Source organism: Pseudorasbora parva, chromosome 5, assembly GCF_024679245.1.
Source record: "Pseudorasbora parva isolate DD20220531a chromosome 5, ASM2467924v1, whole genome shotgun sequence".
Taxonomy (NCBI): domain Eukaryota; kingdom Metazoa; phylum Chordata; class Actinopteri; order Cypriniformes; family Gobionidae; genus Pseudorasbora; species Pseudorasbora parva.
This window is the reverse complement of record NC_090176.1, coordinates 33,937,745-33,998,692: the sequence shown is the minus strand read 5'-3', so window position 1 is coordinate 33,998,692 and position 60,948 is coordinate 33,937,745. Positions and strand designations below refer to the sequence as shown.

General features: G+C 37.5%; 2 protein-coding genes and 2 long non-coding RNA genes across 9 annotated transcripts; 2 read left to right on the top strand and 2 right to left on the bottom strand.

Moving 5' to 3' along the window:
- The first annotated feature begins 4,001 nt into the window (after nt 1-4,001).
- Nucleotides 4,002-11,767, top strand: LOC137075440 (uncharacterized). Of its 4 annotated transcripts, none has more exons than XR_010905039.1 (7): nt 4,002-4,201; nt 5,033-5,137; nt 6,622-6,669; nt 7,691-7,757; nt 8,411-8,490; nt 9,713-9,772; nt 10,048-11,767. It is a non-coding gene; the product is annotated as an uncharacterized lncRNA (long non-coding RNA). The 4 variants fall into 4 exon arrangements; XR_010905038.1 differs by lacking the exon at nt 7,691-7,757 and adding an exon at nt 6,934-7,051; XR_010905040.1 differs by lacking the exon at nt 7,691-7,757 and adding an exon at nt 4,601-4,679.
- A 4-nt stretch (nt 11,768-11,771) lies between these two features.
- On the top strand, nt 11,772-24,354 carry si:dkey-229b18.3 (uncharacterized). Of its 2 annotated transcripts, XM_067443960.1 has the most exons (7): nt 11,772-12,282; nt 17,706-17,779; nt 17,877-18,111; nt 18,467-20,679; nt 20,870-21,079; nt 23,254-23,356; nt 23,459-24,354. In XM_067443960.1, exons 1-6 carry the CDS (start codon nt 11,961-11,963, stop codon nt 23,353-23,355), a joined length of 3,156 nt encoding a protein of 1,051 aa, XP_067300061.1. In that variant the 5' UTR covers nt 11,772-11,960; the 3' UTR covers nt 23,356; nt 23,459-24,354. The 2 variants fall into 2 exon arrangements, with proteins under 2 accessions (XP_067300061.1, XP_067300060.1); XM_067443959.1 differs by having other exon boundaries at nt 23,254-24,354.
- A 55-nt stretch (nt 24,355-24,409) lies between these two features.
- Nucleotides 24,410-38,522, bottom strand: acp6 (acid phosphatase 6, lysophosphatidic). 2 transcript variants are annotated; one of them, XM_067443963.1, is made up of 11 exons: nt 38,475-38,522; nt 36,859-37,027; nt 36,534-36,662; nt 30,878-31,008; nt 30,388-30,467; nt 30,185-30,272; nt 28,142-28,274; nt 27,953-28,053; nt 27,752-27,844; nt 26,661-26,826; nt 24,410-24,952 (listed from the first exon to the last, which is right to left on the bottom strand). In XM_067443963.1, exons 2-11 carry the CDS (start codon nt 37,018-37,020, stop codon nt 24,818-24,820), a joined length of 1,218 nt encoding a protein of 405 aa, XP_067300064.1. In that variant the 5' UTR covers nt 37,021-37,027; nt 38,475-38,522; the 3' UTR covers nt 24,410-24,817. The 2 variants fall into 2 exon arrangements, with proteins under 2 accessions (XP_067300064.1, XP_067300063.1); XM_067443962.1 differs by lacking the exon at nt 38,475-38,522 and adding an exon at nt 38,179-38,468.
- Nucleotides 38,523-51,931: 13,409 nt separating this feature from the next.
- Nucleotides 51,932-52,632, bottom strand: LOC137076105 (uncharacterized). The gene is made up of 3 exons (XR_010905200.1): nt 52,475-52,632; nt 52,261-52,398; nt 51,932-52,153 (listed from the first exon to the last, which is right to left on the bottom strand). It is a non-coding gene; the product is annotated as an uncharacterized lncRNA (long non-coding RNA).
- Between the last annotated feature and the right edge of the window lie 8,316 nt (nt 52,633-60,948).

Sequence of the window (60,948 nt, the reverse complement as noted above, 5' to 3'; positions counted from 1 at the left end):
GACCAGGCCACCTAGTTCCATTGCTCTGTGGTCCAGTTCTGATGCTTACGTTACACTCTTGGTGCTTACCATGGTGGACAGAAGCAATTTGAGCTACAGTAGCTTGTCTGTTTGATCAGACCAAAGGGGCCAGGCTTCACTGCATCAGTGAGCCTTGGCTGCACGATCCTGTCGCTGGTTCACCGTTGTTCCTTCCTTGGACAACTTTTGTTAGATACTGACAACTGCAGACATCTAGCCATCAAAATTTGGCCCTTTTCAACCTCACTCAAATCCTAATGTATCCCATTTCCCATTTGTCCTGCTTCTTACACATCCACTTTGAGTTTTTTTTTTTTTTTTCACTTGCTGTGACTTGATAAAGAGATAATCAGTGTATTCACTTTTGGAGTCATGTTTAGGGTATCAATATTAAATCGTTCTCAACTAATGTATGATTGAACAGTGTCATTCGGTGTCATCAGTGTCAACATTGGACATTCACAAAATGAGAAATTATTTTTATAATGTAATTTGACAGTGTACTCTTAAACCTTGCTAGTATTAGATGAGCAACTGAATCTATCATGAAAGATCATGTCATCCACAACAGTATGTTGGAAACCTCATGTATGGCAGAGCCAACAGCCAACTGAACCATGTCATGTGGTTAGTTGAGTCATCCTGTGTCGTTATCAACAAGCAGAGGAGTGTACATGTAACATAAACATGGCAAAGCACATTACATGCAGGCATTAATGTTCTTCCTGTGGCAGATTTATGTGGCACTTTCATGGCGCCTTGCATTGTGGATCTAGTAGAATTTTTTTCCCCTTTCATATTGCCTATGATTAGAGAAAAGACAAAAAATTAGTGTGACAACCTAGTTGATGATGTTTCAGCATATACCAGCAATGTTCCTGCAAAAATTACAGGCTGTCCTGTAATGACATGTGACTTTGTGAAAGCTATTGTTGTTTCGATTATGAATCTTCTTTACCAGTAATCCTACACTGATTGACAATCAATTACCATTGCAATACATTAGCTGTCTATGTCTTCTTTCAGTAACTCCAAGTACTGTCATTTTCTGTGACAGTTGCTATTGGCATCAGGTTCAGTTTATTTGTTTACTGAATTTTATCCCTTATGTTTTTTTTCAAAGAGGTTTCACTGTATTATTTTTATTAATTTATATATTTGTTTGATTGTTACTTGCTATAGAAGAAACCTTTACTTGAATCAAATTACCACAATTTAAACTTCACTTCACTATACCATTTCCCAAAATGAAACATACACTTACAAAAATTTAGGGAAATAAGAAGTTTCAGCATATCATGCAGACAATTTGTTGAATAAGGCTAGTTTTGTGTAAGGGAAGGATCACTGGTCAGACAAACAGTCAAAACACAATAATATTCCAGTGTGTTGTTTCTCAGGCCCAATACAATAACATAAATGTGAGGTAGGCTAACGTTTAAAATAAAAGTAGGTGTATTCAAACAACAATTGTGTTTGTGTCCTCAAAAATAACATGTACACCTTTAAAAATAGGCCGCTGCTCTGACAATATTTGTTTTTTTTACTACATTTTTCCTGTGCATTAATTTGGCTAAATATACGAAAATTACAATAGATTTGAAAAACCATTCATTGTACGATGCATGAATAATAGCTCACCTTAACTACGACATAATCTATAGACCAATAATAACTCAAGCAGAGAAATAGCCTAAGAGAATGTAGCTTCACATATCTATGAAGGGTTAAAATGAAAACGAGTCGAAGGGAAACAATATTTTCGCACTGTTGTCCTTTTTCATATTGATAAACTTGACACTAAGTAAGGTAACGCTGACGTCAACAACCTATCTTCATGTAGGGAAAAAGTAGGGAAAACAGCCCGGTGAGTGACCGTCTCAATGACCAATGGCGTTGAACGCAGTCGATGTTCTTTAAAGAATCCACCAATGTGAGTCAAGGAAGGGAGGGGGTGAGGCAGTTGGGCGTCGAAGCGAAGTTAGGTTGACGAATGGCAACCAACAGAGGACTACGAGTTAAAAATTGGATTATTTGATCATCTGACTGGCTTTAACGTTACATGAACGGACGCGGAGCACGTTAAGGGGAAACCGCGGATGATATAGATGATTTTGGAGGGCCGCCGTTCCGTTCTGGTGTGTTTCGGGAAGACCCCCGCGTCTCACGCATAGGTCGCGCGACAGATTAGCTGCGGCGTGCTGAAACCGAGTTCAAGAAATCACAAGTTGCACGCGCGAGAGGAAGACCCTTCCGCGAGATTGTTATTGCTGCCCGCCGAGAAATTTGGACGTTCGGATCTCCTGTTATGACGTAGTTGGCGTTTCGTGACACATTGTTAGTTCAATTGCAGTTAACGTTAACGTTATATCTGATGAAAGAGGCCCTAAAGTACCTGCCTAAATAACAATAATTTAATATTAATGAGTGGCAGCCAACTGCACATTTGACAGACTGAGACATTTTTCAGTCGATTGGTTGTGTTTAGTTCAGTTTTCCGGGACAACCTATTGAAAAACTTCCCATCCATGTTTACGAAATTATTTTGAATTATATTTAGTGGTAAGGATTATTTATGGCTTTTGATGGTGGAAGTTACTCATCTGTCTTGAATTCAGTGTCTCATGGAGTTGCATTATTTTTAACGTTTGATAGGAATATGTCACATCTTGCGCACCAAAGATGATGGACTTTATTGTAAACTACTTCAGCTACTAGTCCAGTGCTTCTTAACAAAAATAACCTGGATGTCAAATTTAAGAGAGACTGTCTATATGATATTATTGATTACGCTTGCTACCCAGATAGCAAACAGACGTCGTTTCAACGTTGATTTTTGGTTGTAAAGGTCAGTATCAGTCGTCAATCAAATTTCAACGTTGAATCAACGTTCACTATTTGGTCGGTACATCAGAACGTTATTACGTCGAAAATATAACGTTGATTCCACGTTGAAATGAGGTTGACTTTCCAACGATATACGGCTGACGGATATGGTCAAAATAACGTCTAATATATGTTGAAACTTGGTTAGAGGAATCAGACCATCGCCTGAACTGAATTCTTATGGAAATAGGATAGCCTATGTCTTTTAATTCATTATGAAAAAAATATTTAAGTAATCTCCACAAGTTTATAGAAGTGGTTGATATTTAAATGGAAAGTCTTTGAAGTTTGCCAGATTTTTTTTTTTTTTTTTGTCGTCGGATGCCGACGAATTAAAATTACTAAATGAAAGCAGTAAAAAGAATGAAAGATTGGTGCGTAAGCACAGGTCAAAAACACATGAAGAACGATAATCCCACACAGAAATAATATTTAGGCTACAATACATGAAACAATTAAATATATTGAAATAGCCTATATTTGAAAATGCATAGAAAATAAAGCTTAAAGAGGATATTTCATTTTATGTGTAAATATGTGTACATAGGCTATCTGAAAATATATTCATGCACCATATAGTTTCAAGTGAGTTTTTGCATGTTTACTATTTCTAAAGCTAGGCTATATTATATTATAGCCTATATATATATATAATTCATTGGTAAATATTTTTTATCTGTTGGTATTTGTTTGCTAGAATCCATGATACCATGTAGGCCAACAACATTAGAGAAAATAAATGCAGAGTAATTACATTTTAAACATTAGGTACGTTTTTATCCCTGTGTGCACCAAACCCATCTTGAGTTTAAAATAATTACTAAAATAATTAATTAATTAAAATAATTACCCATCAAAGAACGTTTGAAAAGTGACACTACTGACTTCAGAAGGGACTTTCTGTGGTCAGATGCGGGGGGGGGGGGGGGGGGGGGGGAGATAAGCATCTTGACAGCAAACACTTTTGATTTGTATGATTGAAGCTATTTCATGTCTACTATATAGGGTTTAAAGAATCTGAAAGCACTAAAGACTGGATCACAAAAGCGTTTTTTAATAATTACATATTTAATGAGATGTTAAATGATGTCATTGTTTAACTCTATGTTAACTGTATGTTTATTTGTGCAAATGTTGCTTGATTGTGACGTGTTTAATGTGCGTGCGCGTTAATATATTCGAGTTGCGTTCAAACCGTTCAAACACTGGAGCGGCTCGGAGTTGCCATGGAAACTGGGAACCGTCAACTGACAAGCAGCAAAACTCCGTCTCTCGCTGTTTTCACTGGTTTCAGGTGAGTTTATAGTCTCTAAAATCACACAAATAATACATAAAACTGTTCCTGACACGTTTCTTACCTGTAATTGACACGCTTCTGTTGAATATTTACTTTATAGAAATGGTTACGTGTCTTCGAAAACTTCAGTTAGCATTAGCCGTTTTCAGAAGAGCTAACATAACAGGCTATCGATTGAGCTCTTGCTTATGAAAGTTTGGGCTTTTAATCACATCTTTATGTGTAGAAAACATTTTTTGATAGTTATGCAAAGGTTTAGCTGGTAATTAGTAAGCTAATTTATTTAACCTAAAAGTATGCGATGTAACACTAATCGGTGACGTCACTTACACGTAGCCGAAAATCAGATGAAAACTCATTGTAAACAAATATTGATATCATAAAAAAATATTACAGGACTGAAAAAACCCTCTACAACCTAGGAGGAAGCTCCCAAGGTTTCAACATTTCTCAATGGAGCTTTTGACAGAATAAGGTGAACAGAGGAAGTTCATAATTTAATATGTATTGCATTAATTTCACAATATATCTCACCTATATCACCATGAATCTGTAGTTTTCTTTCACAAAATTATATATATATATATATATATATATATATATATATATATATATATATATATATATATATATGAACAATACTGAATGATCAAACCTTAAAATATAAAATCTGTTATCTTAAGAAATGTATTTATATTATTTGCTTTATGTTCTTCCTCTTTTCTACATTTTAACCTCTGCAAGCTAGAGCTTGGTTCATTGTAATAAACCTGGCATTATATATGAAATATGTTTGACTCTTTGACAAATTGCATTTTATGTTCCTAGATCCTCCCATGCTGATGGCCTGCAGCATCCCAGCAGAGTTGAGCACAATCTCCAAGGCTATAAAACCATATGATGTTTGAGTAAGCTCAAGCTCAAAAGTTTGGGGTCTGTAAGATTTTTTATGTTTTTTGAAATAAGTCTCACATTTAAAATCATTAACCCCAGGTTGTTTAATATTAATAATAATAATAAATTTTATGTGTAATGCTCTTTATATTAAACAAAATCTCAAGAAAAAGTGAGATTGTCATTGAAAAGCCCGTAATCTAAATAATCAGCTAAATGAAGAAGGCAACAAATATAATTAGGGATGCACTGTTATGAAAATTTTGGCTGATACTGAGAACTTTATATTTGAAAGCCAATAACCGATATATGAGCCGAACATAATTTTTGTTAGCATTAGTTAACCAACAATGAATTAACAATACTTCTACAGGATTTATCAATCTTAGTTCATGTTAATCTCAACATTTTCAGATCCAAAGTTGTGTGTTAAGATTAAGTAATACACTGTAAATGGACTGTTAATAAACAAACATTTTATTAGTAACATTAACAAAAGTTATTGCTCTCTGTTCGTGTTAATGCATTAGCAAATGAGACCTTATTTGTGAAATGTTACCAACAATTATATTGCCTAACAAAAAAAAAAAAAGCCTAAATAATATTGCAAACAAGTCTTAGGAAATATATTATTACAACTTGTATTCGAACAAAATCACACACAGGTGAATACCTAAAACTCCTGTGGATGCTCTTCCCTGAAATTGGTACAATAAAGGGCTGCAGGTTATTAACTCAACAAAATGCGTCCTATATGAGATCAATAAGATGTTGTCTACATAAACTTAATATTACGACACATGCTTAAAATGACGCAAATGCACAAGCGATCTTTACTCCTGGTCAGAATGCGTTGGTGACGCGCTCTTCCCACAACAGCACTGAAACACAACTAAACCCAGAGAATTCACAACGTTTTATTACAAAAAAAAATCCTCAATACAGTGTTATGTATATGACAGTCCCAGTAGTTATTAATGCTAAGCATTTCTGTTTGAACTGCGCACGTTGAAGCTAGACCGATAAAATAAGGCACTTTATAATTACATACACAGATTAAATATAATATTACAACTTACAATGGCACAAAAGGCTGCGAATGCACAAGCGAACTTGACAGTGCTTGTCATGAAGGTGTAACTCCGTGGACTCGCTCTTCCCTCAACAAACGCGCTGTAACACAACAATCTTGCTGCAAATGTTGCACAAAAATGTAGTTTCCTGTTTGAAGTGATTCCAATCATATTTCGAGCAATTCAAGCCCATCATGGCGGACAGCGCTCCTGTGTCTCAGCTTAAGGAAATAAGACATTATCTATCGGCTTGAATATATCGGTCACATTTTCTTATCGGATCAATAAGAATAATATACAAAAATGCTCATATATCGTCCGATAACGATATGTTGCTGATATATCATGCATCCCTAAATATAATGTTATAGTTGTAGTTATGATAATTAATTTAACTGTTATGATAGCAGGATGTCATGTTCGTTAATATATTTTATTTTATTTCTCTAGGTTTGTTTTGAGTTATGTTTGCCATACTGCACAGTGTTCCACTCAAAGGTATTTATTTATTTATTTGTATGTATGTATTTTTACTAGAGAGGCACCGATTTTGTAATTTTGTGACCCACCGATACCAATTTTTGACAATTTTCTTTTAATAATTAAAACCATATACCAACAAAAACTACTTTTCTAACACTGACTATCACAGCAAGCCTAGTTGCTGTAAAGGTCTTGAAGTATCTGTGTTTATTACATGGCTCTGTGAAATAGTTGATTCTGATTGGTCAATCGCTCATTCCAGCGGTATGTTATTTCCAGATAACACACACCGCTCATCCGGGTACTGCGAGTTATCTTGACCGGTTCTACTTCTGTGCTTAACGCTGGCGCCATCTTGTGGCTTAAACAGCCGTGGGTTACAATGGAAGACTTCAAGGCAGGTTTCCTTTATAAAGTTTTAAATATGGATATTTTTCTGACACAAACGCATCGATTGGAATCAGAAGGCTCTATTAACCCATCGGAGTCGTGTGGAGCACGTTATTTGACGGACAGCTGCATTTAATGGACTTCAGAAACAGCTCCAACTACTGCTGGGATTAACGTTAGCCTGGACTTTTTAAATATAACTCCGATTGTATTTGTCTGAAAGAAGAATGTCATAAACACCTACGATAACTTGAGGGTTAGTAAATCATAGGCTTGGTTTCATTTTTGGCTGAACTAACCCTTTCAGCATTCATTTTCAACATTTAGCAACAATAGATAAAGGCTTAAAGCAGGTTGGAACTGTTTTTCTTCGCGGAAGCTTTGCGTAAGAGCAAATACAATATTTAATCTCGAGACAATATTTTGTGTCTAATAATTATTTATTTGATACTAGTAGCCGTGTAATAAGTGGGATAATGTCCACCCAGCCGGTTGTTATCGCAGAATAAACCCCTTCAGAGTGATGCTCCGCTTCGCCTCGGGGTCCTGATCACTCTGTCGGGGTTTATTCTGCGATAACAACTGGCCTGGGTGTACATTATCCATTACTTAATATATGACTAGTTGTTTTTTTCAAATTAATCAGTACAATCTCAGAACGGCTTTGGAGATGAAGTTCATCTGTTCATGTCGTCACAAGCTACTAGGGCTGGGTATTGACACAAATTTCACAATTCGATTTGATTTCGATTCACAAGCTTTCGATTCGATTTTCAATTTGATTCAATACAAATTGATTCTTTTCGATATATATCAGGTTTGTACAATACATGGCAAATTTTCTCAAGGAAAACTAATCTCTGAACTAATGCTGTAAACTATGGGAGTCAGTTGATACTACATTAGCATACTAAATTAACTGATTTGTATTCAAACACTTAAATTACACAAAATTTTGTTTTAAATAATAATGTTATAATATTAACTTTACAATTACATAATCATATTTCTACTCTAATTAGTATGTATATATATATATATATATATATATATATATATATATATATATATAAAAACATTTAAATGGTGTCTGTCAAAAAACTTGCCAGATTTATTCATACATACATTAAATATAGAAGAATATTAAAAATGACAAAGAATAACCCATGTAATGTGGTGCATATAATTAGCAAAATGCTCCTCTCTAGAGTAAATCTTTCTAGCAGACTAACGAGTTTATGGACACTGGATACGTTTTTTCTGTAAATGTGACGTTACATGACATTGTTTACAATCCGTTACTGACATGTTTCTCAAGTGATACGGATTTCATTAAGTTGTCCTGTATCTTTTAACACACTTTCAGATGCTCATCCATGTTTATTTGGCACTGGTTCTCTTGAGCTGAGCTGCGGCAGAGCGATCTCACATCACAACACCAAAACGGTATTTATGTTTTAAAAAACATTTTCAAACTGAGACTTTGTAAAGTCTTAAAGCACATACATTTATTGCGATTTATTGGATGGGAGGCGCACTACAATGTTTATTTCATTCATTAACTGAAAACAGGGATTTAAGAATGAATATTGTTTTGTAAAAGGGAGACTCGGATTGAAATCAATATTTTTTTACCCAGCCCTACAAGCTACCTTGCTTATGATAATATAAATATAGTATTTACTCAGCATAAGTGCATATGGCTGTGTCTCTATGTAATAATAATAATTATGCCTAGATAATTGCTTATTTTTCACTTGTTTTGTAGTAGAGATTCTTTTCTAATTAATATATGATTTTTTTATAATCCTAGATTTTTTTTTTGCAGTTCTTTTAATACAGTTATATTGTAAAACTAAAATCCCTATTTTCAGTTTGCGTGCTAGATTTGTGGCTGCATTTGAAGTTCTTTTTCGCTAATATATAAGAAAAATAAATAATATTACTGTCATATGCATGTCAGATAATAAAAATACTGTACTAAATACAGTAGTTTACTGTATGTATTTGTTCATGTTCTATTAAGGGTTAAGTCTGAAGCACACCATAAAATAATTCTAGCAACTCATACAGAGCTAGTAGTATCAGATCAGTACTCGGTATCGGCCGATACCCTGAGCCCAGGTATCGGAGTCAAGAAGGAAAAAGGTTATCGGAACATCTCTAACTACCTATCTACTGCATGGAGGTTGTAAGATGGCTTCAAGAAGATTTCTGAACTGAAAATATGGACTTGAGGAGGATAAACTACTAAAATAACTTATTTATTTGTATTTTTAGATATAATGTGAGGATTAGAAGAGGTGTTTTATACAGTATTTGTCAGGATGGTTGTTATTTTGTAAGATTAGTGAGAGGCTGTACCTCCCATTTTTGTGTCTTGTGTACTATAACTTTAGAACAGGTGCTGCTGGCACTCCTTTGACTTGATTAAAAAGTTTTTCACTTTCTACTCTCATTAGCTCATGATATAATTTTTATAGCATTTATATACTACTACTACTATTACTTCTGCTACTACTACTAATACTATTATTATTATGTTAATATTATTAAGCAAAGTTATTAACAAAGATCTTTAAAAAAATAAAAATAATGACCTAATTAGAAAATGACTTACTATGAAAATACAGTTTTACTTATATCTGTCTTTCCTTTTACTTTACAGCACATCACTGACTTTGTAACACGGATTCAAGATTTCCACCATTCCATTTATCCAAATGAGGTTAGTAAATGCGTGGAGTTTTTTTTATTCTATATGAAAATTAAAAGAAATGTGACAAGGTCACTGGTCTTCACATAAAATGCCATGTTAAAGCAATATTCAGATGGGTGAGTTGAGAAATCATTCCTTTTGGGGAATATCATACCACAAATATTGTATATTGAGCTAAATTGAAATTGAACCTGGAAATTATCATTTGTGATACTGTATACCAGAGAAGATGCTTTATAAAGGGTATGTATGATGGATTTAGAACTGTTCTATTTTTATTGCAGGTTTTCAGGGATACCCAGTTAAAGGCATCAAGACCCCAGATGTTGGCCTGGACAGATGTACCAACAGTCCACCACACCGACCTCTGCTTTTGCATAGATGGCTGATTTACTACCATGTTCTGTGCTATATTATTATGTGTGTGTTGCTATTATTACAGCAAAACTGAGCACCGGTGACAGTGAAATGTGTAGTTTTAAAGAATAGTCACACATCACTAAATGTAAATCATACAGAAATACGCATGACTGGCCAAAATTTTACTGATCTACAAACGTTTGAGCCTGAGTTTCTTAATTTGTAGAATTGGATTTGTGCACTTGCAATGAAGATTTTAAAAAGGTTGTTTTGTGTTTGGGAATGAGAAAGGAAAAAAAACTACTAAGCTTGCAACTCTTAAAACTTTTTCTTGATGATTTAATGGAAATATTGTCTACAAATTCCACTGTCACAGTTGTTCAGTTTTGCTACACTAATACTAGATATCGGTATAGTCAATATTCAGATCTCTTTTTTCCCCAAGCACATTTAACAATGCCAATTACATCAAACATCTTAACTATAAACAATATACCGGTACTCATCAAACCTGCACCTATTTGATCAAAAATACAGTAAAAACTGTAATACTATGAAATATTACTACAAGTTAAAATAATTGTTTTCTATTTTAATTGACTTCTGTAAATCCTGTGATCAAAGCTGAATTTTCAGCATCATTACTTCAGTGACACATGATCCTTCAGAAATCATTTTGTCTCATAATAGTTTAATCAATAGTCTCAGTCACAGTTAGAAAAGAAGCAGTGATAGTGAATTGTGACAATGTTCTGCCTAAAATCTCCTTTGTGCCCTAATAAAAATAATATAGGCTATTTGGTGCAAAAGAACATGACCAGTTTTATTCCTGAGTAAATATCGCATTTGTGTAAATTGGTATATAATTAAAATTGGTATATAATTAACTTTGATATTTCTGTGTATTTGAGTGTTAATGCCTTTTCTATACTGTAAACCCATACGAAAGGAAAATATATTTACCAATATATTACTTGAAATATATTATAATATATTGTAAATACATGGAATAATATATTGATGGTATTATACAATATATTATATATTCCTGTAATATATTGCAAAATATACAAATGATTGCCGCTTTCATATATTGCAATATTTTGGAGAATATAAATATTAAATCCTATGTGAATATATTGCCTAATGTATTATGATATTTTCCAATATACTGCAACATATTTTTGTTTCATAAGGGAATGTTTTTTATACAGAAGGTTTGTATACTCTATGTAGGCTATTTGTAACTGTATTTGGTAAATATTAAAGCAATGTTAACTGAATGTGATGTGTGTATTTATCTATTAGTATTAAGTATTTAAGATTTTAAAACAAGTAGAAAATGACTGTTATACAGTTGCTTCACCTAACTGAAATCAGCATCAATATTAGGTATAAACCATTAGATCGATTTTAAGTTGATTCTATAACGTTGTTTCACCCAACTGAAAATCAACATCGTTTCAACGTTAGGTAAGCAAACCAATTACGTCGATTTTATGTTAGTTTTGAATGGCGTGTCTGACGTTGGTTCAACATTACTTCGATGAGCAAAACGATGCCGGATCGACGTCGGAGATCAACGTCGTTTCGATGTCACGAGAAACGTCGTTTCTATGTTGATTCAATGTCAGTTTGCTATCTGGGTACTTAAATGTCCGTTCTGAGGATTTGCTGGTAAAACTTCATTGACACTTCTCAGAGCATCATTGGTGTCAGAAACGCCTCAATGTCGGTGGATGAAGCCATGTTTAAAAGTTCTGCTTTTTACACATAGGAGAAAGGATTACAAACAAGCTGCACTGAAAGTGAAAGTGTATTGAGAAACAAACAAAAAATGGCAAGTGAATGCACATACAGTGCTCAGTATGACACTGATGACACCTTTCGCACTACTAAACTCTCAGCGGACGAGCAGCGGGAACGCGCGGGGTATGTGAACGGCGGCCGCGCGTCCCTCTCGTCTTCTGCCTTCGAGGTCATCGGCGGCTCGCTTTACCGCAGAAAGTTGGAGAAGGGGTTCGTCCAGTACCGGGAGGTGCTAGCTGAAGACAAGCGACTTCAGTCCATAGCTACCTTTCACGAGAAGAGACCCGGCAAGTCGCACCACACCCTGGAGGACACATACAGACTGGTGGCCGAGCACTATTGGTGGGAAGGTTTGTCATTTTTCTCTTATTGTATTATTTTTTACTAACGATACATTTTATGTAACAGTTAAGTGTCTGTTTTATATTTGTACTTTGCCTCAAACAATCACGAAAGTTTATACATTTGTAAATTATTATTTTATTCAGTTAATTATAATATTATTAAACATATTTAAGCATAAATATTATGCATAGTCATGAGAGGTGTCGATTTCCTGCGAGACATGCAACAGCGACGCAACAATATTTATGCAAATGAGCAGTGCAACTACCAAGTCCAACGTGACAGTTGAAATGGTCACCACAAAATTGACAGGTCTTTTCTTTTTATTATCTTGTGCTTATTATAAATGATTTATCACTGCACGCCATTATTGTTTTTAATACTCATGTGCCCTCGTTAAAACCCAATTTAAAAAATAGCACATTTATACATAGACATTTCCTTTAAAGACAAATATTTTCCCAATAATTATTCCTTATTTTTTTTCCTTCTATTCTCTTTTCCTTTAATGTCTTTTGTGTGACAATACCCACCACCAACACATAAACACATAAACACACACACACACACACACACACACACACACACACACACACACACACACACACACACACACACACACACACACACACATTTAGAACAATATCCAAAGAGCACAGTTATACACCTTTACATATGAATAGAAAAATGAATATTTACATATTTATCTCTAGCTCTAATGATGACCCATATAGCCTAATAAGTAATTAAAACAATGTTATTTCAAATAATAATAATATTAAATAACTAACTAAATAAGTAATTCAATTAAACGGTAGGGAGGGTATAAAAAGAGTAGCATATGTCCTATACTTAAAACTATATGTTGTGTTTTTATAATATTTAAAAACAAATTTTTTTGTCTTTATTAAAAAAAATCCTCCATTACCTGAATTAATTCTATCACCAACTGTTTTATTTTTTTTGCAAGTATAAAATATATGAGTGTAATGAGCTTTAAGTTCACCACAACTTCTCCAACATCCTAAAGATAAATTATTATATTTAGAAGATATTTATGGTGTTATAAAATATTGCATATTAACTTTTCCAAGCCAGTATGGAGATTGCAAGGTTCTTACATTTTCTTTTAAACTTTGTTTTCAGTCTCTTCTGTTATTTTATTGTCTAGTTCAATTTACTATTTTATTTTTATATTATGTAAACCTGTATCCTTAATTCCTCTGAATATATTTATTTGTCTATCAAATTATCTACCAATTAATTTTACTAATGTAAATCATAAAGTGCTACAGAGGGTGAATATCGTCTATCGAATAAACTTTTTATTTTAATTTCATCCTTTAAATAACTTCTTATTTGAAGAGATTTGTAAAAGAGTATTCTAGACAATTAATATTTTCCCCATGCTCTCAAATGTCTCCATCTTGTCTCCATTAATGTGATAAAATCTTTACTAGCCCTCGTTATCTTTAATCAAAATAAGTTCCCCTCCCTCTTGCAGTGACATCTCTTTTCTGATTACACGTTTACTGGAACAAAGGCGGGACAACCTGAAACTCACACTAGATCACAGCAATTAGCAAAATACAATGATCCAATCAATTCCCAATGGACAAAATCAAGGTCTGCCCTTCATCTTTATGTTCATTAAGCTGTTTCACTCAGATATGTCACAATAGGGAAGAAAAGACTATTACAACTCTTTCATGTAGACTTTAAATGTTGTCATTGTGAACTAGGCTTTAAGCTTAATTTTATTTGTTTGTAACCTGACAGTAAATTACTTTTAATTTTTGAACGGGTTGGGCACTCTTCATAGCAAATTGCCTGCTTACTAAAATTGCAGTAAACATGGGCGTAGGCCTATTTATTATTTATCATCCTATCTATAGCTGTCTTTGCACTTGTAAAGTGTCATAGAGATGGCATAAAATTATTTAGAATTTATTTACAATCACAGGGAATGATTCATCAAGCAATTAAAAGTCACATTGTTGAGAAAATGTTGCCTTTCATACTCTGACAGAAAACAAGACATGCATTGATTTTGATGACAGTGGCAAAAATGAAGGTGGCTCTGATGTATCTCATGTACACAGAAACTGATTCGAGGAGTTGCGGAGTGTAGTTGGCTTGTTTTAGAATGACTTCTAGGCTGCATTGTTTCTTAAAGGTGAATTTGGAGGTGGCAAAGATCTCCCTCAGGGCCACCTTATCTCAAGACTTGGTATGATGTTTATAATTCTTAAACTGCTTTTGGAATGTCAAATCTCATTTATGCTTGGTATTAGATGATAGCTTCTTAAGCAGTTAGGCTGGTAACTGAAAGGTTGTTGAGTTCGATATGGGTTGATTGATCACTTAAGACAATTAACCGTGGGTTATTCCAGGAGCACTGAATCTGTAATTTGTGTATTAAAATCTTTGGCTAAATGACTATTTAGTCAATTAATAAATGGACATCATTGATAGAGAGGTTAAATACACAGACTAAAATAATCCTCATAACTGCTTGATAGTACCGAACTTAAGATCATTGGTTGAGCTCTGCATTTACAGCCAAAAGCCAAGTAAACTTTAGATTGTTTTAGCAAATGATTTTCATCCAACGGTTTGTATATTGCTGACAATAATTATTCCTGACAGTATTCAGATCAATCTACTGTATAAATGGTACAATCTACCATTTATTTCAATCCCCATGTAATAGAGTTTAGTGTCTTGTGATTTGTCAGCTGACCAGTCATATACAAGTTCATATAGCCTAGAATCTCTTATAGGGTTCAAACTCACAAACTTTAATGTAGCTCTTTGACCCCTTAGGATACCGATCTAGCCTAGAAATCTAGACGCACCAAATCTAATTTGCAGCCAGGGTCGTCTAGCAACTCTCCGAGAACTCTAGTTGGCTCACGAGCTGGAAAAACCAACTCTGGTCAGGCCAATCACATATAGAGTCGGTGGGCAGACTTAACATAATGACGGCAGAGTTGCTGCGGTTCCGCAGGCTACTTGTAAACAAGGAAGCTTGCGAACAGCGGCTTTGGCCTTGAAAAACAAAGAACAGTACTAAAATCATTCTTAAGAAGGGAAGATGTGTTCGGAGTTTGGCTGACCCAGATGCGGCAAAAGTTTAATCTGTCAACTAGCTCTGCTTCACCTTCGTTGCTCTGGTTGGTTGTAGCGCTATCCTATTGCGTGCAGAGGGAATTTGAAAGACAACACTTTATTCCGCCTCTCGGATTGAGCCCTGTCAATGGTGAGTTCCGGGACCCAACATCTTGATGTGGGTCTGGCTTGTACCAATACCAATCCACAGTCCCCTGAGAACTGTTTGGAGTATTACAAATTTGTTGCTTCACTAAGTCCAGACTTATTGTGATGGGAGAAATAATCTAAGCTTTTGGTGTACTGCTTCATGTTTTGCACCATGCTGAATTCTGAATTCCACTGATTGCAGTGATTTCTCAATACAGCTTATTGAGGCTGCTGAACAGCTGGGTAGTTTGCCCTGTGCCACAAACACTTTAGTTTGCCAAATTAATCTGTTACAAACTAGGCAACCGCTAAGCCTAATGAGGATAATATGCCCTTAACTAATTCAAAGTCGTGGATCAAATTTGAAATTGCTGATGATTTGTTGTTTTTTATTTTTTTAGGTCATTAGCAATGTAAAACTGAGAGTGGAAATGTAAATGTATCTGATAAGTTTTTATTGTGGTTTGGAAAATTAGATTTTATAGTAACATCATTTTTCTTTTCACAATTCATTCTAATATTGTTTAAAGATGGTTTGAGGTACATTAAGGGTACATTAGGGGTACATTTGAGGTACATTAAGAGGTGTGTGTGTGTGTGTGTGTGTATTGCGGTGCACATGCGCGAACTGTATCAATAACAGTGCATACGTTAGCCCAGCACTAACGTGAATGACTGATGTAACATTCAAATTCGCAAAACAAATCTTTGTCTATCCTTTATCTTTACTCAAAGTAGTAAGAATTACAGACAGTCTGCATTAATAGACACAGTTTTAGGTAATACTGCAGACCACAGGTGATTTAAAGTAGTATTTCAGAAAGATGGCAATAACGTGAGTTAGCCAGAGACCTACACAATATGAAACGCAATAAACACATTGTAGAGTACAGCGTCTTCTTGACATGACGCTATCCAGCAACCACTGCAGTGTTTGAGGTGGTTTCAATTCTCCCTAGTTTCTGCTCGCTCAATAAGTGGACGGGCAATATGCTAATGTTTCGTCACAACGAATTGGCTTGCGATTCCTTTAAAAAACTATTAGTTTAATATACTTAGTTGACTCTTACCTTGAACCCACCAACACTTACACTAAGGAACATATAGGAACAAACGGAACAACGCAAAAAGAACTTGCTCTGAAGTTATAGTTCATCCTAACATGACTATAATTACATTGAAGTATATTGCATTATTATAATCCATATCTAAAATGATATAATGAAATTATTAAATAATACAATGTAATCTTAAATACATTAGATTATATACAGTACATATACATACAAAGAGTAAGAAAAACTGCATTATAGCTTCAGCTGCAAGGTTTCTCTGAATAATACAGATATATGCAATGGGAGCTCTGTAATCTGGGTCTTTAGGTGTTTATTGTGAGAACTGGTGAGAATGGCACACTGGGACTGTTTGAGGATCCAGGCGAGAGCATGTCTGGGAACAGCAGCAAGTTTGATATGAGTGCCGAAAGGCTGTAAAGAAAGCGTGTACGGAAAGCCCTTATGTGGAGATGCATTTGGTGTGTTTAATGCAAATTACTAACCTTGGACATTCATTTAGAATACTCCAAATTCACTAACATCAAAACAAGTTTAAGAACATTCTTGTGTGAGTACTAACGTTTTATGAATCAGGTGGAGATTTTTCGGGAGAAGTTCTCCTGTGCGTACAAATACGAAAAAATCCACGCAATTATTAGTGTATGAGACCCACTAACTTTATATACGGTGCACCTTTAGATTTAAAACTTCGCAGGATGTTTTTATCACTTAGAACTATGTTACACACACTACAAGAATGGTGATTTACAAAAATCCGCAATAGGGCACATTGGCCAGTTTCTCAGTTTACTGGAGTTGACAAGTGCTATACTCCTAAGAGATGATTATGACCGAGATGGTGTCTTTTCATTGCCAAGCAAGAAATTCACCTGTTGTGACTTGAGATTCCTACACTAGCTGCTCAGTTGCATAGTTAGCAGTTTATGTGATTTACTCTATATAATGTGAAAGTGAAAGAGAATGGGTAATGCCCACACAGAACTAGCTTCTTGTGGAGAAGGAGTGGTCTGAGAGCACCGACTTTCTTTTTTGCATAGACAAATCCTTTTCTGTATAGTTTTTTTAAAATGTGTATTGTTTTTTCCTTTTAGGAATGTATTTTCAGGTCAGAGACTATGTCTTTGGCTGTGAGGAATGTCAACACAGTCAGTCTGAGAGATCAGAGGTAAGGCTGGCTTTTTAAATATATTTATCCACATCTCAGTCAGGATTACTGTTGACTTTGACTTTATTTCTTACTTTCATTTTTTCTCTGTCTCTAGTGTTCCGATGTGGGACTTATCTCCAGGATGGTGGAATCACATAGTCATCAAGTCTTAACTAAACTCAATAGCCAACGGGAAGCAGGGCTCTTCTGTGATATCACGCTGAAAACTGGTGATGGGCAGTCTTTTGTTGCCCACAAAGCAGTCCTTGCTGCTGTGAGCGAGTACTTCCAGGAGTTATTTACTGAAATGGACTCAGCCACTGATCCCCAGTCACATGTTGACCTCACAGGTATGGGTGCACTACATAGGCTATTCAAGTTAAACTAGTTTAAAAATCTAATAATTTAAAAGGGCATTATTGAAATTGAGCATATTTTACTCATTAAGGTGAACCATTGTGATCTTCTCTGATAATGCATTTGTTTGTTTAAAGTTTACTTGTTACATTGTGTCCCACAGTCATAGGAAACAATATATTTTAATACAATTTTCTGTACTAAATATTTTAAATTTATTAATATACTGCATTTCAGCAGCAGATCCTTAACCTTTAGACTGTCATTATCTTATTTTAACACACATCCTTCAGGCCATTAATCAGTTATCATTTTTATTTTATGCTTATTTTATGGTTTCTCATATAGGTTTCAGTGAGCAGAGCCTGCTTGCTTTACTAGAGTTTTCTTACACTTCCACCCTCAATCTGAATCTGGATATCTTGACGGAGGTTTGTGCCATGGCCCGCCATCTACGCATGTGGCCTGCCCTTGAGGCTTGTTCTGCTATCAAAAGGGAGCGAGAGACTTGTCAGTTACATTCCAGAATGCACAGTACTCCTGGTGAACCAAAAAATTCAGTGCCTGGACCTTTCAGGAGAGACCACTCCTCAGCTTCAGGAGGTAAAGTGGGAGTCAAAAGGAAGAGAGAGGATGAGGAAGGAGAAGGCTCTGAGTCTTCCTGGAACATCCAAGCACAGTACAGTGAGCAGATTGTTGATAAACTGACAGATGAATCTGAAAACGAAACTTCAAATCCTCCGTTCCCATCCAGTTTTCAGGTTGAGGAAAATGGATTTCCATGCAGCCCAAATCGCAGAATGAAGCTCATGGACTTCAAATCTCCATCCTGCAAGAAAAAAACACCCTCCCGCCACACATCTTCGGTCATCTCAACATCTCCTTGCACCTCTACTCGTTCTTCCTCTCCATCACGACGTCTGCTTCGTTCTTCACCTGGCGCTGCACTTGCTCTGCGCAGACTTCTGCCCAAAATTGACCTCTCCACTAAGAGAAAGAGGAAGTCCTCTTCCTACCGGACATACAAGCCCCAGCATGAATTCTCAGTGACTCCATCTCAATCTCAGGCAACATCATTGACCCATGATACCTCAGTAAAGGTAAAGGAGGAGTATGTGGAAGAGAAGGTTTATAACAAAATCTCTCAGGATGAGGTGCACAGCCCCCGTGCTCAGGAGAAATACCGTCTTCTTAGCTTCCTTGGCTTGCAGAGGAAATCCTTGGTGCCCGGTCCAGAAGAACTGTCTGGTTGGGGGCAGAAAAAACGACTTAGGAAGTTAAAAGTCAGTGATTATTCGCTCACAGCTCGGCGAAAACCTCGTGCACAAGGCGTCCCATTGGGATTCGGAACCAGTTTAGGGGTGCTTGCTGCAGTTAGTCCTTCTTTGTCTCTCTGTGACATGAGCAGAATGGACTTGCTGAACAGACCAGTGAAAGTAGAACTCCAAGAATCTTGGAACCAAGAAAGGTCCAAAAGGAAAAGGCATGATCCTGTGCAGCCAATTGCAAGAGCTACACGTAGCAGATCATTGCTGCACACAGACTCCAGTGCAATTGATCGAACGCTCAGACGTCACCACAAAAATCAAGATAAAGCACCTTCCCAACCTGCACGAAAAGGTAAAGTACCAGCACACAATGCCTCTCCCTCTTCAAAAAGCACTATGCTCAGGATAAAACAAGAATCTTCGGACAGTGCCATCTTGCAACCCATTCACCGTCGCAATACTGTCTGCAGCCCCCAGGCAACTTCTCCTAAAGCACCAGGACGTAGGGGTCGCCCACCAGCAGATCGCACCGTAAGGGTAGCCACAACAAATTTGCAGAACACAAAGCGACACAAACCTGGGCATCCCCCAACAGTCAAACCTAAGAGTTCAAAACAAATAGCAAGCAAAACAAACAACCATGCTAAAGGAATGCTACAAGCAAAACACATCAGAACTGAAAGAGGAACACAGGTGAAGGAGAACAGAAAAATTAAGGAACATTTGAAAAAAAAGGACAGTCCTGAAGTTCAGTATGGCGTCATGAATTGGGATGCTTCCAACCATCAGCATCTTCACAGCCATCCCCTTTACAAAACGATAAAGGAAGAGCCAGCTGAACCATTGCCCCTAACCCAGCCGTTCCCAATCAGCGATCCCTCGGACCTAGGCAAGCGTCAGAGCAAACCACCCGTCAAACTTTTGGATCAAGGCTTCCTCTTTGGGTTCTGTCGGCAGCCAAGTGGCATCAAACGGGAGGAGGAGAGCATGGATATCTACCTGACTCGGTCAGTCTCTCATGGAAGTAGTTCCCATTGCGATTCATCACCTGGTATGGGCAGAAGAGATCGGGTCAGGTCCAGGATTATGCCAGATCGGACCGGTCTAAATGGGCCTCACTGGGCAGGACTTGGCAACAGGCACTCGCCCTTTTCCCAAAGGATTGCTATTGGAGTAAAGACCGAGCGGAATGAAACCAGTGTGTCCCAAGGGTCACAGGTTAGCCGAGTTTCTAGACACCCCCAAGTCAACAAGAGGAGCTGTAAAGTCAAGAAAGAATCTACAAAGACAAAGGTGATAAAAGTTGTCCTAATGCTAGACTTTGGTGATTTTTATTGTCATGACAAAAGCATGTTACGTAACTTTTTTGTAAACTTGTATGCAGTCTGGTTTAGGGAAGTAGTATTCAAATGTCAATTGTTGGAAAGAATAATACTAACTTTAATCTGGTAATAAACATAAAATGTCTGTTTTGTCTTCGTAGAATGTAAGTAAGCTGCTTCCTCTGAGCAGCCGCCGTTCCATCCTACTGGAATCCATTCGACGGGCACGTCTGAAACAGCAGAAGAGTCCTCACAGTCAGGCCTCCAGTGGAGCACATGCTTGCCTGCAGTGCAGGGCCACCTACAGGGACTGCGATGCCCTTATTATGCACCGGATCAAGCACATTGAGGGTAAACACTGGCCCTGCCCGGTATGTATGTCTCCTGGGAGCCTGAAAGTGCTCCCTTCCCAGCAATATGACTATCTACTGTACAAAGCTATAATAAAAGGTTTATTAATTGCCCATATTGTAAAAAAAAAAGTACCATCAGAGCTGTGACAAATCGATTTACACATCCAGCATATTGAGAGACCAGGGCAGGTTTGAATCTGACTCGCAAAATTTCTTAATTCTATTTTTTTTCTTGTTCACACCATCATTTCAGTCTACTTTCGGCTTAATACAGGGTTTCCACTCTTCTTGAAAGTATTTCAGACACATTGATTCAAATCCTGAAAAGTCTGTGAAAACAAACATACATCTTTGCAAGTGCTTGATTAATTTGAAACAAAATTTTGTTAGAATAGAATGGTGCTATTACAAAAAAAGCCTTTATGTGCTGCAAAAGCTAGAACAAAACTGCTCTTTATTCCATACATGTGCGGAGAGAAACCAACGGACAATTTACTTTAGTCTACACAAGCATATTGATTATTGCACTTGAAATGCCACTGCAGTTTACATTACCGTTTGATAATTTTGCATGCTAAACATGTAACAGTTCAAATGCTTAACATATAACGCATATTTCATAGATGCAGCTCTTAGATACTGATTAATGACAAATCATCAATTGGAATTATTTGGGATTATTTTATTAGTGATTCATTCAGTAAGAAAACACTACCACATTTGTGGTTCTGTGATAATTCCTATAATATTGATTCCATCATTTCATATTTCTATATTCAAAATGTTATATTTAAAACATAATCTCATAATGTTTTCATTTTAGGCTACTGGAAACAGCCATATAGTGCCTTTTTATTATAACTGCATGTATCAATTGAAATTACGAACTTGACATATGATCATAGGCATAAATCATTTTTACATTAAATGTGATTAGTGGATAATTTCACATGCTTCCATGTCAAAGTATCTGTAATCAGATCTGTTGAAGATGCGGTTTCTGTTCATGTGTGCCAAGACATTTTAGAAATCTCGTCAAGACGTTTTACGGCCATGTCCGGAATAAAGAGTGTGTGTGGTAACCCTACATACAGTTAAGGTGATATTAAATTACTTAAACTGTGATTATAAGATTTTCGATATATTGCCCATCTTCAAGTCATTCATTCCCTGTGCAACTTTTTGCAAATGCTTGCGTTTTGTTTTGGTCACACCACAAGGTGTCGCTGTGGCCTCAAAGCTTCAGCACTGCCACTCTAAGCTCGACTGCTATGGCTGAGTTAAAACGTGCATTAGCATAAAGACAAAGAAATGTAGATATAAATAAATAAATAAAAAATATACATACATTTGGGAATAAATAAAAATTAAAATACATAAATGAAAACTAAATGTGGAAAACAATGCAATTATACATGATGAAATAAAAGTATACATATTCATTTTTGTCAAAACTTGTATTATTTGAACTATTTTTGAAATAGTTTGTTTTACAGTCATTTTATGGTTCAGGATATTATCATAAATGCTAATCTTTGTGCAGGAGTTAAGGTCTTAAAAGCCTTAAAATTCATTTTTAAAAACCCTGGAGTGGTGGTTAACAAATACGTTTGAATATTTTCAATTTCAGCAATTACCTTCACCCTCAATCATATTATTGCATTTTATTGCAAAACTGAGTATTTAATATTATGTTAGAATATTTGTATATGATATATATATATATATATATATATATATATATATATATATATTGATTAATGGTTTATAAAAAATAACTAAAAACCAGTGTGAAATAAATATAAAAAGCAGTAATAAGAAAGCTTGAAAAAACTGCATCACTGGCTCAAACCCTCTCTCTCTCTCGTACACTGTACCAGCCCTCTCTCCTCATTGGATTGTATTACTGCAGTAATGATAGATACAGGTACCTTTGATACCGTCCAGATTGGCAGTAACAAACCCACCCTTATTGTCTTTATTAAGGTTAATACAACATAAAAGGTGTGTTAAATAGTCCTTGAAAGTCCTTTAATCTGGTGTTCATGAAAGAGTATGGACTGTGTTTATAAAACTGACAAAAGACCGCAATAAAAAACCCACCAGTCATTTAATAGTTTTTCTTTCCCACCCAGGCTTTGTACTTCTATATTGGGTTTCTTCTTATTTTCACATTTAATTCTCTTTTGCAGTTGTGCAGCAAGACATTCTTCAGACAGAAAAATGTGAGGAATCACATAAGGACACATAATCCCAAACTCTTCAAATGCCGCCAGTGCATTGCTGCTCAGTGAGGTCAGTCTGTAATCCACAGACATCTCTGTATTTCTGTTGATTTCCATTGGGTTTTTTGTTTTGTTTTTGTTTTTTATTTTAATTTATTATCTTAAATTTTAGGTTAAAAGCCACAGGATTAAATGAAGAGGAGCAAAGCTTTGTTTCTTTAAATATTAATGCTGTAAATACCAAGGATCTGTGATTTATGACAATGAGTTTGAATTTATTAATGTAAATAATGTTATGATAGTTTAAATGGTCCTTTCCTCACAATAATTGTTGTTATTTAAGTAACGAAGCTGAGGTTGCTTTGCAATTGATACAGATGTGTTAAACCAGAACTTGAACCCAAGGTGTTTTTCTCAGGGGGGCGGAGCCTGATGGTCAAGGTGATATATGTATAATGAGAATTGTGTAGAGTTTGTTATTACTAATGTAATTACTACAGTTGTTGTTTCTATTGTTATGATTATTTTTTATAAATGGCATAATCTTGAGTGCACTTAATGTTAGCTTTGTTTTGAAACCTAAGAAAGATGCGATGGACTGGGATGTACTTGAATGACAGAGTGGAGCCAGTGGACTGCCCTAAATGTGTGGTTGTCTGGCAAGTTTTAGAGAAAAAAAAATATTAAAGAAATCAGGAATTTTACATGAAGGTTGGGTAAATGGAGTTGAGAGTCCTAGAAGTCACAAAATGTTTAACTTGCATTGGTGAAATGCTATTATTTGGGTATATACAATTTTGTGACAACGTTTGACTAAAGCTTTTCAAAATGTTTTTCTTAAAATCTTTTAAATAAGGGAATCCCAAAATGTCTAATGTGACCCCCCCCCCCCCTTGTCTCCTTTGATAATTCCGTGTCTGACTTTTTATGCATATTCTTCTTTAACATACAATGCAATGGACTTTAATGAAGAAGTTTTAAATGTTGAGGTGTTTTGTCTGAAAACACAAGTTTAAAATGTAGAACGACCAAATAGCCATATAAATAAATTTTGCATTTAAAAATTTACTTTGCACTGTGTATTTGTGTACATTTTGGTTTGTTACACAAATAAACTACCATAAAATGTAGAACATTTTATTTATATCATAACTTAATGTTCATATCAATTGTAAATATGTAAAACAAATGTCACCTTATTGACTTGCATATCACCTTGTACAAAATCTGTAGCAGTTTCAGATGAAAGGCACCCAATGAAGAAATTACACACAAACTCCCATTTGAATAGTCACACACATCAATATCAATAGTTTTGCTGTGAAATGTATGCTTAACATTATGACAGCCTGTGAATGAATTGTACACTGCAGATAAACATGTTCTCATTTGTTTCTCTGGTTGTGATCAAAGAACTTGACATAATTTAAACATAAGACTTCTGATACTGCTCTTTTGTTATTATGAACACTTGAATCCATGTAGAAGAGACCCGAACATTAGTTTTTTTTGGTGCAGAGTTTGTGAGAGGTCAGACTTTGGGATGGTCATCTGCACTGTTGCAGAGAGCATGGTAAGATTCATCAGGTAGAGAGTAAACAGCCATTGCCTTCTTAAATTCATGCAGTGGGCAGTAGACATCACTGCAGCCTGGGATTTTTTGGTCCTGTAGGTATAATCAATAACAACTTTAAATGTGGACAGACAACACAAAAAGACCTAACCAGATATACAATTAAAGCAAAGAAAGATGATTAAAGGTTAAGTTCACCCCAAAATTTAAATTGTCATTAATTACTCACTCTCGTATCGTTTCAAACCCGCACAACCTTCACTCATCAAGATATTTTTGATGAAATCCAAGAGCTCTCTGACCCCTCCTTAGACCGCAATTTAATTAACACTTTCAAGGTCCAGAAAAATAGTAAAGAGATCAGTAAAATAGTTAATGTGACTACATTTGTTCAACCTTAATTTTCTGAAGAGAATACTTTGTCTGCAAAATCAAACAATATAACGACTGTATTCAAGAATTTCTTCTTGTCTGTGCTAGTCTCCTATGCAGTTTATAGGGGTGTAACGTGACACAAAACTGACGGTTCGGTAAATACCTTGATTTTGAAGTCATGGTTCGGTACAGCAGGGGAGAGAAAGCTAAATATATAATTGCTTTTTATTTATTTTTATTAAACAGTGGTTTACTGAACATATTGTGTCTGTCCTTAAATAAATTATAACTAAAAGGTTCTTTAAGATAATGCTGTAAAGTATATAGGGAGCCCTTACTTGCACATTACTTTAATAGGCTATGAAATGTGCACTATGAATTATGTTTGCCACCAGGCCAGTGTTATATTTTGTTCAGTTGAGTTCTCACAATATCTCAAATGTTTTTAACTATTTGTACATTGTAAGAAAATTGCTATTTTAACCAAGGAACCGGAACGGTTGAGGGAGTCGCCTGTCAATTGCGTCATATCTGCGTTACCCTCGGTTTTATTCTGCAGAAGTGCTTTACTCTTACAGGGTTCGTACACCTTTTCAAAGGTCAAAGTCAAGCACTTTTCAAAAACTTTCAAAGTCCATTTTAAAGATTTTTCCAGCACCTAACACAGCTGTAAATTACATGATAACACTAAATAATAATTTTGACAGTGTATTATCACATTAAAAAGATAATGCTACAAACAGCCAAAATTGTGTTTCGTAAAGCAGAAGGATCAGATATTTAAACAAATCACAAGTTTTATTTCTTTTAAATGTATTCCTGTCTAAGTAGACTTTGCTTACTATCTAACCTGCCTTTGGGGTAATTGTAAAAACAATTACCCTAAACAAAATCACTCAAGCGGTTCCCTTAACTTTCAATTAATTTATTGAAAAGAGTGAAATTGTTGAATAAAATCATTACTTTTTTTTTTTTTTTCACACAAAATGTATACTTGTTGCTTCATAAAATTAAGGTTGAACCACTGTAGTCACATGTGCTATTTTAACTATGTCTTTATTACATTTCTGTGCCTTGAAAGATGTCATTAAATGATTAAATGGCTGTCTATGGAGAAGTCAGAGAGCTCTCGGATTTCATCAAAAATGTGTTAATTTGTGTTCCGAAGATGAGCAAAGGTCTTGCAGGTTTGGAATGACATGAGGGTGAACTAACCCTTTATTGACAAGCAACAAGTTATTGTTAATTAAATGTAAAGGTTTTTACTGTATTCTTGAACAAATGAACACAGCCTTGGTGAGCATAATATATATATATATATATATATATATATTTTTTTTAAAAATAATACCAACCCCAAGCTTTTGAAATGTAGTGGACATATGTTAAGCATTTTACTTCCTGATAACTGTGTGAATGGTCTTACCTGGCCAATGTATGATAGTTTAACAAAGTGCTGGTTAGTTTGACGGTGCTGGTACAGCTCTAGTGTGATGTCAGCTGCATATGGTGGCCATTTCATGTCAAAAATCCCCAAAGCCATTAGACATGGCATCAGTGTGGTGTCATGCACCGAGTACAGGAACAACTTTCTGCAACAACAAAAAACGAACACAAACAGCAACTCTAAAGATCTTGTTTTCAAGACATGATACCTCTGAGTTTGGCCACTGTGAGGCAGCACCTCTCAAGTTTTGTAACTGGCATTTACTGTCTGGAAATAGCAGGTAGAGAGGAAGTTTAGTTTTGGACACTTAAAGGGTTAGTTCACCCCAAAATGAAAATCATGTAATTAATTACTTACCCTCATGTCATTTGACACCCGTAAGACCTTTTTTCATCTCGGAATACAAATGAAGATATTTTTGTTAAAATCCGATGGCTCAGAAAGGCCTCCATTGGCCACAATGACATTTCCTCTCTCAAGACCCATAAAAGGCACTAAAGACGTAATTTTACTACAGTGGTTCTGCAATCATTTTTTTAAGTGTCAAGAATAGTTTTTGTGCAGAAAGGAAATCTAATCAATGACTTTATTTGACAAGTTCTTGTATTTCATCTGGACATTTGAGATGAAGTAGAGCTGGCGGAAGCGAGGAAATTTGTTTACAAGCAGAGGAAGACGTGTCGTATCTTAGCTGTTGAATTCTACATTGATTGTGCTTTAAGTCTTGGTGTAGTGCTCAAAATGGTGCGTCACTTAAGTGCGTCTAAAAGTGCCTTGATAGAGGAAATGTCACTGCTGCCAATGGAGGACTTACTGAGGCCATCGGATTTCAACAAAAATATCTTCATTTGTGTTCCGAAGATGAACAAAGGTTTTACGGGTGTCGAACGACATGACAGTATTTTCATTTTTATTAATTATATTTTTATTAATTAATGACAGTATTTTCATTTTTGGGTGAACTAACCCCTCTAAGATTGAAAAAGTTTGCACAAGAATATTTTTATAACCAAAACATTAAAAGAAGTCAAGTAATGAAACAATAGATGCACTGTTGAAAATGAAGATACCTGTCTTGTTTAGAAGCTGTATCTTGAATTTTATCCTCAATGTTGGTTAGGAGTATGTGGAAAAACGGACCCACGCACATCTGTAAATTCTGCCTGAGGACAAACAAAAGCAAATAAACATATTTACAGAGACCTTAAACCATAAGCAACTTCATACATTCTCTTCTCAAGAATCTACAGCAGGATTCATTGGCCCCTCACCTCTTACTGGGCTCATAAACATGAAAGATCATATCCACTGCTCTTTGCTCTATGATACTCTTCCAGTGCTCCAGAGCTGTAGGAAATGGCAGGCCATGGGTCTAGGATCAATAATATAACAATACTGTATTTGAGAAACGAAGCCAACGCAGATGCATCTGTAAAATTTATCAGCAGGGGGCACTTTACCTCTCTGGCCACCATGTCATCTCTAATGAGGATGAAGTCGAGATGCTGATGAGGATCAACACCCAAGGAGCTCTGGATTCTCTGGAGGTCTGCAGCAATGTCAGGAAGCGTGGCTAAATCAGCCCAACGATGACTACATTTGATGTACCACAGTCAAACACAGACACGTGATGTTAAACCAGTCACAACCCATTATTGGGCATTTATACTACTATTCAAAAGATTAGGGTCAGATGATTTTTTTCTTTCTTTTCTTTTTAAAGAAACAAGTATATTTTATTTAGCTACCATGACAGTAAAGACTTTGATTTCAAATACATGCTTTTCTATTGAACTCTGAATCCTGAAAATAATAGTCAGTTTCCACAAAAGATATTAAGCAAAACTAATGTTTTTTGAGCATCAAATCAGAATATTAGTATGATTTATGAAGGATCATGTGACACTGAAGTCTGGAGTGATGATGCTGAAAATTCAGCTTTGTCATCAAAGGATTTATTTTTATTTTAAATCTAAAAGAGATATTTTAAATTGTAATAATATTTCACATTATTGTTATACTGTATTTCTGACTTCTTTCAAAAACATAAACAAATTGTACCAACCTAAAACTTCTGGACAATAGTGTATTTGACCAAAGCAAAGGTCTAATGTTTTCTGCTAATAGAGTATATTGTTATTACAGTTTTTTTCAACTGCTTACACACAAAATTGTTACTTGTCACACAATTTTTAAAACCTGACACTCAAACACCAGAACCATACACTAAATCTGCAAAACCATACACTATTTTTTGGCCATTTACTCAGTTTTCAATTTCATTAAACACTTTTTTGCAAAACACAACACACAATTTTCTAGGCAACACACAAAAATCTGACAGGAAGTTTCTTGATTTCCTTTTATAAACACAACCAATCAAAATGACACACTAATTCATCAGTGCCTCACACTAACTCCTCACATGTGCAAACACTTGTTGCTTTACTTAACAACAACCAATCATATCTTTAGTAGTGGCCTATAAATAGGCCAAAGGTCAAGTAATAGCTTTTGGACAATGGATGCAAACAATGCAGACAGAGTAAGAGGAGTTGTGGAGACACTGATGCTGCCTCCATCCAAGGTTGGATACGCCATACAAGAAGGTTCTTTCCACGGTGTCTGGCAAGAAGGAATATAGCATGTGACGTGGATGAAGTATTGTGGCCGGACCCAGCCCGGAGGAGAGATGGAGCCTAGATACACCCAACCATCTCCACATGCAAGCACACACATTATGTTTGGTTTTACACTACATGCTACAACACTACATATTTTTGATGTGTTTTTTTCTCTTTTCAAACTGTGTACACTAATACTACATTTACAACCACAAAGAGCAAAAAATAAAAATAAAAACATAAATAAAAAGTTTGGTTTCAATTTTGCTTTTGTTTTTACTTTATATATTCAACAGCTCTCTCCCAATTACATTCATTCATGTACATGTGAGCTTTTAAAAGAAGAGCTTTAGGTTTTGAATGACAGTGTGTATATGACATAATCAAAAATATAACATTATGGTAAAGGTGTTTACAACGTAAGACAAATATTTGCTTTTGAAATATGTTTGCGATATTTTGACTGTGTTGTTTCATTTTGAAAGAGATGTGAGGCATTTTGCATCTTGTGTGTGGAATTCTTGAATTTGTGTGTTAAGTTTTGAAAAAAAGAGGAAACCTTTGGAAAATGTGTGTAAGCAGTTGAAAAAAACTGTATTAGAATATTGTTTAACAAAAAAAGTACAAACCTCAATAAACAAATAATTAAAGAAACATAAAGAAGGCTCAATTATATATATGATCATTTAGGAATAAGTACTTCTTTCAATTCTTGGAGTTAGATTTTTTCTTTATTTAAATGTATTATTATTATTCTCCAACTAATAATAATAATAATATTTCCTAATTAACTTTCCATTGTGAGCTATAGTTCAGTGTAAATGGTTATATGAAGTTTGACTATTGTCATCATTATAATGAAAATAAAGCAGGTTTTACCCCATGAGCTGCTTGAGCAGCTTGCATCCATGATAGTTGGGATAGAGAACTTCATTTTCTGCCTTATCAGTGAGGATGGACACAACACCTTAGAGTGGGAGAAAATCAAACACGGAAAGGCAAACACAGGAGTGTGTCATGCTCATCTCATCCATTACTCAACTAAAACCACACAATAAAGCGTTGCTGAGCTGCCACCTTACCTGTTTGTTCCTGTTGAAACAGTCCTGCCACCAAACACTTAGCCGACTCAATGGTGCGTACAATGTTGGTAGAGCGAATGCTGTAAATCAACGTCAGATAGTTTATCTTATTCATTTAGCTTAATGATGCAATTCAGAGCCATACATAGATTCATATAAATTAGGATAATTTAGTCCCAATAGTTAACATCATTTGTTACAGTATCTCTTAATCTTTCAACAATGCAAACTGTTTACTGTTAATAAACAATGCATTTAAGCTCAGGTCCATTTAATAATTTTAATAAATTCAACCTTTGATTTGAACATCTATTAGTAGATGTTAAAATGAACAAACGTGCGTTTAATAGATACATTTGTTAACTAATGTAGTTAACTTGTTTGTTTTTTCTCCCCAATATAATACAACTTAAAGTGTCATTTTTGTCAGTAGCACAAATGGTGCCAAACAATATAAATGTTTCAATAAAGAATCGTCAACAGCACTCACTAAACTTCTTTAGGGTTGAAAGAAGGTGTGAGGAAGAGCTCTTCCTCTATGTATTTCTTTCTTAACCTCACTCCAAGATCGTAAAGCTGCTGCATGCCCACCGTGGTCAGCTGACCTGGATAAGTTCCACCCTATGGAAGCAGGAGCAAAAGTCAGTGTCATTATTTTTTTTAATATGACAACCGGGCACAATTTCCATCTTAACATTTTGGTATGCTAATGTTTGCATGATGTCTGACACTGCCATTTACCATCAATCCACTTCATTGTAAACATGCACTTAAATGATACACAAACATGCTGGGAAATTACACTGTATGGCCATAACTATGTGGACATCCAAACAATGGACCCATACAGTATGTTTGCTGAGTATTTCATTCCAAAACCGTTTGTGTTAAAAAGGCCCATTGTGACTTGTATTTTGACATTTCTGTCTATGAAACTTGCTCTGGCAATCAGCCAATGTCAGAGCATGCTGTCAAGCAGCACTGCTCAAAATTCCAAATATGCCCCCTCTTCATGCGCCTAAAGCAGCAGTAATGCCTCATCTAAGAATCCTAGAGTATTGCCTCAGTAAGTCTCCTGGTCAAGTACCTATTTACCAGGCTGAAACTAAACGACTAAAGCAGGCGGGTTACATTGCTGAACTACAGTCAGGGGCAGAAGATACTCCAGTAAATTGGTATATCCCGCATTATATGGTTGAACCATAGACTGTAAAAAGAAATATGGACTTGTGGTCCGTGACGTCACCCATAGGATTCCGATAAGCCATTCTGAAGCGTAAAGTAGAGACGAGCTGGGCGTCGACATCTTGCCAGTGCATCATCGAGCGTCACGCCCGGATAACAGAAAATGGGCAAAGAGGTGGGATGTGGGCAGAGCTTAGGTGACGCAATGACTATAGATGGGGGATAAATGGCTATCCACCTGTCATTCAAAGTAACCACGCCCCTAATTATGCAGAGCTTTAAGGCTTTATATAATGTAAATGAATGAGTTATAAAAAAAAAATCACCCCCCTCACAGCTGTCATGAAGGGCAAAATTAGTCACAATTTGTACCAGGCTTTGAATATGTTTTTTTCTGCTGTAAAGTTGGGCATTTTAACATGGGGCTCAATGAGATTCTGCTCCCTTCTGGAGCCTGTCCCTAGTGGCCTGTCGAGTAATTGTAGTTTAAATTACTTCCGTATTGGCTTCAACAGAGACCGTGGGAGGTAGCCGCTTGGATAATGGGAAGCATAGGGTGGTTTTTAACTGTTCATTCCAGTTTCAAGGAAACAACCTCAATGAACGGTTACTTCCCGGACTGAATATGACTTCCTCATTACTGACTGTGCTACTAAGATTCAGAGAACATTCAGTCGCCATTAGCAGCGATATTAAAGGAATTTTCCACCAGATAAGACTCCTTCCTGAAGATCAACCACTCCTCAGTTTCTTCAAGAGATCAAAAAAGAGAAGTGCAGCCCATAGTCTATGAATTGCAAGTCCTTCCTTTTGGACCACTAGTAGTCCATGTTGCGCTGTCTTTGCTTTGCAAAAGCATATCCTGGAAAACAGTCAGCCTGAGGAAAAAGTACATAATGCTCTACTGAAGGCATTTTATGTAGCCAATTACCTGCAAAGTCTCCCCTCAAGAAGCAAGGCACATGGTAGACCAGTTCCAGAGTATCTTTGCAGAAGGAGGATTCAAACTCAGGCAATGGGCCAGTAATGCGCCTTCCACCATCAGTCACTTACCAGTGGCATCCAGGTTTGACAGTGCTGAGTAATGGATTGCCATGGGTAATGCTTTATATCATGAATCAGTGCTCGGACTCCAGTGGAACTGTCAAACTGATACCTTGTCCTAGAAGCTTCATGCTATAGAGTGCCAGGAAGTTACTATGCGCATTATCTATAAAGTGCTCACCAGTCAATATGATCCTCTTGGCTACATCATCCCTTACATCACACGTGCCAAGGTAATAGTGCAGCGACAATGGGACAAAAAGAGAGATTGGGATGATCCCATGCTACCTGAGGATTTAGTGAATGCTTGGAACAGATGGACAGAGGAGCTCAGTAACCTACAAGAGATAGTCTTACAAAGATGCTATTGCAGTGCACCGGAGGATGATGTTTCCAGCCAAGGAGATACCCATATCTTCTGTGACGCGTCAGAGTCAGCGCATGGGTCAGTCGCTTATTTTCGGACAGAAGATCAGCAGGGAGAAGTGGAAGTCACATTCACTGGGGCCAGATCAAGAGTGGCTCCCAAATTTTTTTTGTCAATCCCTCAGTTAGAACTATGTGAAGCCCTAACAGGTGCCCAGTTAGCCAGGATTCTGCAGAATGAACTGATTTTGCCCATTCAACAAGTTTTATTTGGACTGATTCCACCAGAGTTTTAACTTGGATTAAATCAGAATCCTGTCGATTCAAGGTTTTTGTTGGTACATGAGTGACAGAGATTCAGGACCTTACCAACCACTGTGAATGGCGCTATGTGGACAATAACCAGGCAGATGATATCACCAGAGGTAAAAGGCTGGAAAAACTAAGGCCACAAAGTCAATGGAATATCTCCACCATTCTTTCATTTCTCATCTGATCAGTGGCCGGGTACACCCACATCCTCTCTTAATGATACTATTGAACTAAGAAACTCTACATTGTGTGGATTGACTAATGCTGCACAGCAATCCGATGTTATCAAAGCAAAGATTGTCCTGAATATCAGAAGTTTCGTAAGTATCCACAGATACCCAGAATGGCTGATCTGCCTCCAGCCAGGCTACGTTTATTCAAACCGGCCTTCTATTCTACTGGTATTCGCTGTTTTGGGCCATACTTGGTAAAGATTGGAAGCAGAAGTGAGAAGCACTGGGGTATTCTGTTCAATTCAGTGTACATTGACCTCCTTCGAAGACTTAAAACAGAGTCCTTCCTAATGGCCCTCTGGCATTTTATAGCCCAATTTTAAGTGGGGAAAGGGAGCTGTGACAGACATTTGTTGAATTAGTTCCTTATAGGGCGGCCCGATTCATCCCTTCCTCAGGTGATATACCCTCAAAGTAAATTGAAGTTGATGTTGGTGTCATAGCCAAGTCCTAGCAGATCACTTTTGGAAGCGGTTTATTAAGTTCTATTTGCCTGGTCTTCAGACTCGTAGCAAATGGCAACTAGAGTAACCCGATATAAAAATGGGAACTACAGTTATGACTGTGGACCCTCAATTCCCCAGGGCCATGTGGCCCATTGGTGAGATCTCTCAATCATCTTTCTCTATTCCCTGGGGTGGATAATAGAATCAGAACTGTTGAGGTGACAATTAAGGACCAATTTTACCTGTGGCAGATTTCCTCATTCTTTAGAAATCTGAGGGCAGCTGTTAAAAAGGCCCATATTTTGAATTTTCTGTCTGTGAAACTTGCTCTGGCAATTAACCAATGTCAGAGAATGCTGTCAAAGCAGCAATGCAAAGATGTTATGCTCTGCCCATCTCCAGCAGGTGGCTTTTTAATGCTAGTAAATAGCTCAGAATGGAGTGATGGTATCAAACAGACTATGTGTTAGCGTCACTTGATGTGTGCGCATATTGTCTGAAAAGTTAGCTGATTTTTTTGTACTTCCGCTTTTGTTATCTGTTTGATGAACTGAATTTATTATGTTTGGTTGGGTATATATCACATGTTTAATGACACTGAAGAAGTAATAATTCATTTGTGTTCATGTATTCACATGATGTTGTTTTAAGTGTTTCTGTTACAGTTTCAGTATGTTTATTGAGTTAAGTAATTGTTTCTATTATGCTATATTGATTATTTTATTATATGCTTTGTTCTAGACCACACACACAAACATATGGAAGCAGCAATGTACCGATTTGCAGCAATGTGCTAAAAATAGAGAGCAAAGAACTTAAGAAACCTCTTGCTTCTTCATGTCTCTAACCGGACATCTGTGGTGAACTAGTCCCCAACTTGGGGGAAATTCACCAGTTTTCTTTAGTTTGGTATTTCATTTCATTTCATTTCTCTCACAGAAAGCTTGTATAATATGTTAGAATATGGCTGCAGAGGTTTGCAACCATTCAGATACAAACGCATCACTTATGCTGGCTGGGAGAAGGGCTTTTGGTTGCAATCCCAAAGCTGTTCAATGGGGTTCAGGTCTGAGCTTTGTTGCAGGTCAGTCAAGTTCTTCTACACCAGACTCAATAAACCTTTATCTTTTTTTGACCTTGCTTTGTGCACAGGGGCATTGTCACGATTGTCACAGGACCCTCCCCAAACTGTTGCCACAAAGCTGGATGCACACAATTCTCTAGAACAGGGATGTATAACGTCAGCCCTGGAGTGCTGCTGTTCTGCAGAATTTAGCTCCAACCGTGTTAATAAAAAATACAGTGACGCTGCGTCCCAATTCGCCTATTTATACTATACTCTAAAAGTATGTACTGTTTTTCTGAAGAAAAAGAAAATACTGTTGATTGTGTAGCAGAAAGAGTATATAAGCTTTGAGACATACTACTTTGTCATCTTTTACGGACAGCTCTGACGCTTACATGGATCCTGTTAGCCTGACAAGCCAGACCCACATCAAGGGGTCTTTCAAACTCCCTCTGCATGCGATAGGATAGCGCTGCACCAACCAGAGCAACGAAGGTGAAGCAGAGCTCGCTGACTGATTAAACATTCACCGTATCCGGTCGGCTAAACTACGAACACATCTTCCCTTTTTAAGAATGATTTCAGTGCCGCTCTTTGTTCTTTTCTCAGAGAAAAGCTTAACTCCAAGTCTTCCAGAGTCGCGGTCAGAGCTGATTCGAAAGACCACCGTTCGCTAGTTTCTGTGTTTACTAGAAGCACGCAAACGCAACTCGGCCGTCGTCATTATGGCCCCGCCCGCCGACTCTATACACGATGTGATTGGGCCATCCAGATTCTAAGGAATACAGCTTAGAAGGGTATTGAGAGTTCCTAGACGACACTTGCGGGCAAATTAAATTTGCTGCCGCTAGGGTGCGTCTAGATTTCTAGGCTAGGATCCTGTCACTGTTGAAACTAAATTCTCTTGATATCTATAGCTGATGCATTTGATAGGCTATCTCTCTATAATACAGCATGGTCTATCGTCGAAACAAGGCACTGGAGGTTTTATGGTGCATTTTACACCCGTACAGTGTGAGCAGACAAGTCACGCTCGACGGCTGGACCGCACAGTGTGAGCACATAAATCATGAGCTTTGGCTTTACATCGCATGCGATCACATAGATCGCATATGAATCGCACAGTGTATGCTCAGCTTTACTTTTTCAAGGGAAAGGTAATTAAATTACAGCAACTAATTACTTAGTAACTAGTTACACCCAAAACTGTTTAGGATGGATAGTAAGTGAACTGGGATGCAAAATTAGTAATCCTGAATTGATTAGCTTGTTCAGGTGTGTTTGATTAGGCTTGGAGCTAAACTTCTCCAGGACCAACGTTGCCAATCCTTGCTCTAATGTGAACATTAATATTTGACTGCTCTGAAAAGACTGGAATAACCAAACCTATTCATTAGAATTATGATCATTTTTAAACTAATGGTAAATGTCAGAAGGCAAACCACAAGCTGGACCTTTTCTAATCCTGTGTGCAAAACTCAAAACACAACTCACAGTCAATATTTTGGCCCTGTAGCTGTCCTCCACAGGAGCTGGGGGTCTGGGTCCCCCCTGTAGGTCTGTAACCATATAGTCTATTTTTGTGTGAGCGGGCACTTCAAGTAGCTCAGGGACCCATTGTGCCTAGGGGTGCAGAAACAATGCATCACACTGGATATAATTGACATCAACATGTAGACTATTACAGACATATGACAGTGCCCCTGTCTCTAAGTAAAAAGGCATACTGTTAAGACTAAGGCTGACAAATGATTTTGAGACATTTAAACAATTTACCCTTGGTTTCACAGACAAAAAACAAACAAAAAAACAATCTTACCTCCAACACATCTGGTATAGATTTCAGTGGCGTCCTCGCCCCATGTCTGAATAAAACCTGAATTAATTTAAGCTCGTATGGAGAGGGTTCAACCTTATTCTTGTGAAACCAAAACATTGACCCGAGGGCAACTGAACTCATAAGACCCACACGTGTCCACATGATGCACCTGAAAGAGAAATGAATACTTGACTTGACATGTTTGAGTAGTTGACATGTCCTGTGTTGTGACATGCTACTCCAGACTGAACATCACACTATTCTAAAAATGCAGTTTTAGATGAAATGTTTCTACAATTCATTGGACACAGCACAGCAGCATTTGAAATGAACTTAGTGAAGCCTGAAATGTGATTAAAATCTATAAGAAAAGTGACCACTTATGATGTATAAAAAATACATTTCGACCTAAAATGTTGTTGTTTTTCATTACACATTATATAGGCTGTAGCTTACACCCACACACACACACACACACACATATAAACACAAAAAATACACACTAGGGCTGTGTGATATTGAAAAAAAAAAATGCGATATGCAATATCTGGTTAAATAATGCAATATTCAATATGCTACGATATTGCTATTAGTGTGTAAAATCTATTTAAATTATTTTTTTTAATTATTTAAAAAACTTCTGAAAGTGACCAGCAGCGTTTTAGCAAAAATGAATGTCACAAATCTGACAATTTAATTTTAACATCAATGTAAACAAACAAAAAATGTAATGCCAACATTTAAACACCAAAAACTCTTTGCTTGATTTGGTAATATATAGTTATATCAACCTAAAACTGAACATCAAGAACATCCAGGTAAACAAACTCCTGAACTAAGGACAATTATTCTTGTTATTTTAATGTATCTTTGTTATTAAAAACAGTAAAAGCTGTCTTCATATGAATTAAATACATTGATAGAAGCTACAAAAGGTTATTTAGCCAACAGCACAGTGATTTTTTTTCTTCTGTTGTTTGACAGACAGTGGCAGCTTTACTGTACTAGCTGCCAGTCACATTTAGAGCGTGTCAATATGATGAGTTTACATGAATACTCATCAAGACAGCCCTTTTGACATAAAACTGTGTGTGTAATCACAATGTTGAAGTAGCCTTGCATATTATGTACATTTGTAGATTTGCGGTATTTCGATAATTTCGATATATTGCACATCCTTGATACACACATTGTCATATCCTGTCAAATCAGAAAGTTTCGTCCCCCTTGCAAACTGTCAAATGTCATGCACATAGTTTAAATCTTAAGTAACACAAAGACACATGGGGCTAGATACATAATCTTTTAAATATCACCAACCTGAAGGTTTCAGACTTGGCAAGTTAATTCCAGTGGTTTTGAATTGCACTCATTCCTTTTAGTTTCAGGCACAGGCAGACTGAACGTTACACCAGTGTTGCCAGATCGAGTCGACAATTTCCAGCGCGAACGCTATCAAAACCCCACCCAACTCAGTCACTGTCCAAATAATATTAACACGTTTGAGATGAACAAAATCTGCCCAGAACCGGGTTGCGTTTAATGTCCAATTTGTTATTCCTTTCCCTTGCTAACTTCCCCCTGCCTCGTTCATTCGGATGTACGTCATTGCTTACCTTGCACGAGGGCCCACTACTGGCGGAACCTTTGCAATGTTTTCAAATCGAACACCCAATGACCCAATCTGGCAACACAGCCTTACGCCGACTGACGATGTGGTGCATTCTGGGAAATGCAGTTTTATAGATCACCTATTTATTCTGAGAAACAGCGGAAACTCAATGTTGTAAAACTACATTTTCCGTTCTCATCCATGTAGAACTCGTTTACTGGCGTAATGCAGAACGACACAGGCCCTGTCCCAAATGGCTGGCACACTTCATGTGCACTTTCTGTCTTGTGGACTTACAATGGCCGCTGCGTGCGCGTGTCCGTTGAGTCCACGAGACCGCAGGTGTCCCATTTGTCATTTTACGTCTCCGAAGTGTGCTCGCGAGCGCCCCCTGACAAATTAACCCCTTCATTTATTATTTTCTATACCAGTTTATGACTTTCCTCTGTGAGTTTTGTGCAGTTGTGGTGCTTTTGTGTGACGATTCTACATTTGTCCTTTATCTGTCTGTGTGGGCCTAAGTTATGATTCAAGTCAAGGTTGTAGTGCTAAAATTATTTTGTACATAATATAACATTCTCTACGTTATTAACATTACACTATGCTATAATGCTATTCTACAATGCTTTTTGTTTTAGGCAATAGCCTAAGTGTTCTTTTCATTTCTGAATTTTCTTGTAGTGGTGGCACAGTACATTTTTTTTTTAATTTTGTATTTTATTTTAAACATGAACCTTTCTCTTCTTTTGTCAACAGGTGTGGTAAACTGGAACGCATTTTCAGAGGAGTATAGAAGGACCTACCGAACTCCCTATCTGATCTCCCGCTGCATTCAATTAGATGATGTGTACAAAGTTTGTGAAGGATACTGGAATGTGGACAAAGAGGAAAACTTTGAGGGTTCTGCTTTAAAAATGATTTTGCAGGATACTGAAGCATAGACTGTTTTTATGCGGCTGGAGGCACAATCTAATTTTATATGACAATATTAGTGCCAGAATTTACAGATTGGATTTACATAAACCTGCATTGTGTTGCTCTTCATTAAAAGATTATGTGATGAGTGTGCTTGTAATAAATTTCTCAAAGTATCATAAGATGTTTGACAGCATTGCATTTTGCATTTAGCTGTTCATTAGTGTGGTCACAAATGAATTGAGCACATCAGGCATACAATGACATGAAACAAAGTTTAAAAATATTATTTTTAAACATTTAATAAAATCATTTTTAATTATTTATTTAAAAAAAAATTCACAAAGCCCAATTCCAAAATAGCTAGTGAAAATGGGTTCTAGCTATACATTTTAAATACCTTGCCACTAATGCAGATTGCAGCTTGCTTTACTGTATACAGACAAAACAAGCATTTTAACATGTCATCTCAGACGTTTATTTTCCTAGAACAGCTAAGAGTCCGTTTAATTAACTCGAGTATGTTCAGTTTACTGCAAGTGCGAGAGTGACTTAAAAGCATTTAAACTTCTCTGATCGCTCTCGCGGGTAATACGGTTTATGTTAAACGCGTGCCAGAGCGATTTAAAAGCACACAAAACTTCTCCAATCGCTCTCGCGGTAATTTGAAAGTAGGTAACTTGAAGTGGGCGTAACTTGAAGTGGGGGTAACTTGAAGGGGCGTAACTTGAAGTGGGTGTAACAAGTCTTGCAGGTTGAAGACAGATACTGTTGCCCTCTCGATGAGCACCTCTGCCGAGACCACACGGGTGCGAGCTACAGAGGACTTCTTCCCGGCAGTCAAAGCGGCATTACGCCTTGAAAGAGAGGAAGACCGTGAGGGTTTAGGGTGCCATTTGGGACATGGCACACTTCATGTGCACTTTCGGTCTTGTGGACTTACAATGGCCTTTGCAGGCGCGTGTCCGTTAAGTCCACAAGACCGTATGGGTGTCCTATTCTTAATTTAAGCTTTAAAAAGAGCGCCCCCTTTGCGTGGAAGAGATACAATTACAGATTGATTATCCTCTGAAAAATATTGTGATATTATATTGCTACAATATTGCAGTTTTTTTTTTTTAAATTCCAATTACAATGTTTCTTTCAGGTCAACCTATGCTAATGATGTAATTAACATATTATACAAAGCAAAACTCAAACAAGAATAAACAAAACACCAATAATAAACAAATCTCTACTTTAACCATCACATAAACAGCATCTTGCAGTAAACAGGACAAAGCAAAGAAAAAAAGAAGAACGAATTGTGTTAGTGACTTTACTTTTCATCTTCAATTGCATAAGTAAGGGATAATATACTCGGGGTCCTGATCACTCCGTCGGGGTTTATTCTGCGATAACAACCAGCTGGGTGTACATTATTCCACTTATTACACGGCTACTAGGCTCAAAAAAAAATTTTTTAGACACAAAATATTGTCTTGAGATTAAATATTTTATTAGCACTTACGCAAAGCTTCCGCGAAGAAAAACAGTTCCAACCTGCTTTAAGCCTTTATCTATTGCTGAAGATTTGCCATATGCCCTTGCTAAATGTTGAAAATGAGGTTAGTTCACCCAAAAATGAAACCAAGCCTATGATTTACTGACCCTCAAGTTATCATAGGTGTATATGACATTGTTCTTTCAGACAAATACAATCGGAGTTATATTTAAAAAGTCCATGCTAACCTTAATCCAAGCAGTAGTTGTAGTTGTGTTTGAAGTCCATAAAAAATGCATCTGTCCGTCAAATAACGTGCTCCACACGACTCCGATGGGTTAATAGAGCCTTCTGATTCGAATCGATGCGTTTGTGTAAGAAAAATATCTATATTAAAAACGTTATAAAGGAAACCTGCCTTGAAGTCTTCCATTATAACCCACGGCTGTTTAATCAAGATAGAAACAAGATGGCGCCAGCGTTAAGCATAGAAAAATAGTACCGGTAAGATAACTCATAGTACCAGTATGAGCGTTTGTTATCTGGAAATAACATACCGCTGGAATGCGCGATTGACCAATCAGAATCAACTATTTCACAGAGCCGTGTAATAAGGTAAAATAATAACTGTACTGTAACTAAAACAGTTTACAATTATAGTAATACAATGTTTAAATTGTACAGATTTGTTTATTATTGGTGTTTTGTCTATTCTTGTTTCAGTTTTGCTTTGTATTCCAGATATCAAAAAACAGGTTTTGTAATGTTAGCAATGTATAATATGTTAATTAGACCATAAGCATAGGTTGACCTGAAAGAAACATTGGAAATGGAATTAAAAAAACATTGTAGCAAATACTAACATTGTTAGTCAGAGAAAACAAAGAATGTTTGCAAAATCGTTATTTTGTGTAGATTTCTTTGGAAAACGTTAGGGCACCTCCTGGTGAAATAATAAGAGTTCAGTACATGGACATCACATACTGTGAGTCTCAAACACCTGCTTGCCTCCTCCTTCATATGTAAATCTTGTGCATGAAAAAACACCACAGAAAAATAAATGCTTCTCAACATAAACCCAACCATGATGCAAGCGTTGGGGATCATTTATACACTGTAAAAAATTATTTAGAAAAAAAGTTACCTGGTTGCATTAAAATTTTGAGTTCATTGAATTTTTTTTTTTTTTTAATTAAACCTTTATTAAAATATTATTTAAAAAAATTGTAAGCATATTGGGTAATTGTGTGTGTTTTATTTCTGATGACGCAGTGAAACATGCCAAATAATGCTATTTTCATGATTTATCAAAAAAATGTATGTGGTTCAGATACAATAATATTTTGACTTTCTATTTATTAAACAAATTTCCTTCATTGTATCAACGCAAATATTTAATTTCAATAAACTCAAAATTTTAAGGCAACCAGGGGCCTGTACCATGATGGTAGATTAACAAACTCAGGGTTACAGAATTAGTTTTGAGTTGACAAAACCAAACCAATCTATTCAGGCTTTGTTGGTCCCATGATGCTGATCATCAGCTTTCTCTGTCAACTCAGGCTTTGATCCTGAGTTCAGAAGTTTAGCTGTGAGACATCAGCAGTGAGCAGCCAATCACACGCTGTGGATCACCGAGATTCACTTCTCGCAAAAGAAGCAGCGAGATTCATTTCACTCTTCTGCTGAATATTACATGATTTAAATATATTAAGAATTTAAACAAATTTACTCAGCAAGAAGAAAAGAGCTAAAATAATATACAAAATATACATCAATGCAAGTAAAAGTTATGAAGTTAGTTTAGTTGATATAGAGAGAGATTTGAACGTTTAAGCTCAGTCAGCTTTTTAAAAGATTTTTTTATGGCTTTGTTTATTGATTTTAAAGCTTATTTGTATGACTTTATATAGGCTTTTAATATTAATTTTAACAAAGTGCCTATTAATTATTGATTTACTTAAATGATAAATGTGTAATTGATTATATAGGCTTTATATAGTGTAATTGATATAATAAGTTATTCAACTTATTATACAAATAAAATATATGAATTAGGTCTTATTTAATTCTATAAACTATAATACTGATCTGCCAACATTGTCGCTATATGATAAATTAAAATAAGCTGATAACATCACTGTTTTCTCCAGTACGACTGTACAGCCAAATCTAATTTTGTCGCAATATTATCCTGTTTGACACTGTGAAGCTGCTTTGACACAATCGTGATTGTAAAAGCGCTATATAAATAAAGTTGATTGATTGATTGATTGATTAAGGGTATAATAATTACATAAATTATATCTAAATCATTAAAAAATAATATTATTATAAATAAGCATTGTTAAAATTCAGACATTTTAGTCTTTAAAAACTATTTGCTATGTGGTGACCTTTAATTTGGAGCAGAAACAGGGGGAGTGACTTTACTGCATCAGAGGTGTGTCACTTTACTCACACCTGATTGGCCCAATTTCAGGTTGAGATCTCTTATCCAGAACATAACCTGCCCTGGAGCAGGTTAGCCGTGGAGCGTAAGTTACTTTGGCGAAGAACACAGCTAAAAGCCAAACCACTTTAATGGTACCTAAAACCCAGGATTGGCACAAACTACACAGCAAATTACTGAGGGATAAAAACCTGGTGTTGGGCATCTAGTGATAAAATCTGGTGTTAATTTACAAATATTATATGCTTTATCACTTGTTTAGTGATAAAGCAGAGTGTTTCCTTTGGGTGATAAAGCACAGTGTTTCCTTTGGGTGTTAACAATCAACATCTGCGCATGTGCAGAGCATTTTAAATTTCCCAGCTCATCCTCCTTCGGTCTCTCCATCTTTATGGATTTCCCTGCATACACAACGGTTACAAGGACAAGGTATAGTATAGTATTATTATCTTATCAACTTGTGATTTATTAATGAGCTTGTATAATGAGTAACGTAGCCGATGTGGTTGACTTAACTCTGTTAGCGTTTTTTTTTAAATTTTTTTTTTTACCTCAGTTTAAATTTAGCGCGCTTTTGATCCGCCATTCAGTTTAACATAACTGAATAACCCCCACTAACACACTAAATTCGTTAATGGAGGACGAGATTTACGTAAGTGACTTAATTTCGTTGTACTAATTTTGTAATAATGTAGCAGCATTAACATTATGTGTCATTTTTTAACTCACTGGACTTGGATAGTTATTTCTTCTCATTTGGCATAAGTATCTTTAGGGCTTCCAACCTTTATAAGACCGTTTATATCTTTCACCCCGTAACTACGAGTTAATTCTGGTGTTTTGAAATGTCATTCAAATGAGAAAGCAGACGTTAATCGAATGAATTAATTGCTCTTAATTTTTTTTTCTTGTGTGACGCCGGGGATCGATCCCTGGCCGAGCACCCACGGATAGCACGGTCCATCATTGTCGGCGCTGCGCATACTGATCGGACTGCAACATTTTGCGAGTGAAATGCTCTGTGTTCTAGCAATCTTCTCGTGGTACTTTGATAACATACGCCGACCATTCTGTACAGCGCTCTGTCGAAAACATCGTAGGACACGCTTTTCTTCATGAACTGCTTCAGTCAATATATAGAAACTCAAGATCGAGTACGAGTGTGCAGCATATGATACGCTGTTTGCACGACATTGCACACTCATACTATTTGACATTTTTCGTCTTATTTTGTATTAGTTGAGCAGACATGCATTAGTGCCCTTCCATGCGCGATTTTTTCTGTACAACTTAGTTCTAGCCTTTTCTAGTTGTAGTATTGTAAATCTGTAACAGTAGGCTAGTGCTTATGTTTTTAATATAACGTTTTCTTGCTATGTATTGGTATAAAAATAACCTGAAGTAAAACACAAAGTGACCTGATTATTTTGAGTCTTTTAGTTTGCTTTCTGCTTTGGAGTATTTTTGTTTCATGGAATATTGTTTATTGAATTGAATTGAATTTTTGTATTTTCAATTAAAACATTACTTGAGGAATGTTTCTTTGTTTAATCTTGTTTGAAACGCAGTAGAGATTTATCATGGTAAGATATTATAGCATTGGAGTATAACAAGAAATTGTTTTATTCAATTGTATGTGTGACTACAATGGCTTTACTGTAGCGATTCCCGGCGAAAGCAAGAACTGACAAAAATGTTTTTTTTTATTTATTAAAAATGGTATTGAATGCAGTGTAAGTCGCATTGGATAAAAGTGTCTGCCAAATACATAAATGTAATGGAATTGATATATTACAATTTCAATAAATATTCAAATAAATTTGTAGTCACTTGATTTTTTGGGGGGAAAAATAAATTAATATATATAAATTGTTTTAAATTTCATTCACAGTGCCATTTTAGTATTTAAGTATTTACATTAAATAAACATTAAATACACTGGGTGTGTGAGATTAATCACCATAAAGTGTTAAATGTACACTTATGAGTAATACATTTCTCAACACCTTGAGTGACTAAAAAGAAACACTAACACAGTGTTTGTATAACGAACACTTTCGTCAGTGTTGTTTTAACACTAGCAAAGATGGACCTGTATGTTCACCCGGAAAGTGATAATTTTAACACCCGTGGTGATAAATCTCCCAACATGTTTTTTGCTGTGTAAGCTTAAACATATCTGGCTAGCCAACTAAACCGGCTTCATGGTATAGGCCCCAGGTTACTTACTTACTTACTTTTAAGTTAAACCAACAAAAACCAACAAAAAATGTTTACAGTGTATGTACGCCCCCAACATTTGCATCTGTCCAAACATGTTCATTGTCAGGCGGAACTGACAGAGCCGAATCATCAGGACTGCAAATAAACAAACGACACTCGAGGATAGCAAAAACGGCAGCTCTCATGGACTCACAGATGAAAAATGTCAACAGTCGGGGTTGATGTTTATAATCGGCTACCACAACAATTTAATTCAAGATCATTTGTTTGCTCGGTCCATTTCAAGCAAGCTTCGCTCAGCGTCTTAAACTGGAGAAAGGGGCGACTGTATTCCTGCAAGCAGTAAGTAGCGATTTATCCACTTATTGACTGTTTAAACAATTTTTGATTAAATTGAAAGTTTCTTAGAGAGACAGCATTGTCTAGATAACGCAAGATGCTAGTACAATAACAATAGGAAACTCCAAGTACCATACACAACTAAATAGTGTGTCTAATGACAAAGGGTAATATTATTTTGTATTATAAAATACAACTGTAGATACGATGCTTACAGATTGCTCACTCGATCCTTTTAGCAAACGTCACCTTTTCCACCATATAAGTTAAAACGATAGTCATTTGACAAGGCTTTTCATTTTGTAAAAATATATGTTTATGTTTTTGCATGCTTGTATTTCCGAGTACATCACAGTCACTGCATAGCCTACATTGTGACTAACGTTATATAAACATGCAATATCATTGATGGAAAAAGACGAGTCCTCACTGGTTTTGGTTTTGTCTGAGGGAATGAGCGTTTGTGCTTGGCGGTTGCCAGATTTCAGTAATTTAAATCTCCCAAACAGAGCTTTTCTGTGAAAATAACACGTATACTTCCCTGTGTTTTACCTAAACATGTCCAATCTGGCAACCATATGCACGCGAGCTCTCTCTCGCGCGTGTTTGATCTGAAAACTCCAATAAACAAGTAGGCTGCATTTTAGCAATCTCCATTTGACATGTTCTGCTTAAAGTGTCATTCAGTCAGTCTGTGTTCTGTCAGGACGGTCAGGACTCATGAGCCGCTTTGCTGAACAACTGAACTGCTGTGCTGTGAGCTGCTGAAATAAACCAATCAGAGCTGAGCTCTAATGTTAACATTAATGACTCTTCCAAATAAGACAAAAACTGAGCATTACATCCTAGGGACAATTTATAGGGTTGTAAATGGACATGTAAAACTGTATCTGGACAATTTTTGCCCTTAAATAAGCCACATACCTTCTATGTAGATATCAGAGAACAATTTAACATATTGTTTCAACTCATTCTAGGGCACCATAAAATGAAATTACACTTTAATATTGCATCTTATTTGGAAAAGGGTGTTATATGATATTAAGAACAGCAGGAGGCGCTTTTTCGAAAAAAACGAGGGGTCTGAGAAAATAGTGAACTCTAACCCTGTCCCAAATGGCACCCTAAACCCTCATGGTCTTCCTCTGAGTCCGCACTTTCACAACGTAATGCCGCTTTGACTGCCGGGTAGAAGTCCTCTGCGTAGCTCGCAAACTTGTGGGCTCAACAGAAGTGCGCATCGAGGGCGCATAACGGCCGCAAAAGCTCTTTAAGCTTAAATGATGAATGGGACACCCTACGGTCTTGTGGACTTAACGGACACGCGCACGCAATGGCCATTGTAAGTCCACAAGACCGAAAGTGCACATGAAGTGTGCCATTTGGGACAGGGCTATACGCTATGCGCCCTCGATGCGCACTTCAGCTGAGCCCGCAAGTTTGCGAGCTACGCAGAGGACTTCTACCCGGCAGTTAAAGCGCCATTACGTCGTGAAAGTGCGGACTCAGAGGAAGACCGCGAGGGTTTAGGGTGCCATTTGGGACAGGGCCATAATAAACCGTAACCTTAACAATTTTTCCCAATCGGGGGTGCAATCTGACCTGAGCAGAGCAGGTGTAAAAGGTGCCGGCATGTACTTGCACCATGGTTAATTTCACATCTGATGATGAAGCATCTTTTAAGGTGGGGTAAGTGTTATTTCAAAACCGTTTTAGAAAAAGGACTCGGGCCATGGTCGAATAACAAACTTGTAGCTAATCAGCAGGTAAGGGGCGTGTCTATGGTGAGAAGATGGGCTCAGTGCACACCATTATTCAAAACACATGAGTTACACAATAATAATAATGATGATAATAATAATAATAATGTGTTTGATTTATATAGCGCTTTTCAAGGCACTCAAAGCGCTTTACATTGAAGGGGGGAATCTCCTCAACCACCACCAATGTGCAGCACCCACCTGGATGATGCGACGGCAGCCATATTGTGCCAGAACGCTCACCACACACCAGCTGATTGGTGGAGAGGAGACCTAGTGATGAAGCCAATCAGGATATGGGGATGATTAGGAGGCCATGATGGACAGAGGCCAAAGGGCAAATTTGGCCAGGATGCCGGGGTTACACCCCTACTCTTTTTCAAAAAGACATCCTGAGAATGGTTTGTGTTTTTTTTGATCGCTATAACTCTAATCTTGTCATAATTGTAATATGTCGTTAGCTGGACTGTCGGCTCGTTTATTATCGAGTTGTTCATGAGAACGGTTTGTGTTTTTGTGATGGAAGGGGTGACTTTTTCATTGAATATTCGACCTGGATAAGTTTCACACAGATTCTGCCACAGTGGTTGCCTGGGTTATGTATATGTGGGGCGGAGCTATCAATATAGGGGCGAGACCCTTTTTGGGGGTAGGGGCATGTTTGTTTTGGTGATTTGAAATATCAAAAACGGTTACCAGATATCACTTACCCCACCTTTAATATGTGTTGTAACTTGAAAATAATGCTTTATGTTTCTGTCGATGGATGCACGTGCTAGCTCCTCAGTTATACACTAAAACAACAGCGATAATAAAAGAAAAACGTGGGCAAAACGGTCTCTCTTTGTAATAAAAAAAGAAAAGTTAAATGCATGCGAATGCTGCCGTATATTCGAATATGTCCAGTCATTTTCTCCGTCATCACCTGCGTGTAGAGCCAGAAGACGCGAATGAGAACTCACGCGCTCTGTGAGAAGATTAGCTCTGTGTACACGTCTCACAGCACGCAAATATTGAGTTCTCTTTTAAGTCTTGCGCTTGAACTGACAAACTCACACAAAAGGTATGTCAACATGTCCATCTTGATGAGTATCCAAGCAGACATAGTCTGTATATGCCTTAAGTGAACTTTATAAAGTCGAGAACATGGTCAAAAAAGACAACGACTATCCTTGCATTAGGTCTTAAAGGGGCAGTAGCCTTTACTGCTGTCTGTTTAATGTCAAACAAAAGATAAGGACAACACTCACTGCTCTTGATTAAATAGCTTTTGTAAGTTTAACAAGGATTATTTTTTTTTAATTTAAACAGTTAAATATGCAGTTATTTTACATTTGATTATACTTTATTCAATTTCTCTACCTAAAAAATTAGTGTCAGACTTACCTGAAAAACCTAAAAAGCATAGTTTATTTTATTAGTATCTTTGCTCAGAAGTATTTATTTGTGCTGCTGCTTGTATTTAAGTTTTTTTGTTCTTATTTTCTTTATTTTTATTTGACAGTCCTTCTTTCCCTGAACATAGCAAATACCGAACTGTACTGAAACCGTGAGCCTAAAACCGGGATACAAACCAAACCGTGAGCAATCTGTAGACCCCTAGCACAACGTAGGCGAGGGGGTGCCACAAAATTTAGAAAATTTTCAAAGGGTGCCATGACTGAAAATTTTTGGGAAACACTGGCCTAACAAATATCTAATCTATTTAGTCCAAATACTTTTGGGGTCAGTGTATGAAATGGTCTTAACACAACTAGCATGTAAGGACGTAAAATATTACACAGACACGTTATAATATGCCTAACCGTATAGTCAACCACATCTCGGTGTGTGGGTGCAAATGAGAGCCTTTTCCACGAACTGAAAGACTGAAAAAAATGACTTTGTGGTATGGTAAAATCTATTACATTAATTAATGTAATTATTACATTGTAAAATTAAGTTTAAGTTGGAACTATATATCTTAAGTAAAATGTACACAGTCTATTCATGTAATAACTTAACTGAGAAAAAAGAGTACATTTTATCATATATTTACAAATAATATTTAATGTTTTATAGTCACAGCACATTCACCTAAAATAGTAAGTAAATTTTACTCTGAAAAGCAAAGTGCATTTGAAAATGCGCTCAGATTTTTCGCAAAGATCCCACTTGTTCAGTGGTGGCAGAGACGGTCATTTCGGGATGTTGCTTTTATGTGGCTGACTTATTCTCAATAAGTTTTAACTTTTTACTGAACGTGAGTTTTAATCACAATAACGGTAGCCAACGCTACATAAGTTCTTATTGAGAATTAATAGAGTTTTTTTATGTCACCATTATGGCGATTAGTGTTTTCTTTAGTTGGGCAGTTTGGCGACTTTTTAATGTTAATGTTTCTCTCACTGCTGTGACTGAGTTTGCTATGGCAAGAAAAGCAGAGAAAACATGATCAGATGCTTTTGGCCGCTTGATGATCAGAATATGATCATTGTGTAGTGGCTTAATTCACCAATCTTATACGTGAATATGAGCAATATACTATTAACCTTGTTTTATTCTAGAAAAGATCCAGCACAGTTTTAACCAGAAAAGTTGAATACATTTTATAACAGACTGTACACTAAGCACTTTGAACATCTCCAAGCTTTTCTCACACACAGATATCCAGATTCAGCCTAAGAATCTCATCAATGGTTACATGCTTCATGCCACAATGCATTCTGGGAGCATCATGCAAAACTAAGAAATATCAGCAATATTCACTTGGGTTTGTAATTGGATGCAATGGTAATCTGAGTGAAAGTTACAATCTATAGATGAGTATTGCCAGTGCAATTTACTTGTGTATTTTACATAAAAAATAAGTGGTTCTAGTAAGTAAATATTACTTAGAATAGCCCGAGTAAATATTACAAGTACTTTCTGTGTGGAAAAAGTTGCCTAGCTTTTTTTAAGTAAATGTCACTCCAAATTTTTTTCAGTGTACATAAAAATAGCCTAAAAGGGAAAATAATTTTATTTTCAAATAATACCACTTTATAATATTAATAGTACAGTTAATAATAACTTATTCAAAAGGCTAAGCTGACAGTCTACGCTAGCCAACTGGTTTGTTATAACTTGTAACCCAACTAGGCTATATAATCTCCTGCACGCAGCTATATTTTAGAACTATAACCCAACTGTTACAGGTATAATCTGTTTCACTTCAAAATAATATATACATTTGAGCAAAGCATGCTGCAAAATAGCATGAAAACGTAACTAAATCTGGACAATTGTGACAAACAAAAATGAGTGAAAAGATGCCATATGGTTTTAATATTACCTTTTCACTCAACAGCCAATTTATTGGCTTCTTAATATTTAAGTTACCGTGCATTCAGAACTTCTTCTAGCCAAAAAAGAAAAGCAAATTAACCAGATTAAATACTTCAAAGCTTATTTTAATGTAAAACGGACCAAAGTCCTCACAATACTGCCTATTTGTTTGTTGAGTAAAAGACGAACCACGACCATGAAACCATGAAATTTTATCACATTTTATATAGAAAAGGAAGCCATAAACTGTTTTTATTATGTAGCTACATTGCATTTATGTTTTAATCGCTGACTATGCAACATTTTCCTTCTGTGTTTCACCACTCAGACACTGGGGGTCACTTCAGCCAGATATGTAAGATTTTCCAAGCTGCCTTTTTCAAGATTATACAGCTTCAGGACAGGTCAGGTCACATTAATTATATTATTCTACTAAAGTGAGCCATGAAAGTCATACACCACAAAAAGTCAGAATTTATATTTCTAGGCTACATTTCTAGGCTATTTCTAGGCTACTCTTCCCCCTCCTTATAGTTTTTGCTACTCTGAGTAATATCCAAATATTTTCTTCGCCTCTTCATGACAGATCGCTTCCTGTATTTTTCAGTTGTAAGTCGCTAAGTGTCTGCTAAATGCATAAATGTAAATTCATAGGCTATTATACATTTGTATTTATCTACATGTTTAAGCACACCCCCTTTCCTCTGTACACTTGACTTTGTCAGACACTTCCTCAACTGTCTGTGATTGTCTGTGTAATCCTTTGGCCTCTGATTGGCCTCTCCATAACCCCAGCCACTGACACCAGTGGAACAACTTGACTTTAGTGCATGATGTGACAGCAGTGGACTATTTTTTGTAGGGAACTGAAAATCTCTGCAGAATAAGGGTTTCAAATGTGAGACATAAAAACACAGTGTATGGCCATGAACACAGGTCAAAATACAGACATTTGCATATCAGAGATAAAAAAAGAGGTCAGGTAGGTGATGACATCAAGTATGCTGAGACTAAAAATAATTAGCCAGAGAAAGAAAAATACACATAACATAAATTGGTACATTAATATAATCGACCTATAATATAAATGAGACCGTTTGGCTCTTACAATCTCATGGATACACAGATCAATTCAGCCATCCTGCACCACAAAGATGCTGTTATCGATGTCACCTGGGTGGAATAATCCTTCCCCATGCTTCCATCTGCATAAACATGACAGGAAGAGAGGCTTCTCAATATCACACAACACTGAGAAACACACATTTCACATTATTTCTTGAAAATAGCTCTTGTATGGCAAGATACCAACCTTACATTTTTCAGCATTTACAGGATTTTGTATGACAGGTGAGGGCTCTGTCAAATTCAGTCAGATCTGTTTCCAAGAGTGAAGGAGGAGGTTCTTTCAGTTAATTGCTCCCTTTCAGATATGCACAGCACAGGATTCCTAACAATATATGGATAGAATGTTAAGATGCTTTTGTGTAAATTTGTTCTCTCTTCATCTGTGATTTTTCACATACTTGCGAGCAATTAACAGATTTGTTGTTCTTTTTCTGGTTCGCTTTTGAGATGCTGGACCTGAGGTTGGTGGTAAGGACAAGGCCTGGACCTGAATGGCCACAACACTGCAATTTTAAAATCATCACATGACTTTCATATTAACCACAGTTTTGTTGAAAGTAACACGCTGGCAAGTTCTGGTACACAGCAAAAACTCCAGTGTTAAATTAACTCTCCTCAGAGTTTATTTGGCTCCACACTCAAGAGTGTTAAAAGTAACTCTGAAGAAGTGTTAAAGGTAATGAGATAATTAAGAGATTAATTAAGTGATGATTGACCATTAGTGATGACACCTGATGATAACAAGCAGAATCACTGAAGGACAGAGTCACCATTTTTAAGTCACCATTATGGAGATCAGTGTTTGCTTTAGCTGGGCTCTTGACTTTATAACATTAGTCTTTGCCTGGCTCCTTTAAAGCAGACATACAAGTGAAGAGAAAATGTGACCAAGTGCTGATGGTTATGTTTTGACATAATCCTCATGAGCTGAATCACTGGTGTCATTTAGAGCCCAACCTTTGAGTTAGGTTTACTTTATTGATTATATCAGCTCTGTGATTCTACAGTATAAGATCTGATCTTTACAATATAATCTGAGGGATTTTAAAAATGATTCTGTTCAAAAAAAAAAAAAGGTTTGAATCTCTGTTATTCAGCCACACAGACATCAATAATCAGCGTATGAATCTCAGCAGTGGTGGCCATCAAAAAGCTTTTGCAGTGCATTCTGGGTGCACCAATCAAAACTCACCCATGGCTCCCAGCATGCATTGCAGCATGCATAAATTATAAAATGAACTGATTTACTGATTTCTTTCTATTCTCACCATTTTATTTTTGCTGTTTTATGTGACTTTTTAGTAGCTTGTTTTGTGATGTTCAGAGTTGATCTGTGTATCTGAGATGCTGTTTGTCATCATTGTTGAGATTCATACACTGATTCTTGATGTCTGTGAGTGTCTAATGCAACAAAGTAGTTTGAAATCTTTTTTGTGCAGAATCTCACCCTATTAACTTCACAGAGCTGTCGTAATTAATAACATAAAATCAACACATGCCCCATAAAGCTAGAAATTTGTCTCAGAATGATATTAGTTGATCCAGACACTAAATGATGATTATGTTAATCAAAACATCATCAACTCCTGGACATATTTTCTCTGTGCTTTCTTTGCCAAAATGTTCGTTCCAAACACACAAATAAAGCAGCCAGAAAAAATAACTAATGTTAAAAAGCCAAGGGTCAAGAGCCCAACTAAAGCAAACACTGATCTCCATAATGGTGACTTAAAAATTTTGACTCTGTCCTTCAGTGATTCTGCTTGTTATCATCAGGTGTCATCACTAATGGTCAATCATCACTTAATTAATCTCTTAATTATCTCATTACCTTTAACACTTCTTCAGAGTTACTTTTAACACTCTTGAGTGTGGAGCCAAATAAACTCTGAGGAGAGTTAATTTAACACTGGAGTTCTTGCTGTGTAACTTGCTCTTCCTGCCATTAGAACCTTCGGTTTGCTCTTCTCCTGGAAAATGAAAAGTAAACAGTTGCTGAAACATCTATTTCAAAAAAGTTATAAGAACATTATAACAAGCATTATAAGAACTGTCTATTTCACATTTATCACACAATATCTACATGCTATCTGTCTATATTATGCTTATTAAACAAGTATAAACATAGTGGTGAAAGCCCTCTAAATTATAAATGATCACACACAAGCCTTGTATCTTCTGTGCAGAAAAAGGGCAACAAATACAGATAAGCGAAACTGCAACAACAGCTCCAATAAACACACCAGTATTATGAAATGAGAACAAAATAAGGATTAAACCTTGTCTGCGAGATAAACCTTATGGACTACTGATTTACTAAAATGTGTGGAATTGTCATATACCATGGTGCTCTGAAACGGATCCATGAAGTGCTACACACAAGCCCTGACTTCACACCGTGACCTCATTACTTGGACTATTTAAACGGCACACACACTTTCACTCACTGTGAAGTCTTGTTCCCTTTCGAGAGAGGTTCCTCGTATTACGTATGGGGAAAAACTCCTTTTCTCAAGAATATGAAGCAAAACTTTATTAATAAAGGTATCCATGTAAAGCGTAGTGCCGCTGTACGGCCATAGCCCAGCGCGAGGAGCGCTCTGATTGGCCGGGCCGCGGCAACTGCAGGAACCTATGGTGAGGTGGCTGAGAGGAACGAACCAATGAGGGGCGTTCCAGAAAGCCCGCCGTAAAAGGTGCTTATATTTGCATACAGGAGGCTATATAAGACCCTAATTCGCCATAGGTGTCAGATTTTATCTCCTTCAGCGACACCTTCGCTGACCTCCGGAAGAAGCACCGCCGTTGAAAAGCACCAGCGGAACCTGCAGCTGAGGACGACGGATTCCCTCTCTGCCTTCTCTGCCGTTCCAGCTACGCCATCCGGCGATTGTATCCTTTAAATTACTCTTCTTTCTAAAAGAGCGTGGGGCGTTGTTTCAAATGCCTCGCACCTCCTGCGGCTGAGCTCCTCTCCTTGGCGGCGACCGTCACGTAATCTGTGTGGCATGCCTTGGACGGGACCACGCGCAGCTCGCGCTTTCCCAGGGCGGTTGCCCCGAGTGCGATGTGATGGCGCTGCAGACCCTTCGGGCTCGCCTCGCCACCTTCGACCAGGTCCCTCCTCCTGCCGCTGGGCCGCGCCGCAAGAAACGCCGCGACCAGAGACTGCCAGAACGGTCGGGCGACTGCACGCCGGATGACTCCCCGCGTGCCTCGCCCTCGCTGGTCACCTTCACCCAGGAGGAACAGCGTCCCTCTCATGCAGCGGCCTGTTCGGTTTCCTTCGGTTCCTTCATTCAAAGCCGGAACTCGTGTTCCCCTGAAACACTTTCAGAGGATGCTCGGCCTTATGGCCTCGGCATCGTCAGTGCTCAGGCTGGGACTGTTACACATGCGTCCCCTCCAACGTCGGCTACACCCATACGGAAATGTAATATATGTCTATATATGAAAGATCAATATATGCGATATATGTGATATATAAAGTAAAACCATATATGAAACATATTAGAAATTGGAACAATTCCATATATTGACATATAAATGTATCCCATATATTATATATGTTAATGTATGTATAATACATATTTTGACATATAGGTCTCATATATGAAATATCCTAATATGCTCATATAGAGTAAAAACTTAAATACACATATATGCACAGCATCAGAAATTCCATATATTGACATATATCTTTATGTTTAAATTATATATGTGACAAATTATTATCACTGTCAAATGTCATAGAGTCTTAAAATCTATACTATGTATAAAACAAATTACATTTAAAATATAAAATATTTATAATGTTACTTATTGTCAGGTGAGGCAAGAGATGAAGGACTCAAGGGTTCAGAGGTTAAAGGGCTTTTTATTAGACTTCAAAAATAAACAATCAAACCCCTTCATGGTGGTAACTGGCTCGCCTTAGTTTTTTATACAATAAGAAATCCTAAAAAAAACGGGAATTCACTTTTGCCAATAGTTTGTGTTCAAACTAACTGTAAGATTCTCAATGAGGGAGTGAAAATAAATTGTATCTATTTAACCACTGAATGAGATAACATAGTAACAATTAGCACATGGATGGAAATCCAAGACAGCATTGTGAATATCAAAGCTCAACACTATAAGTATACAAATAAACAGTAAATCAATTCCAAACCCAAAATACTGATACACAAACAAAAAACAGTACCAAACAATTCAAAATGCCGTAGAGGGAAAAGGATATACAGTCTGCAATGCAAGTCTCTTATCTGAGTGTTGTAGAATTCCCAGTCCCAGCAGGCAGTGAAGATATACAATCCTGAATCCTAGATTAGGCACTGGCACAATCCAACACAGGTAAGAAGGAGGTATCAGTGCACTCAAGCCCCATAACAGAGTCCTCTGCAAGCTTCTCTGCAAACTTCCAAACACTATGAATTAACATTTTTGTGGGTACATAAAAATGTGCATTTGAACAAGATTGTAAAGCATTAGAATGTGCAATTCACTTAACTCTCAAACACAATGTGATTCCAGGCATTTTCACCCATGCTCCACTGCCATGCCTCTCCTCTATGCTACTCGTAACCTTAAAACCACTTCCTCGATTTGTTGCCCTCTAGAGGACAGGATGAAAAATGTCACCCATGTACCAGAGTAACCGTTACATGCTACACAGAACAAAACATGAAAGTACACGCCACAAGCCGCATGCTAAACAAACAACCCTAAACACATGGACAAAAGAGTGTATACTGCCCAAGCAAAACTAGATGCTCACACGAGACCAAGCGAATGCTCAAACTGTACACTTACAACGGGGAGAAAAACACACATGGAGCTTTTAATATCCGAAGCCTGAACCAAAACCAAATTATGAAATGCAAGGATTCATACACCACTATGTAAATCCAAATAAAATCCTATACAAGCATACTGAATGTTTGCATATATTATGTTTAAATAAACTTACATATATAAATTCAACATATATTGTTTACATATATGGCATTAACATACAGTATCATATAAAAAATCATCATATAAATAATTTTAATATATGTATATATAATAATTATTCTATGGGTATTTCATACATGGTATAAACCTATATCTTCATATATCGTGAGAATGTATATATGCGCTAATAATGTATTGCCTTATATGAAACATATATGACAACACTTCTCGGATATAGGGACATATATGTACATATATTACGTTTCCGTATGGGCACGCCCGTGTCCCTCCTTACGCATGGAAATGGGGCTGTTTTCCCGTCAAAGTGAACCACAGCGTTGTCAAAGCTTTGGCTCCTTGGACGGGGAAAGAGTGGTATCGGAGGGGCGTGCTTATGGGCACGGTTACGAAGTTGAAAGTGGTCTCGACAGATGCCTCCACTCGAGGGTGGGGAGCCCTGCACGAGGGCAAGCCAATCTCTGGCCTGTGGACAGAAACAGAAAAACGGCTGCACATAAACTGTCTAGAGATGAAAGCGGTCCCCTTATAGCTGAGAGCTTTCCTTCCACATATAAAGAACCACCACGTCTTGGTTCGTACAGACAACATGTCGGTGGTAGTGTACATAAATCGCCAGGGCGGCCTGAGATCACATTCCCTTCACCGCATGGCGAAGCATCTCCTTTTATGGGCAGAGCACAACCTGAGCTCCCTGAGGGCGGCTCACGTGCCAGGTATTCTGAATCTGGGTCCGGATATGTTATCCAGGGGACCCATTCCCCCAGGGGAATGGTCTCTTCACCCGCAAACGGTTCTCTTAATTTGGAACACCTTCGGCAGAGCGAAGGTGGACCTCTTCGCCTCAGAAGACAACACTCACTGCCCAATATTTTTCTCCAAACGCAGGGATGCCCTGGCCCATGTCTGGCCCAGTCTCCCGCTATATGCTTTCCCCCCGATCGCGATGCTGCCACAAACCATCAAGAAAATCAGGGAGACAGCATCCACGGTGCTTTTAATAGCCCCGCTCTGGAGGAACCGAACGTGGTTCTCCGATCTGATCCAGCTGTCAGACACAGCCCCATGGCCCATTCCGCTGAGGAAAGACCTCCTCACGCAGGCGAAGGGGAAGATCTGGCATCCCAGTCCCGAACTATGGGCCCTCCACATATGGCCCATCAACTGGTATCGGGAAACCTCTCTGACAGAGTTATGAACACTATTGCGGAAGCTAGAGCCCCCGCGACTAGGCGGCTCTATACTCTGAAGTGGTCAGTGTTTTCTAACTGGTGTGCCGTCCGAAATATCGACGCATGCTCATGCGAAACAGCAGAAGTGCTCGCTTTTCTCCAAGAGCTACTGGACGCGGGTCGTTCCCCCTCCACGCTCAAAGTTTATGTCGCCGCCATAGCAGCTAACCACGCTCAGATCGCGGGACATTCACTAGGGAAAAGTGAGCTCATTGTACGTTTTCTTAAAGGGGCTAGGAGATTGAACCCCCCTCGCCCTCCCTCGGTCCCTATTTGGGACCTCGCGGTGGTTTTAGACGCTATGAAGGGTCCCCCCTTCGAGCCACTCCAGACCGCGACCATAAAGCTTTTATCACTCAAAACCGCGTTTCTGCTGGCTCTGGCCTCGGTTAAACGTGTGAGTGACTTACACGCACTCTCAGTGAGCCCGTCCTGTCTCGAGTTCGGGCCCAACAACTCCAAAGTTGTTCTCAAACCGAGACATGGTTTTATACCCAAAGTGCTTTCTACCCCTTTTAGAGCACAGGTTATTACTCTGCTTCCATTACCCGCATCTCAGGGTGAACAGGACACGAATCTACTCTGCCCGGTCAGAGCTTTGAGACTGTATCTGGAGCGCTCCTCCCCCTTCAGGCAGTCGGACCAGCTGTTTGTCTGCTTCGGCGGCCGCACTAAAGGTTGTGCTGTCACGAAGCAAAGACTCTCACACTGGATAGTGGACGCGATCTCGCTGGCATATGAGTCTAAAAACCTGTCTTGCCCTATAGGCGTTAAAGCCCACTCCACTAGAGGCATGGCCTCATCTTGGGCTTGGTCGTGTGGCATTTCTTTGGAAGATATCTGTGCGGCGTCAGGCTGGGCCTCTCCGTCCACTTTTATCAGATTCTACAAATCGGAGGTTCCAGCTCTACAAGCAGGGCTTCTCTCCATCTAGGCTCTATCTTGACCCTGGCAAACAGATTGCCTTACGTTTTGGCCTGTACACATTAGTCCTTAAGCACTATTCATTCATCATAAGATCCGACTATGTCCGATCAGCTGTTCAAACAAACCGACTCTTCCGGTTCTTCATTCCCCTTATAAGCCGCCTCTGTCGGTGTCTCGGGGGTTTATTAACATGTGCTTTGGGTATACTGGGTCAGTCAGCACACACAGCGCTTTACATTGTGTTCCCCATACGTAATACGAGGAACCTCTCTCGAAAGGGAACGTACTCGGTTACTTTCGTAACCTCGGTTCCCTGAGAGAGAGGAACGAGTATTACGTTCCGTGCCGTGTTTATGCTTCTCAGGTATCGCTTCAGTCGATCTTAAAACCTGACACCTATGGCGAATTAGGGTCTTATATAGCCTCCTGTATGCAAATATAAGCACCTTTTACGGCAGGCTTTCTGGAACGCCCCCCATTGGTTCGTTCCTCTCAGCCGCCTCACCATAGGTTCCTGCAGTTGCCGCGGCCCGGCCAATCAGAGCGCTCCTCGCGCTGGGCTATGGCCGTACAGCAGCACTACGCTTTACATGGATACCTTTATTAATAAAGTTTTGCTTCATATTCTCGAGAAAAGGAGTTTTTCCCCATACGTAATACTCGTTCCTCTCTCTCAGGGAACCGAGGTTACGAAAGTAACCGAGTACGTTTTCCCCAAACTGAGATTGCTAAACGAGTGAGGATTCCTTCGTTGTTTTGTCTTGCCAATATTTTGACCTCAGACTGTTTGCCCTGTTTGATTCTTGCTGCCTGCCTTTGTATTTATCCTATTCGCCTGGATTAATCTTGTGATTTGCTGCCTGCATGTGCCTGTGTTTTGACTACATCTTTGTTTGGCCCTGGATGTTAGTGGGGATTGACCACTGCCTTGAACTGCTGCATAGAACCTATTCTTTTTAAACAAAGCCACACATGTATCCCAATTCAGCTGACTCCCCGGGGCTATTGCAATACAGGTGGTAGCTCATTCTGAGAGGAATTATGAGCTCCTCAGATTTGGCTGCCCCTCCATGAGACCTGTTTTAATAAAAATAGCTAAAGTCAGCTCTGCTGTCCCTTGGCCAAACCCTGACTGCCAACTGAAAATGTATTGGTTCTAGCATGACAGTGACATGAATGGAAAAACTTTTTGGAAAAAAACTTGATTGTTATTATAAGATTCACCTTTTTCTGCTGAAACATCCCATGGCCAAAGGCTGGCTACCTACCAAATCTAAACAGGTCTAGTCAGGATGTGACATGAAAGGGAGATATTTTTGGCAAAACCTACATTTTTATTGGAAGATGCTTTAGTGAGGCCAGTAGGGGCTATTGCAATACAGGTGGTAACTCATTCTGAGAGGAATTATGAGCTCCTCAGATTCTGCTGCCCCTCCATGAGACCCATTTAATAAAAAGTGGAAACCTCATCTCTCCTGTAGTGTCCCATGGCCAAACCCTGACTACCAACTGAAACTTTACTGGTTCTAGTCTGATGGTGACATCAATGGAAAAAAATCTTGATTGTTTTTGTAAGATTCACCTTTTTCTGCTGAATCATCCCATGGCCAAAGGCTGGCTACCTACCAAATCTAAACAGGTCTAGTCAGGATATGACATGAAAGGGAGACATTTTTGGCAAAACCTACATTTTTAATGGAAGATGCTTTAGTGAGGCCAGTAGGGGCTATTGCAATACA

What these genes read in the sequence shown, in the direction of transcription:
- acp6 (XM_067443963.1), bottom strand. Translation starts at nt 37,020, where the DNA reads ATGTGGACACGTGTGGGTCTTATGAGTTCAGTTGCCCTCGGGTCAATG. An exon ending in ACAGGGCCAAAATATTGACT is followed by an intron (nt 31,009 to 36,533) that starts GTGAGTTGTGTT and finishes CTGCTTCCATAG; the next exon opens with GGTGGAACTTATCCAGGTCA. An exon ending in GTTTATGAGCCCAGTAAGAG is followed by an intron (nt 27,845 to 27,952) that starts GTGAGGGGCCAA and finishes GTTTGTCCTCAG; the next exon opens with GCAGAATTTACAGATGTGCG.
- si:dkey-229b18.3 (XM_067443960.1), top strand. Translation starts at nt 11,961, where the DNA reads ATGGCAAGTGAATGCACATACAGTGCTCAGTATGACACTGATGACACC. An exon ending in CGAGCACTATTGGTGGGAAG is followed by an intron (nt 12,283 to 17,705) that starts GTTTGTCATTTT and finishes TTTTCCTTTTAG; the next exon opens with GAATGTATTTTCAGGTCAGA. An exon ending in AAGAATCTACAAAGACAAAG is followed by an intron (nt 20,680 to 20,869) that starts GTGATAAAAGTT and finishes TTGTCTTCGTAG; the next exon opens with AATGTAAGTAAGCTGCTTCC.